This window comes from Pongo pygmaeus, chromosome 12 (genome assembly GCF_028885625.2).
Source record: "Pongo pygmaeus isolate AG05252 chromosome 12, NHGRI_mPonPyg2-v2.0_pri, whole genome shotgun sequence".
NCBI classification, from domain to species: Eukaryota; Metazoa; Chordata; class Mammalia; order Primates; family Hominidae; genus Pongo; species Pongo pygmaeus.
Genome location: NC_072385.2, coordinates 74,699,986 through 74,772,074, shown reverse-complemented (window position 1 = coordinate 74,772,074; position 72,089 = coordinate 74,699,986).

The window sequence follows — 72,089 nt, the reverse complement described above, 5'->3', positions numbered from 1 at the left end:
TTTATTTTATGACCCCTGGTTCTGCTTTTATATCTTGCCAATCAGTGCCCCATTCTCTATGCTTCTTGGCACCATAATCCTTGGAGTTCTTCATATTTCCATCTTTGCTTTCTTCTTGGTGAATTTGTGACATTTCTTCACATGGACTTTGCTATCCATTTCTTGTTTGGCATCTGATATGCACTTTCAGTTTGAGAATACATGGTTTTATTTAATTTGGAAAAATTTTGATCTATCATCTTCTCAAACATTGCTTGTCTGCCGCTCCCTCAAATCTCTTCTGCTTGGATGCATGAATGTGTATTGGAGTTCCTCATCCTCTATGTCTCCGAGCTTCCCTTTTCAATTTTTATCTTCACATGCTTCATTACTGTTTGACACCTCAGATGTTGTCCAATTCACCAGTTTCTCCTTTAGCTGGTGTTTGTCTAGAGCATTTCCAATTAATTGTTTTCTTTATTTTAAACATTTTGTTTCACATTTTTGGAATTCTAATTAAGTGTCTTTTCAGATACCTATTCTCATTTCTATTTATTCTGTTTTTTTTTCTTAAATTTCCTATTACCTTATTATTTATTCTAAATGCCATGCATATCTTCATCATTTTGATGATGTTAAATATAAGTATTTTAAAGCTACTTAGGAATTTTCTAGTTATTTTCATTTCACTTAGGGTGTGTCATTCTACTGATGTATTGATTTTATTGGTTTGTTCTCCTAGCTCTTTTTCTCTCATATATTTTGGAATTTGAGTCTTCAGACTAGAATTGAGTGGGGTTTGTTTCATTGCCTTCCTGTCCTGCACTCATCCTCCTCTATATATAAAGACTTTTGAGCTTGTCTCTATCCAGTCACCCTGATTCTTCAGTTCACAACTAGGTCTTTTGATTGGCCATGTAGCACTTTTGTCTCATGATGAAAATGAGGCTAAAACAGATGTTATTACTGAGTCAGTGAGGGCTGTCAGGCTGTGTATGCTACTTCCAGCCATGTAACTACAAAATTTTATGTAAATAATAACCTTAGACAGAGGGCACTATTGAGGAAGACTGACAGGGAACTGCACTGACGTAATCCTTCTGGTTGCTTCTCCACCTTATCACTGATTCCTCTCTGGGGGAGAAGGAGTGACTTACTGGCTTAGAGAGTTTTTGGGATGGAATGAATGTATGTGGTTTAGATGCTTTGGGATTTTTTTCTTTGAGACTGTCTGCAAGTGGCAATGAGTGACTTCTGGTTTGCCCTCTTGGCCAAGATCTAATCTCAGCAGGGAGGCTCTGACTTTGCATAGGAGTGAGCAGTTTTGCATCCCTTCTGTTACTGGATGGATAAATCTGTCTAATTCAGGGGACTGTTACCAATCCCACTGGCTATGCATCTAAGCCACACTCTCCAATTTAGCATTTACCAGAAATAAGGGATGCATTTTGATATCCATCTTTCTTACTCTCCTTAATCTTTCGCTCTTCCTCTTCCTCTCACTTTTCCTCTCCCTCTTCCTCTCCCTCTCCACTGGTTCTGAACTTGAAGAGGTAAAGAGATGCTATATATTGGGCTTTCCTGTAATCTAGCAGTGGTCATAGTCTTTTCACAGACAGGTCTCCAGTTCCAAGCCTATCTCTAAACATCAGTCTTGCACAGGGCATTCTTAATCTCAGTTTACCCACAGAATCAGGAATTCCTAGCTTTCTTGCCTGGTTCGATGGCCTGAGAGCAGCAGAACCACAGTTTCAGGACCAGGCCTGAAAGATTTATGTTACTTGTCTGCTTTCAGACCACAGAGATGTCTAACTTATTTATTTGATCTCAGCAGTGCCTTTTAGATTTTATCTATAACATTTTTATATTTTGCTACATTTTAATAGCGGACAGAGGCCAGTGTGTAGCCACGTGGCTTTATAATTTTGTGTTAGCCTGAAATCCTTCTCAGCGACTTTGTGCATGTTACTTCCTCTACCTGACATGCCTTTTGTGTCTTGTGTCTCCCTTGACCTAATTATTAATGAAGACACAGCTTTGATGGCACCTTTTTAAGAAAACTTGCCCTGCAAAGTTAGTCACTTCACTTCCAACCTGGAAATGATCCTTTTAGGTGTCTTCCACACAGGTTCTAAAATCCTTTAGGGCCAAGATGATATCTAATATATTTTTGTGACTCCAGCACAGGTCCAGTGCCTGATATAAAAGCATCTTTAATAAATGCCTTTTGATGTATTAAATGCTTATATATATTATAATGCTTGTTGATTGAATAAATGCTTTTTGAAGTAAAGGTGTAATTGTGTATTTGCACTGTGGAATCATATACAAATTTTCCTCTTTTCTTTTTTACTGGAATGTCATTATCATTTACATCCACATTACCTTAATTTAAGGAGTCATCATATCTGAAAAGCAGCATGGTAAGATGGAAAAAAACATAGTCTTTGAACTCTACTAAGGCTACAAATATTAGCCAGGTACAGTGTCAGGCACCCGTAATCCCAGCTACTCGGAATGCTGAGGCAGGAGAATCACTTGAACCTGGGCAGCGAGGTTGCAGTCAGCTGAGATCATGTCACTGCACTGTAGCCTGGGTGACAGAGCAAGACTCCATCTCCAAAAAAAAAATAAATAAATAAAAGAACTTAAATTCATAATTTTCTTAATATTGATGAATCTCTATGAGTAACTTTCTTAATATCTATGAATAGCTATCACTAGCTTTCTTAATACCTGTGAATAGCTATTTTCTTGCCTGTAAAATGGGGTTAACAGGATAAACCTTGCATGATCTGACTATGATATTAAATCACAGATCAGGCTGGGAGCTAATACTTCTTATTCTCCCATTCCTACACTGGTCCCCTTGTGTTGAATGATGCAATGATTTCCTAACAGAAATGTAGTTTGTCTGCTTTCAGAAATTCGCCTACGGTCTTGATTTTTCCCTGTAAGCATAATCAGAGGTGGTTGCTCAGAGGGTATCTTGAAATGTTGATCTGTCCTCCCCTTAGGCTTTTTCCTGGCAAAAGCTATATCATTCCTCCAGTAAAGGCTGACAACATAGAAGGCACTCTCATAACGGGATTTTGAAGAGAACGCATATTAGAATCTTACTGTTAAAAGCTTAAGAATACAATTAAACAATATTTTAAATTGGAACAATACTAGAAGAACCCCTGTCACAGCACCACTTCTGGACAGGCAAGACATACTATCACTGTGCAAAATAAAAGTGGCAAATTGCATGTACATATGGAAGGCTGAAATGAACTTTTTCATATCCAGGAGCTGGATATCTTATTCTCAGTTTCACTCTAAATAAAAAGGAATGTCAAGGATGGTCTTATTTAATTCTTTAATCTTCTTTGTGTTGTTGTTTGCTCTTTCCGAGTAGGAATAGGGAATAAAATTCACTTGCTTAATTCTCATTAATGTGTTAGAGAAGTGGAATGGGACGAGGTTTGTTCATCCTCATTGCTTCCTTTTTCTGGGCTGGAGGCCATAAGGCACTTGGCTTCTAGAGCTCAAGCTGTTCTGTTCTTCAAATATCCCCTGACAATCAATTTATTGAGTGATCCTGATGTTGCTCCAGGGATGAGATGACAATTACAGACCCACCAGGAAGCAAAAAGGTGGCGAGAACAGCAGTTACTATACAATGGTGAGGATTCAGGGATTTGTCAGAATATGAGTGTGAGGCAAGAGTGAGAAAGAATGGTGTGTGTGTGTGCGTGTGTGTGTGTGCACGTGTGTGGGTTTTCAGCAGTGAGGATACACTGACTTTGATGTTTAGATGTACCTAAAATATGCTTCTACTCAGCAATAAATGCAATCTTAGCAATAGGAGAAAGGGCTAGAAATAAGGGAATTTATAAAGAAAGAAAAGTGGAACAATGGCTTTTGAATGAAGGCCCCTTCTACTATTAGAAGGCAAGAGCCACTCTTCTTCTATAGATGCCACATGTGAGAGTGAACATCAGAGTGGGAGATGCTGGAACGTATTTGACTTTGAGTGTTGAGTTGAAGCCAAACTTCCGTCAAGACTGGCTGAAGATTGTTCAATTTTTAGAACTGCTTTCTTTCCTCCAATATGTGAATTCTTTGGATTCTATAAGTGATGATGATTGAGAGGAGGTCAGTGAAAGGGGAAAGCCACTGTTTTTAAAGTGATTTGACTCTTTTATTGTTTTCCATGATTGATTGGATAGAATATGCTTCAAGTAGGAAATTTCAGATAAATACTTTGCTGTAAGTACTATTGGAAATATAAGAATAGGGAAGGGAAGAAAATCTAGCTTTATTTCTCTCTCCAGTAAACATATTAGCAAATCTACTTCCCTGTGTCCATCAAAAAGGTAAATTAAAAAAAATAAAATACATAAACAAACATAGCAGATGGATGCAGGATGTAACCCATTGAAGCTTGATCAGTTTATATTTATTTATTTGTTCTCAGTAAGCCAGTCATCTCATATGGGATTCAAGAAATAAGCAGGAGCTGTGACACCTCCATTATGGTGCTCAACAAGAAACAATTCCCCAGATTCTTTGAAATAAAGCTAAAAGTAAATTAAACATATTAGGCTCCACTTTTTTGAATGAAATTCCAAGAGTGACCTTTGTTTCACTCAGTATTTTATCTCTTCTTGTTCTGAGTAAGGTGGGAAAATTAGGTAGTTCTTATTTATTCAGAGGAGGACCCTGTAGTATTATACCATCAAAGTGAACTAGAACAGGGATCCCCAAACCCTGGGCCACAGACAGGTAGGTACCTCTTAGGAACTAGGCCATGCAGTAGGAGGTAAGTGGCAGGCCAGCAAGCATTACTGCCTGAGCACTGCCTCCTGTCAGATCAGCACTGGCATTAGATTCTCATAAGACTGTGAACCCTATCGTGAACTGCGCATGCAAGGGATCTAGGTTGTGCACTCCTTGTGAGAATCTAATTCCTGATGAACCCACACCACCACCCCCTTCATAAAAAAACTGTCATCCATGAAACCGGTCCCCAGTGCCAAAAAGGTTGGGAACCACTGAGCTAGAGAAAGCTCCACAAGCGTATCTGTTGTGTTTGCATTTTTAAACAGGTTATTCCACTAGAGACTGGAATTTAAAATATCTTTACATTTTCCTCTTGATTTTATTTTGATAAATAGTATTTTTCTAAGAGCTAAAAAGCCCTAATTTTATGAGAACATTTTGTGTAAAATCAGATACAAATTCCAGACACAGTGATAGCAACTGCTACACATCCTTTCACATAGCTCTTGGGAATATTAAGGTGTTCCACACCAAATTTCTATGTTAAAGGCTTGTGAATAGGATTAAATTCGACCCAAAGCAAGGTGGCAAAAATATGTCATCCAGTACTTATAAAGCAGCATGAATGAAAATGGACTCCGTCCAGTTTTGATGTAAATTATAAACAATTAAAAGTACATGAGTTACAATGCCCAGAGCTGAGCACTGAGGACATTACTGCACACTTGAGATAACTTTGGGAACTGAAGAAGCAATTGTTTCACAGTATGACATGAAAATAACAGACAATATTTGTGTCTGCAGAGTCAAGCACAATCTTGTGTGCCTTTATCTTGTAGGGGATTTTTTTCAGCACGCTGGCAGGAGCATGAGTGATGCACAATGGCAGTGGTGAATAGTTTTTGGAATAGATTAGTAAGTGACGTCACAGATAAAGGACTATTTATCACCATAATTTAACACAAGATGCAACACAATGGCTTGATGGATGCATTTTATGGTTTTCAGCCAATCATAATAATGGACCTATTGACTAAAGTTTTATGTGTCCTTTATGCATCCTTCATGTTTTAGAAAAAAAGCAGGGACCACGCTGGGGTAGAATGAGTGAAAATTGAGAAAGGACCAGCCCTTTGTGGAGTATGTTTTTCACCTGCTCAGGCTCCTATCCCCCAGTCTCTGGGGCTCTAAGCTCAAACTACCAAAGGCCAAGGAGACAGCTGAAGCTAAATTAAAGGAAACATCTGAGGTGAGAGACAATGTTGCTCTGCCTCACCACTGAGGTCAGTCAGCAGGGATGGGAATCACTTAGGGAGCCGAATTACTGTCACTTCCCTAAACAGGGGAAGGGGTGCTGGTTAGGGAGAATGATACCTCTCAGAGAATTTCTTAGCTAGTAGGGTGTGAAAAGATGACAAAGGAGGTCAGAAAACATTCTTTGAGAGAAAATGATGAATTCGTTATGTCCGATCAGAGAATTTCCTTAAAGAAGGGGAGAGTATGCAGTGTCTTCTTTTCCCCCCAACAAACACTCTTAGGGATACATTTTTTTTTTCACTGATTTTCATGGACTTTTGGACTGCTATAAAATATTGGGCTAATTTCTTCTTATTATTTTAAAAATGATTCACTTGTGGGCAGTTGGAGAACCAAAGACCCTAATGTTGTTTTCTTTGCAAAGAAGGGCTCAGAAAGTAGAAGAATTGGATATTTATGTGATTAATGTTTTATCATTTCTCTCACAGCCAGCCAGGACTAGGATGTTTTTCTCAATTGAATACAGCAAACAAGCAAAAATATTAGATGATGAAGTGATGACACTACACTGACAACAATTATTTTCCTCAATACTCAGCACATAGGTACCCATCTCTTACTGACTATTCTTTCCCTTGTCTGCAAAGTGAGGGTAATAATATCATGACCCTCATAGGAAATTTGGCAGGGTTCAATGGGGTGATGTCAAGAAAAGCAATTCATATATATGCATAACTCTTATGTCCGAGGCATTGTCCAAGTTTTACATTTCCCACCAACTTGCCTACAAGGCACAGGGGTGGAGAGCAGAGAAATAAGCCACTGGGTTCTAATCTTGGGTGGTGGTCATATCATTTGAGAAATCAGGAAAGGTTTAACATTTGTAACCCTCAGTTTCCACTTATTTAAAATGGAGTTTATATTAGTACCAGCTTTATCTGATTACTCTGAAAATGAAATAAGTTAATGAATGTAAAGGACTTGTCTGTAATAAGTATTAAATAAATAGAAGTCATTGTTATGACTAATCCTGCTCTTGGATTCTTTTAGGAGGTAGCCTGCCAGTAATGAAAGGACCAGTTCAGCTCTCATTATGAATATTTTTAACAGTGTAGATTCTATATTTGTACATGCTATCTGTTTGTGCTTTAGTTATTTGCTCCAAAGTATTTTTGACTCACCACAGTTTGAGATTTGAGTGGAATAAAATATATTTAAATGGCCCTCTGTGTAAAGGGAACATTCTTTAAAAAAACAGTAGACAGAGGAATAAATTCTCTATTTATCAATCTATCCATCTATTCATCTAAACTTTTTTGAAATTAGTACCTTATGTAGGGGACCAGATGGCTCAGGAAATTTGTAATCCTCATACTTTGCATTGCCAAAGTGCTTTTAAATTAAAAATCTAAAAGCATCTTACCAATATTAGCTCATAACTCATTAGAATTAACCTAAGATCCTTGGTTCATTTCATCCCCAAGATGCTAATTAGCAAAAGCACTTCTTACTCTTACTGTTTGGGTGGCTTAAATAAAATGGTTACACTTTGTTTCTGAAGAGTATGCATCTGCACTGTGATTGGTCAGTATTTTATAGCTTTGGTTTCACTAGAAAAATTTTAAAAATCATACAAGTAGGCAGAAGTTTCAAGATAGGAAAACTATACAATAGGTGTTTAATATTTTGAAGAAGAAAATACTTGAGCAGGAAATGAGAAACAGTGCATGTTTCATCATGTAAATGCCAGTGAATACTGATGATGTAGAGAGTGTGAAAAAAATTTTGAGATTTTAACTCAAGGAGATATACACAACTTCATAAGAACTCCTGAGATTTAGTGAAGTGAAAATCATGATAGACGCTCCTGGTGAGGACAGTTATACCTCTGTTTGAAGAGACACATGCATGAGAATGGGAGGCACAAGGCCAAGAGAATGTTATGGGAAATCAGTGAAACTGATGATGCAATGTTCTATTGAAAGTAAAAGTGAGAAATAAAACTAGCATTAGAGAGAGAATATGGATGCTGCATTTCAAGTATAGGTAATATAAATGGATAAGAAACAAGTTGCCTTGGTGATAGTGGAAGTCAGCTACCAGACTATCTGCTGAAATTCTCACTCAGCTACGAGTAGAGCATATAAAACATTTGAGTCTTACCCTACATTTCATGTCTTGCTACCAAGTCTTGTCAGATGAGGCCACCTTCATTTTGTGATAGAACTGGGAAAGGCTTTAGACCTAGTGAACCTGGATTTCAACAACACATTTGGTAAAATCTCTGGTTATCTTTATGGACAAAAATGGTAAAATGTCGATAGGATAATAGGTATGTACATTTGTAACTATTTAATCACATGCCAATAAGTGCTACTTAATGAAGCGAAGTTTATCTTTAGGGAACAAACTGCGCTTATGCTTTTGTCAACGGTCTTATTTCTTTGCGTATTTTTCACAGTGACTTTGGTGATGACATAAATAGGTTACTCTTCTGATTACTAGATGACAGGAAAAAAGTCACGGAACTCAAGTATTTGCTTCATGATCAAAAAGCTCTCTAAAGGATGAAATCATGGGTTAAGCATAATGAAGTGGGAACTAGAAGAGATAAAAATAAAGTTATACACATAGGATCCCCAAATACCTCTGTTTTAACATGTAATAGGGAATATGAAGCTGAAAAGTAGTAACACATTTTATGGAGACTATACTAGTCCATTCTCACACTGCTAATAAAGACATACCCGAGACTGGGTAATTTGTAAAGAAAAAGAAGTTTAATGGACTCACAGTTCCACATGGCTGGGGAGGCCTCACATGGTGGAAGGCGAAGGAGGAGCAAAGGCATGTCTTGCAATGTGGCAGGCAAGACAGCATGTGCAAGGGAACTGCCCTTTATAAAACCATCAGCTCACATGAGAACTTATTCACTATCAGGAGAACAGCACGGGAAAAGCCCACCTTCATGATTCGATTACCTCCCACTGGGCCCCTCCCATGGTACATGGGGACTATGGCAGCTACAAATTTAAGATGAGATTTGGGTGGGACACAGCCAGACCACATCAGAGACTCAATGTTTAATTGATTCTGAAAACTCAGCATAAGTCAACACTATGATGTAACTACTAGAAAAGCTGTGTGTTTCATGGACATTTATATAACGTTAATACTGATGAGATGACAGATTCCCTTTACCCTGTGCTAGTCAGACTAGACTTGGACCATGGTGGTTCATTTTAGAGGCCATATTTTAAAAAGACATTGATGAGCTGATATATACCCAGAATTATTGTGGGTGACTATAGAGGGAGAACTTGGGACAGTATTTGTAAAATGTAGGGTGAGAGGAGTGGGTTAGGTGGGGTGTTGGGGTTTCGTAGCAGTATCAGGGAGGTACTCCTAAAGACAGATGAACTAGAAGAGTGGAGAGTTGATACACATCTTGTTAGAAATTTTATAAAGGACTTAAGAGTCAGCTAGTGTGTTGGACTAGCAACCTCTGATTGTCTTTCAAATCCAAGATGCCAGAAATCTAACAAAATCTTAATTTGAATGACCAATGTATATGAAAGTTGATATTAAAGAAATGAAGTAAATAGAGAATCATTGGCATGCAAAGAAAAAAAAAAAAAACCCTCAAGCCAAAATCTCTGGTTCTCTGCCACATGTTTCACAGTATGTTTCTACACATCCTGTTTCAAAGTAGTGCACAAAGAAAAAGGCCCTCAGATGGTAATTAGCCTCTGAACTTTTCTTTAATTTGGAGTTTGAATTGGTTTATTCACTCTTAATAGGGGCCTTTGGGTTGACACCTGGAGGTAGCCTACATGTCCCAAATCTTCTAGCAGCCTTCAGAGATGAACTCAAATCCCTACTATATTTGACTTTTACTGAACCTTTGATGTTTGCTGTCCCTTGTTTAGGTGCTGGCATAAAAATACTGACCACAAAGACAATCCTATCACTCACAGTTGCATGCGATTTCTCTGAATATTGCTTTCAATCATGAATGATCATTTTTTTTGGAAGCAAAGACGAAGTACCTTTTGGGTCAAGATCATCTTCATTAATATACGTTTTTTTTCCAAATCTAAATAATGTTTTTTTTTTTCTAAAAGAAGCAATACTTCAGTACTTGCTTCTATGTCTAGCCTTTAGTTTTATTTTGATTTCACAATAAAATATGAGTGTTTCAAAGGCTGGAACCATCTTTGAATCCTCAGCGCTTACCTCACTTTTGGCACAGTGCAGGTGCTCAATGAATGCTTGTTGGACTTAAAATCTTACTGATGATTCAATTAAAGGACATTGAAGAAATATGACAAATAAATACCAGAAGTGATCCTGGATCCTGAACCAACAAAACGGCCTTCAAGGGACAATGGTTGAAATTTGAATAAGATTTGACTAGAGATTAATTTTGAATTTTAATGTTAATTTTCTGATTTTGATAATTGAACTGTGGTTAGTAACACTAGTTACTAATTGTAAATATGTGAATATTTGAGGAATCTTGTATACAGGGATTCTTTGTACTATTTTTGCAAATAGTAGAAAACTGAAAAAATAAAAGAAAAATGTTTTTCAATGATATAACTTAGCAGCCTCAGAGTAGATTAGAACAAGATTAGTTAGCATTTTTTCTAAGGCCTAGATATTTATGGGACAGGAGGAAGTGGTCTTGCATCTTGCATAAATCGTAAGCTTGTTCTAAGGTTCTATTGGCAGGTGTCAGTTGGAATTAGCAATATCAGATCACAGGAAAGTGGCTGGTTGTAGAGAAGGCTATTTGTCCACCTGAACTTTATAACTGATTGTCAACCAAACTGATGTAGAGTGAGTTCTCTTTAATTTTACAGAGAGTAGCCTAAAAGATGACTTCAAGCTGCCTAGGATTTAATTTTCAATGCTAACCTTCAATTAATTTGTAACTTTTTTGGCACTTGGTTTGCTGCAATGGCTGTAATTATGTTGTTTTCTGAATGATGAATTCATTCAGTGCATACTCTCCAGACTGTTTATACAGCTGGAAAATAGCAATGGTAATAGATGAGGGGAAAGAAGTTAATAACGAACTTACTTTAAAAATTCAGTTATCTGTGTGTGTATTTTTAAGTGTCTCCTGAGCCATTATTGGGTAGCTTAAACTAAATTTTTCATGGCCACCATTTTAAATGAGCTAGTAATAAAATCGCTAGATGTTTTAATATTTTAAATGCTGTCTTGAATGTAAATGCACATTTGACATTGCAAAGGAGGCAGCTTAATGCCTTTTAATCCTTAGTTCATCATTTGCTGAAGAAAGCCATGTTGGTTTTCCATTAAGGAAACCAAACCTGTCATCTACAAATTTCTTCTTAGCCAGAACTGCTCTTAGCATTTTCTAGAATTCTTTCTATGATCAATTCAAACCCAGGCAGGGTATATTACTGCCATATTGGTTTCAGTTGATGAGTCACAAAAATTGCCTGTCAGGCAAATGAGGAAACTTGCAGATGATCTTTGGAGTTTTATAATACACACTCTTTCACCTTAACTTCTATTTAGACAAAAGAACGTTCTTTATCAGTAGAAATTTTCTTTTGATCGTAAATGCCCACCCTGTGGTTTGTAACCTTGTGTTTAACAAAGTACTATAAGAGCTATCAGTTGGAGTGAGGCTGATTCAGAGTTACACAGACTGCTTGACCCTAGACCCTGAGTTTCTGATTTAGAAGGTCTGGGATGGGGCTGGGAATTTACATTTCAAATTAGTTCCCTGTCATTGCAGGTGCTGCTGGTTCAGAGACCATGCTTTGAGAACCATTACTCTAAGGCAGAGGTCGGCAAACTACAGCTCCTGGGTCGAATCTGGCTACCCGCTTATTTTTGTAAGAGAGAAATTCATTGAAACACAGTCATGCTCAATTATTTACATATTGTCTACTGCTGCTTTTGAACTACAATAGTAGAAATCAGTAGTTACAACAGAGACCTGATGGTCTGCAAAGCTTAAAAGATTTATTACATGACCTTTATAGAAAAAGTTGGCCAAATCCTACCCTAAGGTGTTACCTCTAATCCTGTGACCCAGTGTGGCTGAGGTGTGGATGTGGTCAACCCTGAGCAATAGAAGTGCCCTCCACTCTCCCGCATCTGTCCTGCCCTTCTGCTTCTGCAGTCATTGTTGGAAATGGCTCTGTTATTGGTCACTTACTCCTTATTCACCTGTTTCCTCCTCAGAGGGTATTTGCACCTGAATGTTTCTCTCTCATTACAGGGTTAAAAAAAAAAAGACGTCTTCCTAGGGAAATACATTTGCCATATCACAAGCAAAAGGAGAGTTCATTTTGCCATAGGAGCAGAGAGCTCCTGGGAGCGGGGAAATCCTCGCTTCTCTGTCTCGGTGTGAGACAGGCCCCTGACATGAACATCTCCCTCTGCCGAAGTGCACTCAGACAAGAAAAGAGAACTTTTCTTGTTTTGTGGCAGCTATTTCTCATTGTGGCCTTCTGTGCTTGGCCTGAGACCTTAGCTCCAATGGATAAAATCCATTTTTGACACTGTTCCTGGGTGAAGGAGAAAAGTTAATCTCACAGATGTCTAGATGTTTGTCCTCACTCAAACCAGTTACTAGTCCTCCCACAGGCCTGTGAGGAAACTTCCATTTCCTGAGATGGACACCTGGACTCCAGAATTTTTTGATATCCAACATCTCTCTACATTTCCCGCCTTTCTAGACACCACCCAAATATTTGAGTTGCACAGATACTTTATTTCTTGTGCTACGCCTTTTTTAATGGGTCTCTCTTGCCTAGAAAGTATGTCTTTCTCCAAGTCACATGGTTAATTTCCTCTGCATCGTATGTTCAGGTGGCACATCCTCAAGGAAGCTTTCCCTGCTTCCCTCAGGAATGCCCACTTGACCCTTCTTTGGGTTCTCATGATTCCCTGTCATTTCAGCATAATTGAACTTTCCCTTTGTTTTATAATCACCAGACTCTTACATTAAGTTTGCTTATAGCTGCTATATTACCTTTCTCTGTATGTTCCAACCCTAGCACAATGCTAAAATGTGGATAATATTCAAATGTAGGCTAAGTGAATAAATAATTCAGAGATACACTCTCAGATGTGCAGAGCCTCCCTCACATCATTCATGCACCAAGAGTAGTAACTTGGTAATATTTATGCCAATATGATTTTCCTAAAATAGAAGTAACACCCTTTTCTTCTGCTCCTCTACCTTTGGGAAAACTCAATTTTTGTCAATATTTTGGGAAGTCACAACTTTGCTGATGATGGGTTTTCACACCTGTCAAATGGGTCTAATCCAGTCTGTTCTTGGAAACTCTCAAAATGAGTTATGGATCCAATGAGAATGATGAAAAGGAGCTTTGCAGAATCAGAGGCACTGCACAAACTATGGCATCATTATACACACCTTTTAAAAGTGTCATGGTGCCATTTAACCTTCTCTTGTTCTGAGAATCATGTTGACCTTAGGAATTCACTCTTCAGTTTGAAGTTGGATAAACAAAAGTAAAGCTTCAATGTCCTTTCTTTAGAATTAAAGACGAAAGATGGCAATTATGCATGTTTGTATTCTGCGCTTCTTAGAACTGTTAGCAAGTGTGTCTAGAGAGAGATCAGCTCTCAAAGCCCTATATTTTAAACATCTGTTTTTAAACAATAGCTTTCTCTTTAGAGACACTCATTGCTTTGACATTTGTAGATTTGCTGCAATGGAAGGTCAATAACCACGCAGTGTTAGAAAGTATTTCCCCTTTTTGCATGGTCCCTCTGAGGAGAGGTAATTCATACATCTTCTAAAGCCTGAACCATGGCATCACCCAGGTGGAAGGGAAACTTTTAAGGCCAGTGAGCATGGAATCCTCTCATTCCATCCCAATTATGGAAACACCTACACTAAATAGCACATCAAAAATTACAGTGCTTGGCTTTGAATGAGCATATAGGCATATGTCCCTGAATATGCAGTATCTGTACTAACAAAAAAGAAGTCATTCTTGCACGCTTTATAACATTGGTGTCACTTGTATCTTCGCTTCATTTGAAATCCTGAGATTACATTTAATCACTGTTCTTTTTCTCCATTCATTCATTCATTGATTCATGCAACAAACATTAAATTTTGACCATCTGCCAGAGGCTGAGCTAAGTGCTTAAGACCAAGCTCTGGTCTCCCCCAAGGATGAGGCTGACAGCTAACAAGGAAGAAAATGTATCTTTAAACAAAATGATATAAATGACACAAAACAAAAGAAAATGGAACAAATGGCAGGTCTTCCTTTATAAATATATATATTTACCTAGGACCTCTAAGACAGGCTTGCTTCTTGAGGGAAATGATATTTAAACTTTGGCTTGGAGATCCAGGGGGTGGAGCCAAGATGGCCAAACAGGAACGGCTCAGGTCTACAGCTCCCAGCGTGAGCGACACAGAAGATGGGTGATTTCTGCATTTCCATCTGAGGTACTGGGTTCATCTCACTAGGGAGTGCCAGACAGTGGGCGCAGGACAGTGGGTGCAGCGCACCGTGCGCGAGCCGAAGCAGGGCAAGGCATTGCCTCACTCAGAAAGCGCAAGGGGTCAGGGAGTTCCCTTTCCTAGTCAAAGAAAGGGGTGACAGACGGCACCAGGAAAATCGGGTCACTCCCACCCCAGTACTGCACTTTTCTGACGGGTTTAAAAAACAGCGCACCAGGAGATTATATCCCGCACCTGGCTCGGAGGGTCCTACGCCCACGGAGTCTTGCTGATTGCTAGCACAGCAGTCTGAGATCAAACTGCAAGGTGGCAGCGAGGCTGGGGGAGGGGCGCCCGCCATTGCCCAGGCTTGCTTAGGTAAACAAAGCAGCCGGGAAGCTCGGAACTGGGTGGAGCCCACCACAGCTCAAGGAGGCCTGCCCGCCCCTGTAGGCTTCACCTCTGGGGGCAGGGCACAGACAAACAAAAAGACAGCAATAACCTCTGCAGACTTAAATGTCCCTGTCTGACAGCTTTGAAGAGAGCAGTGGTTCTCCCAGCACCCAGCTGGAGATCTGAGAATGGGCAGACTGCCTCCTCAAGTGGGTCCCTGACCCCCGAACAGCCTAACTGGGAGGCACCCCCCAGTAGGGGCAGACTGACACCTCACTCGGCCGGGTACTCCTCTGAGACAAAACTTCCAGAGGAACGATCAGACAGCAGCATTCGCAGATCACGAAAATCCACGGTTCTGCAGACACCGCTGCTGATACCCAGGCAAACAGGGTCTGGAGTGGACCTCTAGCAAACTCCAACAGACCTGCAGCTGAGGGTCCTGTCTGTTAGAAGGAAAACTAACAAACAGAAAGGACATCCACACCAAAAACCCATCTCTACAACACCATCATCAAAGACCAAAAGTAGTTAAAACCATAAAGATGGGGAAAAAACAGAGCAGAAAAACTGGAAACTCTAAAAAGCAGAGCGCCTCTCCTGCTCCAAAGGAACGCAGTTCCTCACCAGCAACAGAACAAAGCTGGACAGAGAATGACTTTGACAAGTTGAGAGAAGGCGGCTTCAGACGATCAAGCTACTCTGAGCTACAGGAGGAAATTCAAACCAAAGGCAAAGAAGTTGAAAACTTTGAAAAAACTTTAGACGAATGTATAACTAGAATAACCAATACAGAGAAGTGCTTAAAGGAGCTGATGGAGCTGAAAGCCAAGGCTCGAGAACTACGTGAAGAATGCAGAAGCCTCAGGAGCCGATGCGACCAACTGGAAGAAAGGGTATCAGTGATGGAAGATGAAATGAATGAAATGAAGTGAGAAGGGAAGTTTAGAGAAAAAAGAATAAAAAGAAACGAACAAAGCCTCCAAGAAATATGGGACTATGTGAAAAGATCAAATCTGCATCTGATTGGTGTACCGGAAAGTGATGGAGAGAACGGAACCAAGTTGGAAAACACTCCGCAGGATATTATCCAGGAGAACTTCCCCAATCTAGCAAGGCAGACCAACATTCAGATTCAGGAAATACAGAGAATGCCACAAAGATACTCCTCGAGAAGAGCAACTCTAAGACACATAATTGTCAGATTCACCAAAGTTGAAATGAAGGAAAAAATGTTAAGGGCAGCCAGAGAGAAAGGTCGGGTTACCCACAAAGGGAAGCCCATCAGACTAACAGCAGATCTCTCGGCAGAAACTCTACAAGCCAGAAGAGAGTGGCGGCCAATATTCAACATTCTTAAAGAAAAGAATTTTCAACCCAGAATTTCATATCCAGCCAAACTAAGCTTTATAAATGAAGGAGAAATAAAATACTTTATAGACAAGCAAATGCTGAGAGATTTTGTCACCAACAGGCCTGCCCTAAAAGAGCTGCTGAAGGAAGCACTAAACATGGAAAGGAACAACCGGTACCAGCCGCTGCAAAATTATGCCAAATTGTAAAGACCATCGAGGCTAGGAAGAAAATGCATCAACTAACGAGCAAAATAACCAGCTAACATCATAATGACAGGATCAGATTCACACATAACAATATTAACTTTAAATGTAAATGGACTAAATGCTCCAATTAAAAGACACAGACTGGCAAATTGGATAAAGACTCAAGACCCATCAGTGTGCTATATTCAGGAAACCCATCTCACGTGCAGAGACACACATAGGCTCAAAATAAAAGGATGGAGGAAGATCTACCAAGCAAATGGAAAGCAAAAAAAGGCAGGGGTTGCAATCCTAGTTTCTGATAAAACAGACTTTAAACCAACAAAGATCAAAAGAGACAAAGAAGGCCATTACATAATGGTAAAGGGATCAATTCAACAAGAAGAGCTAACTATCCTAAATATATATGCACCCAATACAGGAGCACCCAGATTCATAAAGCAAGTCCTGAGTGACCTACAAAGAGACTTAGACTCCCACACAATAATAATGGGAGACTTTAACACCCCACTGTCAACATTAGACAGATCAACGAGACACAAAGTTAATAAGGATACCCAGGAATTGAACTCAGCTCTACACCAAGTGGACCTAATAGACATCTACAGAACTCTCCACCCCAAATCAACAGAATATACATTTTTTTCAGCACCACACCACACCTATTCCAAAATTGACCACATAGTTGGAAGTAAAGCTCCCCTCAGCAAATGTAAAAGATCAGAAATTATAACAAACTGTCTCTCAGACCACAGTGCAATCAAACTAGAACTCAGGATTGAGAAACTCACTCAAAACTGCTCAACTACATGGAAACTGAACAACCTGCTCCTGAATGACTACTGGGTACATAACGAAATGAAGGCAGAAATAAAGATGTTCTTTGAAACCAACAAGAACAAAGACACAACGTACCAGAATCTCTGGGACACATTCAAAGCAGTGTGTAGAGGGAAATTTATAACACTAAATGCCCACAAGAGAAAGCAGGAAAGATCTGAAATTGACACCCTAACATCACAATTAAAAGAACTAGAAAAGCAAGAGCAAACACATTCAAAAGCTAGCAGAAGGAAAGAAATAACTAAAATCAGAGCAGAACTGAAGGAAATAGAGACACAAAAAAACCCTTCAAAAAATTAATGAATCCAAGAGCTGGTTTTTTGAAAGGATCAACAAAATTGATAGACCGCTAGCAAGACTAATAAAGAAGAAAAGAGAGAAGAATCAAACAGACACAATAAAAAATGATAAAGGGGATATCACCACCTATCCCACAGAAATACAAACTACCATCAGAGAATACTACAAACACCTCTATGCAAATAAACTAGAAAATCTAGAAGAAATGGATAAATTCCTGGACACATACACTCTCCCAAGACTAAACCAGGAAGAAGTTGACTCTCTGAATAGACCAATAACAGGACCTGAAATTGTGGCAATAATCAATAGCTTACCAACCAAAAAAGAGTCCAGGACCAGATGGATTCACAGCCGAATTCTACCAGAGGTACAAGGAGGAACTGGTACCATTCCTTCTGAAACTATTCCAATCAATAGAAAAAGAGGGAATCCTCCCTAACTCATTTTATGAGGCCAGCATCATCCTGATACCAAAGCCGGGCAGAGACACAACCAAAAAAGAGAATTTTAGACCAATATCCTTGATGAACATTGATGCAGGAATCCTCAATAAAATACTGGCAAACCGAATCCAGCAGCACATCAAAAAGCTTATCCACCATGATCAAGTGGGCTTCATCCCTGGGATGGAAGGCTGGTTCAATATACACAAATCAATAAATGTAATCCAGCATATAAACAGAACCAAAGACAAAAACCACATGATTATCTCAATAGATGCAGAAAAGGCCTTTGACAATATTCAACAACCTTTCATGCTAAAAACTCTCAATAAGTTAGGTATTGATGGGATGTATCTCAAAATAATAAGAGCTATCTATGACAAACCCACAGCCAATATCATACTGAATGGACAAAAACTGGAAGCATTCCCTTTGAAAACTGGCACAAGACAAGGATGCCCTCTCTCACCACTCCTATTCAAGACAGTGTTGGAAGTTCTGGCCAGGGCAATTAGGCAGGAGAAGGAAATCAAGGGTATTCAATTAGGAAAAGAGGAAGTCAAATTGTCCCTGTTTGCAGATGATGTGATTGTGTATCTAGAAAACCCCATTGTCTCAGCCCAAAATCTCCTTAAGTTGATAAGCAACTTCAGCAAAGTCTCAGGATACAAAATCAATGTACAAAAATCACAAGCATTCTTATACACCAATAACAGACAAACAGAGAGCCAAATCATGAGTGAATTCCCATTCACAACTGCTTCAAAGAGAATAAAATACCTAGGAATCCAACTTACAAGGGACGTGAAGGACCTCTTCAAGGAGAACTACAAACCACTGCTCAATGAAATAAAGGAGGATACAAACAAATGGAAGAACATTCCATGCTCATGGGTAGGAAGAATCAATATCATGAAAACGGCCATACTGCCCAAGGTAATTTATTTATAGATTCAATGCCATCCCCATCAAGCTACCAATGACTTTCTTCACAGAATTGGAAAAAACTACTTTAAAGTTCATATGGAACCAAAAAAGAGCCCGCATAGCCAAGTCAATCCTAAGCCAAAATAATAAAGCTGGAGGCATCACCCTACCTGACTTCAAACTATACTACAAGGCTACAGTAACCAAAACAGCATGGTACTGGTACCAAAACAGAGATACAGATCAATGGAACAGAACAGAGCCCTCAGAAATGATGCCACATATCTACAACTATCTGATCTTTGACAAACCTGAGAAAAACAAGCAATGGGGAAAGGATTCCCTATTTCATAAATGGTGCTGGGAAAACTGGCTAGCCATATGTAGAAAGCTGAAACTGGATCCCTTCCTTACACCTTATACAAAAATTAATTCAAGATGGATTAAAGACTTAAAACGTTAGACCTAAAACCATAAAAACCCTAGAAGAAAACCTAGGCATTACCATTCAGGACATAGACATGTGCAAGGACTTCATGTCTAAAACACCAAAAGCAATGGCAACAAAAGCCAAAACTGACAAATGGGATCCAATTAAACTCAAGAGCTTCTGCACAGCAAAAGAAACTACCATCAGAGTGAACAGGCAACCTACAAAATGGGAGAAAATTTCACAACCTACTCATCTGACAAAGGGCTAATATCCAGAATCTACAATGGACTCAAACAAATTTATAAGAAAAAAACAAACAACCCCATCAAAAAGTGGGTGAAGGATATGAACAGACACTTCTCAAAAGAAGACATTTATGCAGCCAGAAAACACATGAAAAAATGCTCACCATCACTGGCCATCAGAGAAATGCAAATCAAAACCACAATGAGATACCATCTCACACCAGTTAGAATGGCAATCATTAAAAAGTCAGGAAACAACAGGTGCTGGAGAGGATGTGGAGAAATAGGAACACTTTTACACTGTTGGTGGGACTGTAAACTAGTTCAACCCTTGTGGAAGTCAGTGTGGCGATTCCTCAGGGATCTAGAACTAGAAATACCATTTGACCCAGCCATCCCATTACTGGGTATATACCCAAAGGATTATAAATCATGCTGCTATAAAGACACATGCACACGTATGTTTATTGCGGCACTCTTCACAATAGCAAAGACTTGGAACCAACCCAAATGTCCAACAATGATAGACTGGATTAAGAAAATGTGGCACATATACACCATGGAATACTATACAGCCATAAAAAATGATGAATTCACGTCCTTTGTAGGGACATGGATGAAACTGGAAATCATCATTCTCAGTAAACTATCACAAGAACAAAAAGCCAAACACCGCATATTCTCACTCATAGGTGGGAATTGAACAATGAGAACACATGGACACAGGAAGGGGAACATCACACTCTGGGGACTGTTGTGGGGTGGGGGGAGGGGGGAGGGATAGCATTGGGAGATATACCTAATGCTAGATGACGAGTTGGTGGGTGCAGCGCACCAGCATGGCACATGTATACATATGTAACTTACCTGCACATTGCGCACATGTACCATAAAACCTAAAGTATAATAATAATAATAATAATAATAATAAAAGAAAAAAAAATCTGTAATAAAAAAAAAAAAAAAAAAAAGAAATACCATTTGACCCAGCCATCCCATTACTGGGTATATACCCAAAGGATTATAAATCATGCTGCTATAAAGACACATGCACACGTATGTTTATTGCGGCCCTCTTCACAATAGCAAATACTTGGAACCAAGCCAAATGTCTAACAATGATAGACTGGATTAAGAAAATGTGGCACATATACACCATGGAATACTATACAGCCATAAAAAATGATGAATTCATGTCCTTTGTAGGGACATGGATGAAACTGGAAATCATCATTCTCAGTAAACTATCACAAGAACAAAAAGCCAAACACTACATATTCTCACTCATAGATGGTAATTGAACAATGAGAACACATGGACACAGGAAGAACATCACACTGTGGGGACTGTTGTGGCGTGGGGGGAGGGGGGAGGGATAGCTTTAGGAGATATACCTAATGCTAAATGACGAGTTAATGGGTGCAGCACACCAGCATGGCACATGTATACATATGTAACTAACCTGCACTTTGTGCACATGTACCCTAAAACTTAAAGTATAATAATAATAAAATAAAATAAAAAATAAAAAAATAAAAATAAACTTTGGCTTGAAGGCTGAGTTCTTCAGATGAGTAAAAGAAAGAAGAGAGTGATTTTAATGTAGAAGGTAGAGTGTGCAGTCAAAAGGCTCATGGAGTACAGTGTGTCAACTCAGGGAATAGTAAGTTGTTCAGTGCGGCTATAATTTTTGGAAGTGGAGGGGGAAGAATAAGAGATAGGAAAACTCAACAGAAATTGGATTTTGGAGGACCTTGACTGCTAATGAGTTTGGCTGTTGTTCAGTGGAGAAGAGGGAATCATTGAGGAATGTTAAGCTACTTCATCAGAAGAAATTAGGTGTTTTATTTGAGACTAGAACATCGAAATCCTTGCCATTTTTCTGAGAAGTGGCCTAGGCCAAGTAACACAAAGGATTGGTCTCTCAATCTTTCCTCTTATACCTTAGTCTCTCCAGATGAGTTTTAGAGTACATGAAATCTATTTTTTTCTGAGATTGGTATCCTTAACATGAGTTCTGCCTTTTTCTCACTTTAGGAACTGAATATCTTGAGGCACTCACTCCTTATCAGTAACAAACCTATTCACTTTAGGTATGTTTTGGTGTGAAACAAAACCAGAGAATTACTTTTTAGGATAGAGATTAATAGTATTCATCACATTCAATACTCCTCTCCTTTCTGGCACACAGTAAGTCTTCCCAGCTTCCCTTGCACTTAGTTTGATCCACCCAACTAGTTCTGGCCAATGGATTATGAACATAAATGATTAACTGTAATTTCTGATTAAAATACTTTAGACTGGGTATGAGTTTTCTATTTTTTTCCCTCCTGCTGATGCAATACTAGTAGACTCAATATCAAAATATGATAGAACCTTCATCAGCTGGATTCCTGAATGACCATGTGGAGCAGAGCTACCTGCTGACCTGTGTCAGGAAAGAAGAACCTGAAATTAACCTTTGTTGCATTATGCCACTGAGATTTTAGAATGTATTTGTCACCACACTCAGGGAGATATTGAGGATGTTTGAGGCCTGAAGATTACACAATTTGAAGGGTGGGTGCTTTTATAGAAACAGACACAAAACTAACTTACCTTTGCAAAATTGACAAAAGTATATGAACATGAAAACTCATTGCTAGGGCCTTCTTAGGACCTTGGAAGGGGTCTGGATGATGAGGGGCCCTGGAGCTAAGCTTTTTTAGATTTGTAGTAAATCTACCTCTTCCCATGGCACAGCCTACCTTAATCTACTTTCCTAGAAACATTTGTATCCAAGGCCTATGTTTCATTATAGAAGGGAAAGCTTTTTTCTTTGTATAGGGAAATTTCTGCATCCCTGTAAAGATAGGGACCATTCTGGAGTAGGGCTCGTGAAGATTCCTTTTCCCTTGAAACTGTTACTTGGGGTGACATCCACACTTGTGTATAAGCCCAATGACACCTTTTGCCTCTTTTGAAAGATAAATATATGTACCTTTGCAGTTGGAGGGTCTAGTTTGCCAAACGGCACAGCTTTTGCCCTCATCAGCTTTGAGTTTTCAGATTTCTCTCAGAAATTCTCCGTGATTGATTGATTGATAATTAATCTATTCATTTATTCCATGAATATTTATTGTGTTTGGTATTATTAGAATTGCTAGAAATATCATGATGAACAGTATATACATGGTACCTAACTCCTGAGAGTTAAAAATTTAGCAAATTAATTGATCTATTACTATCAAGATACGTGGAACCTTAGTTAATTCTCTTTGATCTGTGGGGTAAGATTGTACTTCTGAGCCAAATGGGTTCAATGACCTTTGCCCCTTTCCTTCCTCCCATTTGAGGCACTCAAATCAAATGAATTGGGTCATTCATGAAATTTGTTATAGCCTCAGGAAGAAAAGTTCTATTTAAATCCAAATCGTTAGCACCAATAAATCTAAAAATAGATATATAAATTCATAATGCATTTAAATCACTCTAAAATAAATATGTGTGTTGATTAAGCAGTGCCATAATTGGAACTCTGTGGGTGGAAGTGGGATGAGGGGGAGATAAAATCACCTTTCTTCTAGTCCTTATTAACCACCAAAATTTAAGAAGTGTTACTTGGAAGAATAATTGGGAGAGCATCTCTGATTACAAAGGGCAGGCTAATGTGATTAGTTTCTATGAGACATTTTTGCAAACTGTATGTGCATTTCCCTTGAGTCTATTTCTTATTGTTATTATTAAAATTTTTGTTAAATTGCTAAAATCTCATAGCAGTCAAGTAGCTTTTGTGAGAATAGTGCTAAATGTGGAGCTTGGGTACACTCAGGTAATCGTAGAAATATGAATGGTGCTCATGGATTAGCATCCACTTTTTCTCCAATTTCATGCACTTTGTAGGCCATGGTGCCTCATTCTTATTGTGTGATACATAAAGGCTCAGTACTTAGAGATTTTCTGTTTTTAGTGTCAACCCCTTATTTTCTCCCTAATAAGAGCTATCTTTATAACACCCACATATTTTAAATTAAAGAAAACATAAATACATGCAAAACTGTCATTGGCTTTTAAGGTATTATGTAAGTGATTAAATTTTATCACGAAGAGACAACCAGCTAATGGTTTTAGTAGAACACATAAAACCTCATAAAATCCAAAAGTTAAATTTTGTCATATAATGGGCATCACTTAGAGAAACTAACAGAGTTTCCTTTTCCCCCTGAATAAATTCTAAACAGTCCTTAGAAAATGAATTACCGGACTGCAAATCAGGGGGAAATATTTTATAGCTCTAAAACTAAAGCTTCTTTCAGACCACTTAGTTGGAGGAGAAAAAAAAGGGAGGGAGAGCAACTTGTCAACCCTGTTGTTGTGGCATCCCTGCCAATGGCATCAGATGCTTGGCTCTGCCTCCATTTTAACAGTTTGACCTTGTTTAGAACAACCTGAATCTAATCGCCAGGCCTGCCTCACAATTCCCCCACCCATAATAGAAAGCATACACCTCTGAGAGTGCATTCAGCTGGAGCTTTGCCAATAGAAGTAATTACATGATGAAACTATTTAACTTTGACTAAAATACTCTCACCAGGTTCTTGCAAACGGTGTGTCTTATATCTTGTCGAAGCAATTTTATATCATGCCTTTAAAGTACAGTAATGGCCCCTTGCATTGACAGAATCCTCGTAAAAGGAGAAGACCAAGACCTGGCTCATGAAGTGGTATTGATTTTCTGAGTTCCTGCTCGAGTTGCCAAAGATACAACACTGTTGTTAGGGAGAAGAGATGCTTTGGCCTTCAATATCACAGGAGGGTTCCTCAGTAAGCACAGGCATCAGGAGGCCACAGTGATAAATAATGTATTGGGGTGATAACTGCCTGTAGTACTTGGTTAGTTTTAAAGTGACTCAGCACTTGTTCATCCCAAATGCTTCTTGATGTCACCAGTGGCTGTGGAGGACTGTTCTATATATAAATAGTGCCCAGACTCTAAGAGAGTGCCTCTTGAGGGTTAATTTACATGAATGATTTATTTTAGGCAGAATTTTCTAAATTTTAATCACTAAGAACAATGAACAGATTCAACTTCTAGCTAGAGTGATGGCTTCAATTTGTTGCTTAAAGAGAGTTTAAACGTGTCTGCAGATCCGTAACTATATCTAATACAGGTTAAGTTAGTTTTTAGTCATTTCTAGTAAGTCTGTGTGAAAAAGATTTATAACCTTGAGCATAGCTCTACGTGTGTCATTACAGACAGCAAGCAAAGGAAACCAAGCATCTTGATCAGACGCTTGCAAAATATACATTTCTACCGACCTACATAAGTGCATACAACTTAATCTTCACTTTTTTCCATTTTACATTGATAAACTGCACAATGTCTAATACTGAATAAAAGTAGGAAGATGGATCTCTGACAATTTTCAAGAAAAATTGAAAGTTATGTTTTTTAATCTGTTGAGAATATGAATACCTACACTCAAAAACTTTTTTCCCTTTGGCGGTGGTGGGGGATGTGCTACAGAGATGCGAAAAATAGGAATAGCATTATATTGACATGGTTCTGAACCACACAGTATGTATCCTTAACTCCAGCCCTCACAGGGCTCATATGAGCACCCTATGAGAGGGAACAAGCAAGCACATGTGGTCACCCCTCACTCAGAAGACAGAGAAGGAAAACAAGAAGCAGAGGAAAAAACTGCAGCCCCTCTGTTAATTAAAAAGATATTGCCCATTTGTTTCTCTCTCCTCCCAGTTCCAACAAAAAGGAGGCCCTAGCAATTTGACTGTGATCAGGTGTACAGGTTGTACACTGCTTAATTTTCAGGAATTTCACTAAAGTCACAGGGTTTTTATTGAAACACCTTTGTTTGATGGACGGGGTACTGTCTGCTTTGTAGTCTGCATGAACAGTGTCACTGGAATCGTGCAGTGCTCAGCCAGCATGGACATATGCAGCCACCCTGGGGGAAGAGAAGTGATGTAATGAGATGTTCCTGCCTCAACCTCCTCATCCTCACTGGAAGCTGTTAGAGGCCACAGATAACTCTAGCCTGGTCTTGGGAGAGAAGAACTTAGAATCAAAGCTGAAATTGAAGTTTTAAAATAAATAGGAGTGGGTCTTAAAGGAGGCAATTCTAACTACCAAAAGGAACTGCAGACTTAGGAAATCAGACCAAGATGTTAAGAGAATGATTTACCAGGGGAAGAAGACAGTTGGACATCGTAGAATTAGGGGTCAGCTATAGAAAAGAAATTAAACTGTTTTGTTTCCACTTCAATGTGTTACAACCCATGTAAAACGAGGTACATATGAAATGAGGAGATTATGGCTTTTATTTAATGCAGATAGTATTTTTTTCAGGTCCAAATCCATACTGATTTTCTCATGAGTCTAAGAAAAGTTACTTGCCTGGAAATCAGCTTTGCTCAAGTTTATACTCCACTTCCAGTAACAAGGTTTTCTCCTTGTCGTATGACTGCTGTGCATCCTATTTCCAAGGATGGGCTATCACTTACTCCTCGGTCAGAATCCAGTCTTCTTGTGTTTCTGTATAACCTAATGCCTTCACAGCTGTGATCCTAATTTACTCTAAACAGTTGACTGAATCTCCCTCCTTTATCAGGGACTTACTTTATCTGATGCCAACAATGTAAGGGCTCATTGAAATTCATATGGAGAGCCCCTCAAGCTAATTGACGTTGTTGGAGATGTGCTGGTGCAGGGCCTTTGAGGGCCTTACTGTTTGGTCAGCAGCCTCTCAAGACGCTGCATACATTATTTCAGGTGGAAGGAAGCATTTTGCCAAACCCAATACCACTCAACACTTACCATTTGGTTGCCAAGCAATGCTGTGATTCGTGGGGACGATCATGTTCTTGTTCTAAATGTTCTGTCATCTTAGATGGACGATCTAAAGATTGTTAAGGGTCCATTAGCCTGGGGCAAATGAGGAGGCGGTGCCCTCTGCAACGTGATGGAGGTCAGCTAAGGACAAATGAAAGATAACACTAATTCACACAGTGGGTAATAAAATGAGGGGCCTCATTATCCTAAAAGGTGATACTGGCAGGAAATATAAATGGATTTTAAAAGGGTTTGGACAAATTTATGAATGACAGATTCATAAATGGTTCTAGAGAGAAGTAGGATGCAGTCAACCTTTAAGGTAGATGTCAGAGAGGACAGTCATGCCTTCTTGGGCCCTGCCCCTTAGAGCTTCTCTTGGCAATAGGACCTAGAATTGGAGGGAACACAGGCATGGGTGATAGTCTATTCCAGGCTGAGAAACACAAAGGCAGCAGCATGATGTGCTGGGGAGAATATGGGCTTTGGAGCCACACTACATTTTGGCTAGGTATCTCTGGGAAAAGTCAGGTGTCTGAAAAAAGGAGGAATAACGTGCAATATGCACCTTGTCCAGTTTTGGGGATGAAAGAAATTATGTGTAAACTATATTACAAGTCTAATACATGGTATGCACTCAAAAATTATAACTACCACTATTTAAGTAAATCCATGGAAATGAAAATGACACTCTTTGCTACTTTGCAAGCACAGTCACTTGTGCTGGGCTGGTAGATTCATCACATAATTATAAATAGTGCCCATAACTAGATATTTCATCTATGGAATTTGCATATTTTAGAAGACCATTACCCAGGGAATCTTGGTAAGGCAACATTGCTTTGAAGAGATTGATTCCAAGAGCAGCCTTAGGTATTGTGATTCCTTGATGTAATTTCACAGACTTTGGAAAGTATTAGGTATCCACACCCCAGTCTCACACCTCTTCCACCTCTTACCTCTTTGCAGAATATTTTATATAAAGGACAAGACTTCTTATAGCTTTGAAAGTTTTCCAGATTCCTTTTTGAGGAAAGAAAAGATACATCTAATGAGAACTGCTCATCAGCATCACAGCCACTACCACCCTGCTGAAGAATTTGAACTTTGAGAAGTTTACCAAAAATAAATAAATAAAAATGTAAAAATCTTTGTAATGCTAAAGTTGATAAGATTTAGAGGTAGGTGATGCATTTGTTTAGGAAAATACTCTGAGGAGTTCTATTTCCTGAGAAAGAAAACTCCTTTGAACTTAATGAAAATAATTAAGAGAAAGTAATCACTTAGTTTTGTAAAAAGTATTCACCAAGTAATTTAAAAAATATATGTAATGTATGTTTTACAGTGGCAGTCAATAAAGGAGAGGGACAAGAGCCTTTTGCTTCAAGTGTCTAGGGAACAAAATGACCAGTAAGAAATTTCCTGGGACAGGGATGGCCAAAGGACTTAAAGATTAATGATATTTGGTTTTCTATTTTAGGTTGTTCTTATTTTGTGCTATGCCATGGTCTCTTCTATTTTACCCAAACTATAAATTAAAATTAGGCACACACAATAGCTTTGTACTGATACAGTGCCTGGGAGAACGAAAAGCACAGAGATGAGGATGCACATGGATTGGTAAAGTGGTCTAGGAAAGAGAAGTAGTCTGAGAAGGCATGACTGTATATGTAAAGGAATCAATGGGAGTGACCAAGAAAGTAGGACTCTTCTTTTTCTCCTGGACATTCCCAAATATGTTTGGGATCGAATTACTTTTCCATGTGTAGGACTGGGCTGAGTCATTTCATTAGGACATTTAGAGAGAAATATGACCCTAAAAAATGGAAGGAGGACTTGGGACAATCATATTATATGGATGTTATCAGTCAAATCCCATTGAAATGAATGTAACTTTAAGATCCCAAAGATGATGATATATGTTAATTTAACCACTGTCAATTATGGAGACATGGACCAAAGCAAATAATACAAGTCAAATTAATATTGTTACTTACACATGCACAGTGCTTGAAACTTTACAAAATACTTTCATCTCTATTATACATTTGACTAAACCACCCTCTGAAATAGGTAGCAAATTATGGCAGTTTTATATTTTACCAAATGTAGGTACCCAGAAAGCTCATCTTTCAAGAAGTTACACTTCACTGTATGCAGGTAATGCTTTGGATATTTGTTTTAGGTTAAACATTTGACTCACAGAGTTGGTTAGAGAACCCACATGGAATGAAATGTTGGTTTTGTTACAATTTATGAACACTGGTATTCAACATTAATTTAGAAAATGTAGAGGGGACATTTGCTGAGCCAAATACACAGGTCTCTGGTATCTTGGACACACAGAACAATATGTAAAGTAATAGCAAAAACAAACAGCTTAGGAAAAGCAAAGCAAAGTATTTTTGTAATTCCTGAAAAGGATTTACAACCTATATAAACATGAATCATAAACCCATCGGCAAATAGATCCAAGCTCTTTCAGGAAGATGTTTCGTTTATATATGGGAACTAAAAACTCAGGATAAGAGAGAGGGTCAACAACAAAAAAAAGATTCACATTACTCAAGACACATAATACCGTGGTAAATGATTATTCTGACATTTTAGTTATAGACATTTGATTTTAATTTCCTCAGCACCTGTGCTTACTTTCTAGGGACAAGGCATGCCAGTAATCCTCTCAGAATTTGGGGGGTTATATATCCTTATGGAAGGCCTCTGCTTTAAAATATTAGAAAAGTTTCTCTCTTAACTTTCTACTCTATGCCCACTAGAAAGTGTCAAATTGTCTCTATTAAGTGGGACATAAAGGTATCTAATCCAAGCTTTGTGACATACTAGGTGAGTGGCCTTGAACAAGTTGCTTATGTTCATCCATTTATTCAATTAATCAGTAGATATTTATTGATTTCCTATCACATTTTAAACACCATATTTATCACAATGGTCAAAGTGAACACGAGAAAACATAGCACTTACCATTTAGGAAAGTGCTTGAAATAGGAAAGAAGAGTTTAGAACAGTGTCTGGCATCCAGGAGGTCCTCTAATAAATGTGTCTAATGAGTAAAAGAAAACCCGGAAAATATGCAAGTAAAAAAAAGAAAGAAATGCACATACATACATACAGACACACACATGTCTTTAATATGTTGGTGTATATTCAGACTGTTTTTCATGAATATGGAAGCATCTATGAGTTGAGTTTATGCTATACATACATACTGTTTTGCAATTTGATTTTTCTTCCCTTAATAAAACACATACTAAACATTATTTAACACTAATATTAGTTAATACTTTCTCATAAGCTAACCATTTTAGTTTTTCTGAAAAATTTCCTGCAGAAATGATAAACATCCCTTTCTTGTTTTATCTTCTACCAGAAGTTTAAGTTTCATGGTCTTTCACACTTTTCACACATTGATTTATGCACATTTTATTTAATCATATAGGATTTTATTTTTGTTTTACATAGATAGTTTATATATGTGTGTGTGTATATATATATATTTATGTATCTATGTATGTATGAATATGAAATGTGCTTTTTAAACATATGTAATGGATACCCTTCAGATCAAAAGGACCTGGATAATATGAATTGAATACTATATTGTGATATAAATAAACAAGTTTATTCACTTGTTTCCCCACTGATGATTATTCAGATTATGTCCCCTATTTTTTTATTTTTTATTTTTTTGAGACAGTCTTGCTCTGTCACCCAGGCTGAAATGCAGTGGAGCAATCTCAGCTCACTGTAATCTCTGCCTTCTGGGTTCAAGCAATCCTCCTGCCTCAACCTCCCAAGCAGCTGGGACTACAAGCATATACCACCATGCCCGGCTAATTTTTGTTTAGTAGAGATGGTGTTTCGTCATGTTGGCCAAGCTGGTCTTGAACTCCTGACCTCAAGTTATCTGCCCGCCTTGGCTTCCCAAAGTGCTGGGGTTACAAGCGTGAGCCACCTTGCCCAGCTCCACTTTTTTAAACCAATTTAAAAAGTTTCCCAATAAATGTGTTTGTAATATATCCTTCTGGACTGATATTTCTACAGGATAGAATCACAGAAGAACAATTCCTGAGATAAAATTTTTTTAAAATAAATTTTGACAAATTGTTTTCCAAAATGCTTAGGAATCTGTATTTTATCAATAGTGTATAAGAGAACAATTTTCCCCACATCCATAGCAGCACCATGCACTGTCTTGGCATGAACTTTCAGGGACTCTCTTGGCTGAGAAGACAGTTATACATGGTTGCCTCTGCCTGGATTCTAGGCCCTCTGTAACATGAATTCAATTTAACATTTGGGTATTACTCCTCATTACTGTTCTGTTCTACAGAAACCCTTCATTTTAGCCAAAGTAGTTGCATTGTTTGTAAAACCAATTTCATCTCTTCTTATTCTTTTCCCTTTGTCCAGGGCTATTCTTCCACATCCTCTTGGGTTTTTCTCTGATTCTACCACCTCTCTCCTTCTGTTAAATTTTTCCCTGCTCTTCAAGCTCCATGTATTCTCTCAGTGCTCTTGAAACCCTCAACTGTGTTCCTCTCCACACTTTTTATTTATGATATTTCTTTCATGCCTGTTTTGTGGCACTTTTGTATAATATATTTTATCATATACAGTTCTTTATGTACTTGCTTATTACCCATAATAAGCAGTAACATCTCTGAAGACAGAGGATGTGTCTCCTCATTAGTATTTTTCATATTGACACTTTAATTTTTATCAAATTGAATTGAGGGATTAATGAGATATTCCATTGTACTCATTAAATGCAGAGAAAAAGGCAAAAGCAGCATTAAGAAATTGAGTATATTTCACATTCAAGTTACTAGGAGAATGAGGACTCCTTTCTTTCAAAATCAGGAACAAGAGGAGAACATAGTTCGGAGATAAAATTAATATATTTGGGCAGGATTCATTTCGGTACTATCGGCCATCCAGGTGGCAGTATTCAAAAGGAGTTGGCTGCATGTAATGCTGATTTTAGAGAGAGCTGGAACTTAAAATACAAAGATACACTTTTCTAAATTTATTTCATATTTCGTTTTATACATTTTGAGGCCAGACTGAGGTAGCACATGGGTAATAAATAGGCAAAATGATTATTTTCTATGTGTAAACACTATGTGAAGTGAAATTGGGTAAGAAACTGGCTAACAGGTTTCAATCTCCCATTATTCATTACAAAGATCACATAGTGGAAATCTTATTTTCTCAAGGGAGGCAAGTTGGTGATAGCCACACTTCTGTTCCTTTGTTTTGTGAATATTGCTCTTGGTTCTTTCTAGGGCTGGCTGACATTCAGTAGCTGTCCCACGCCTGTGTGGTCATTTACGTTTTCAAGATATTGAAATCCTTCCCCAGTGAATGTTAGATCATTTATGCCCCATGGGAGTGCCTTCTTGCCATTACCCTGAAATCCTAAACCCTACTCTTAGAACCACTTTTTCCTCACTGCCTCCTCCCATCTTCTTCACCTCAGACTTCCTCAAGATCTGACAACTAAATGTTAATACCTGAGAAGGTAGAGCTCTCCATGATCTGGTTATAGCTCTGGGCCTGGTGGGGTCTACACACAACTGGATTATCCCCAGATTCTCAGCCATCACATCTTTGAATCCACACAAAGCATGACTGAGGTGCCCCCTCTCTCTTATTTGAACAAGGAGTTCATCACTTGTCCATCTGAACATGAACCTTCTGCATCCATAGAGTGCTACAGTCTCGATAAGTGGTTAATACATTAAACTGGAGCTACAAAATCTCGTGATGTTGGAGAATAAGAGGTTCATTGTAAAAAATACTGTAAAAAATTATCTCAGAGAGGACAAATATATGCAAACCCTGTTTGTTTCCATGTTTGCGTTTAAAAGTGGCGAAGGCTACTTAATGAAAGATGACAAAGGATGCCCATTTGTGAATTTAAATCTGATTTGTTTTAGTATAGTTTTTACCAAGTAAAGCACTGAGGGAGGCTCTGTGCTACTGCTGTTACTGGTGTTATTTAACTTATCTGTACTTTCTAATAAAAAAGGTGAAGAAATAAAAAACTGTTGATCTTTATTTATTGACTTCCTTGTGAGGATAGTTAAAGTTGACACAGATCAATCACAGTAAAGCTAAATGGATGATATAGTGTAACACAACCTGGGGTTGCAAGTGGAGTTTTAATTATGAGAACATTAATTTAGTTTTTCTGTATGCAGATTGGGTAGGAATGGGATTTTCTAAGTACTCAGGGACCAGGGAACAGAGTTTACAGAATTCTTACCATCTCCACACATGCTTCAGCAAAGTTTCCAGCTCCTTGGGGAGCAGAGAAAATAAGGAAGAAAAGGAAGTCAAATAGCCATTTCTCAAATTTCTCATTAAATCTGTGTTTTACCCTGTTCCTCTTTGGAAATCCTAAATGAGATTAATATCTGACATTGTTAAGAAAGAGAAAAGGGAGATACACAAAGGTGGTGAAGCAGCCTACCAAAAGCAGATTATCAGCCTTGAGCTTAAAAGAAATATTGTAAATAGTTAGAAAATATTGTAGCTTCAATTGCACGCATCAACGCCATACACCACATCAGTAGAGTCATTTTCCCTCTGCTTTTTACTGCCATCACTTTTCTATGTTTCTAAGCTGTCGGGGGAAAAAACAATCTGTGTTGGAAAAAAAGAATGTTACCAATGGAGAGTTCTTATCTTCTTTTTTATCTTTTATTTTTATTTATTTATTTATTTTAAGTTTTGTGGATACATAACAGGTGTATATATTTATGGCTTACATGAGATAAGGCATGCAATGTGTAATAATCACATCAGGATAAATGTATTTATTTTTTGTGTTATGAACAATCCAATTATATCTTCTACTTATTTAAAAATGTACAATTAAATCATTTTTTACTATAAACACCCTGTTGTGCTAGGAAATAGTCTTATTAGTTCTTTCTATCTACTTTTTTGGTACCCATTAACCATCCCCACTCCCCCAAAACCACTGCCCTTCCCAACTCTGGTATCCATCTTTCTACTCTCTATCTCTTTGAGTTCAAATATTTTCATATGTATCTTTCACAGTAAACGATAACATGCAAACTTTGCCTTTCTGTGCCTGGCCTATTTCACTTAACATAATAACCTCTAGTTCCATCCATGTTATTGCAAATAACAGGGTCTCATTCTTTTTTATGACTGAATAGTACTCCATTGTGTATGTTTACCGTATTCCATTATCCATTCATCTGTTGACGGACACTTCAGTTGCTTCCAAATCTTAGCTATTGTGAATAGTGCTGCAGTAAACATGAGAGTGCAGATATCTCTTCAATATACTGATTTTCTTTCTTTTGAGCACATACCTAGGTGTGGGTGGAGGATTACCTAGCTGCCGAGGCAAGAGACTGAAGGCGCAAACTGTTCCAGTATAATAAAGAAAATAGTTAGAATAAGAATAGTCATAATACAAATTAGATATAGAGATGATTATGGACAATTATCAACCATTATTATAAACATTATTAACCATTAGCTTTTAATATTACTCTTTGTTGCATTACTAATATAACCTAGGAATAACTGGTGGGTATAGGGTCAGGTGCTGAAGGGACATTGTGAGAAGTGACCTAGAAGGCAAGAGGTGAGCCTTCTGTTATGCCCACATAAGGGCCGCTTGAGGGCTCTTTGGTCAAGCGGTAACGCTAGTGTCTGGGAAGGCACCTGTTACTTAGCAGACCGCAAAAGGGAGTCTCCTTTCCTTGGAGGAGTCAGGGAACACTCTGCTCCACCAGCTTCTTGTGGAAGGCTGGATATTATCCAGGCCTGCCCGCAGTCATCCGGAGGCCTAAACCCCTCCCTGTGGTGCTGTGCTTCAATGGTCATGCTCCTTGTCCACTTTCATGCGCCTCCTGTACTCCTGGTTCCTCTTTGAAGTTTGTAGTAGATAGCAGTAGAAGAAACAGTGAAAGTCTTAAAGTCTTTGAGCGTTCTTATAAGTGCAGAGAAGAAAACTCTGACATATGTTGCCTTCTCTCTCTGCTTCAGCTACCTAAAAGGGAAGGGTCCCCTATCCTGTAATCACGTGACTTGCTTCACCTTGTCAATCACTTAGAAGACTCACCCTCCTTACCCTGCCCCCTTGTCTTGTATGCAATAAATATCATCCAGCCCAGACTTTCGAGGCCACTACCAGTCTCTACATCTTGATGGTAGTGGTCCCCTGGGCCCAACTGCTTTCTCTTTATCTCTTTGTCTTGTGTCTCTATTTATTACAATCTCTCGTCTCCGCACACGGGGAGAACACCCAATAAGCCCCATAGGGCTGAACCCTACCCCTAGGAGTGAGATTGCTGGATTGTATGGTAGCTAAATTTTTAGTTTTTTGAGGAAACTCCAAACTTCTCCACTGTAAATTAGTAGTTGTACTAATTTATATTTCCACCAACAATTTATGATGGTTTTCTTTTCTCCACATTCTTGTCAGCATTTGTTATTGGCTGACTTTTGGATAAAAGCCATTTTAAATGGAGTGAGATGATCTCATTATAATTTTTATTTGCATTTCACTGACGATCAATGATGTTGAGCACCTTTTCATACACCCATTTGCCATTTGTCTTCTTTTGAGAATTGTCTATTCAGATCTTTTGCCCATTTTTAAATCGAATTTTTTTCATACAAAGATTTTTTTCATACAAAGATTTTTTTCATACAAAGTTGTTTGCGCTCCTTATATATTCTGGTTAATAATCCTTTGTCAGATGGGTAGTTTGCCAATATTTTCTCCCATTCTATGAGTTGTCTCTTCACTTTGTTGATTGTATCTTTTGCTCTGCAGAACCTTTTTAACTTGGTGAGAACCCATTTGTCCATTTTTGCTTTGGTTGCCTGTGCTGGTAGGGTATTACTCAAGAAATCTTTGCCCAGTCCAATTTCCTGGAGAGTTTCCCCCAATGTTTTCTTTTAGTAATTTCATAGTCTGAGGTCTTAAATTTGTATCTTTAATCTATTTTGATTTGATTTTTGTATATGGCAAGAGCTAGGGGTCTAGTGTCATTCTTTTGCATGTGGATATCCAGTTTTCCCAGCATCATTTATTGAGGAGACTGTCCTTTTCCCAATGTATATTCTTGTCACCATTGTCAAAAATAAGTTCACTGTAGATGTATGGGTTTATCTCTGGGTTCTCTATTCTGTTCTACTGATCCATGTATGTGTTTTTATGCCAGTACTGTGCTCTTTTGGTTACTGTAGCTCTGTAGTATAATTTAAAATAAGGTAATGCCATTCTTCCAGTTTTGTTCTTTTTGCTTGGAGAACTTTGGCTATTATGGGCCTTTTGTGGTTCTATATACATTTTAGGATTTTTTTCTATTTATGTGAAGAATGTCATTGATATTTTGATAGGGATTGCATTGAATCTGCAGATTGCTTTGGGTGGTATGGACATTTTAACAATGTTGATTTTTCCAATCCATGAACATGGAATATCTTTCAGTTTTTTGCTGTCCTCTTCAATTTCTTTCATCAGTGTTTTATAGTTTTTATTGTAGAGATCTTTCACATCTTTGGTTAAGCTAATTTCTAGCTATTTAATTTTATTTGTGGCTATTGTAAATGGGATTACTTTCTTGATTTCTTTTTCAGAATGTTCACTGTGGCATATAGAATAGCTACTAATTTTTGTATGCTGTTTTTGTATCTGGGAACTTTACTGAATTTGTTTATCAGTTCTAATAGTATTATGGTGGAGTCTTTAGGTTTTTCCAAATATGAGATCATATCCTCTGCAAATAAGGATAATTTGACTTATCTCTTTCCAATTTGGATGTCCTTTCTTTCTTTCTCTTGTCTGGTTGCTCTAGCTAGGACTTCCAGTGTTACGTTGAGTAACAGTGGTGAAAGTGGGAATACTTGTGGTATTCCTTATCCTAAAGGAAAGCCTTTCAGTTTTTCCCCATTCAGTATGATACTAGCTATGGGTTAATCCTATATGGCTTTTATTGTGTTCAGATAAGTTCCTTTGATACCAAGCTTTTTTGAGAAGTTTTTTTTTTTTTTTTTGTCATCAAGGGATGTTGAATTTTGTCAAATGCCTTTTTGGCATTTATTTAAATGATCATATGTTTTTTGCCCTTCATTCTGTTGATATGATGTATTCCATTAATGATTTGCATATGTTGAACCATCCTTGCATTCCTGGGATAAATTCCATGTCATCATGATTAATGACCTTTTGAATGTATTGTTATATTTGGTTTGCGAGTATTTTGTTGAGAGTTTTTACACCAATATGCATCAGTGATACTGACCTGTAGTTTTTTTTTTTGAGACAGAGTCCTGCTCTGTCACCCAGGCTGGAGTACAGTGGCGCCATCTCAATTCACTGCAAGCTCTGCCTCCCAGGTTCGCACCATTCTCCTGCCTCAGCCTTCCGAGTAGCTGGGACTACAGGCACCTGCCACCATGCCCGGCTAATTTTTTTGTATTTTTAGTAGAGATGGGGTTTCACCATGTTAGCCAGGATGGTCTCTATTTTCTGACCTTGTGTTCTGCCCTCTCGGCTTCCCAAGGTGCTGGAATTACAGGCATGAGCCATCGCACCCAGCCAGTTTTATTTATTTTTTTTAATGTGTCTTTGTCTGGTTTTGGTATCAGGATAATACTGGCCTCATAAAATGAGTTTGGAGGTATTTTCTCCTCCTCTGTTTTTCAGAATAGTTTGAGTATGATTGGTGTTCTTTAAATGTTTGGTAGAATTCAGCAGTGAAGCCCTCAGGTCTTGGGCTTTCCTTTGCTGAGATACTTTTTACTTGATCTCGTTAGTTATTAAGGTCTGTTCAGGTTTTAGGTTCCTTCATGTTTCAATATGTAGGTTGGATGTGTCTAGGGATTTATCAATTTCTCCTAGATTTTCCAATTTATTGGCATATAGTTGCTCATAGTAGCCACTAATGATCATTTGAATTTCTGCCAGTGTCAGTTGTAATGTCTCCCTTTTCATCACTGATTTTATTTATTTGGGTCTTCTCTCTTTTTTCTTAGTATAGCTAGAGGTTTGTGAATTTTGTTGGTCTTTTCAAAAAACAACTTTTTCTTTCCTTGATCTTTTGTGTTTTATTTTTTAATTTCAATTTAATTTATTTCTGCTCTTATTTTTATTATTTCTTTTCTTATACTAATTTTGGGTTTGGTTTTCTCTCACTTTTCTAGTTCTTTAAGATGCATCATTAGGTTATTTATTTGAAGTTTTTTCTCTTTGTTGATGTAGGCACTTGTAACTATAAACTTCCCTCTTAGTACTGCTTCCACTGTGTCTCGTAGGTTTTAGAATGTTGTGTTTCCATTTTCATTTGTTGCAATTAACTTTTCAGTTGCCTTCTTAATTTCTTCATTGACCCACTTGTCATTCAGGAATGTATTGTTTAATTTTCATGTGTTTCTATAGTTTTCAATATTCCTCTTGTTATTTGTTTCTAGTTTTATTCCATTGTGGAAGAAAAGATGGTTGATATATTTTCAGGGTTTTTAAAAATATTTTAAGGCTTATTTTGTGACCTAGCATATGGTCTGCCTTTGAGAATAATCCATGTGCTGAGGAAAAGAATGTGTATTCTGAAGCCATTGGGTGAAATGTCCTATAAATATCTATTAGGTTCATTTGGTCTATAGTGTAGATTAAGTGCAATGTTTCTTTGTTTTTCTGTCTAGAGTATCTATCCAAAGCAGAAAGTGTAGTGTTGGAGTCTCCAGCTATTATTGTATTGGTGCCTATCTCTCACTTTAGCTTTAATAAAGTTTGCTTTACATATCTGGGTGCTCCGGCATTGGGTGCATATATATTTACAATTGTTATATTCTCTTGCTGAATTGACCTCTTTGTCATTATATAGTGGCCTTCTTTGTTTCTTCTTATGGTTTTTGTCTTGAAATTTACTTTGTCTGATATAAGCATATCTCCTCCTGCTCTTTCTTCATTTTTATTAATGAAAAAAAGGATGGAATATCCTTTCATTTTTATTAATGAAAAAAGGATGGAATATCTTTCCATCCTTTTATTTTTGGTCTGTGTGCATCTTTATATGAATTGTGTGTCTTGTAGGCAACAGATCATTGGATCTTTCTTTTTTTTTTATTCATACAGCCACTCTATGTCTTTTGATTAGAGAGTTTTTCCATTTATATTCAACATTATTATTAGTAAGTAGAACTTATTTCTGCCATTTTGTTATTTGCTTTCTGGTTGTTCTGTGGTCTTCTCTTCTTTCTCTCCTCATTTTCCTTTTAGTGAAGGTAATTTTCTCTGGTGGTACATTTTAATTTCTTACTTTTTGTGTATATATTCATTGTATGCTTTTCAATTTGAGGTTATTTACTATAAGGCTTGAAAATAATATCTTATGACCCATTATTTTAAGCTAATAATAAAAATGTTTGCATAAACAAACAAGGAAAAAGAAAACTAATACAAACTCTACACCTTAACTTCATTTTCCCACTTTTTAACTTTTTTTGTTTCTATTCGTATTGGATTGAACTATCTATGTCTTGAAAAGTTGTAGTTTTTATTTTTGATTTGTTCATCATTTAGTCTCTCTATTTAGGATAGTTTACACACCATAGTACACAGTGTCCTTTGGGAGTTTCTTTATTAAATGCCTTGAGGTAGGCAAAATCTGCTTGGGTTAAATTTGCTTGCTATTCTATAACTTTCTTGTACCTGGATATTGATATCTTTCTCTAGGTTTGGGAAGTTACTTGTTATTATCCTTTTCTACCCCTATCTCTTTCCTCTTTTAGGCCAATAATTCTTAGATTTGCCTTTTTGAGGCTATTTTCTAGATCCTGTAGGTATGCTTCATTGTTTTTTATTCTTTTTTCTTTTGTTTCCTCTGACTGTGTATTTTCAAATGGCTTCAAGCCACTAATTCTGCTGTTTGATCAATTATTCTATTAAAAGACTCTGATATACTCTCTTGTTTGTCAGTTGCATTTTTCAACTCCAAATTTTCTGCTTGATTCATTTTATTTTAATGTCTTTGTTAAATTTGTCTGATAGAATTCTGAATTCTTTCTGTGTTATCTTAAATTTCTTTGAATTTCTTCAACACAGCTCTTTTGAATTCTCTGTCTGAAAGGTCACATATCTCTTTTTCTCCAGGGTTGGTCTGTGGTATCTTGTTTAGTTCATTTGATGAGATTATGTTTTCCTGGATGATCTTGATGCTTGTGGATGTTTGACTTTGTCTGGAAATTGAAGAGTTATTCCTTGTAGTCTTGGCATTTTGGGCTTGTTTGTACCCATCCTTCTTGGGAAGACTTTCCAGGTATTCAAAAGGATGCGAGTGTTGTGATCTAAGCTGTATCTGCATTAGAGGGCACCGTAAGCCCAGTAACTCCGTAGTTTTTGCATACTCATAGAGGTACTGCTTTAATAGTCTTGGATAAGATCTGGAAGAATTATCTCGATGACCAGACCCCTGTTCTCTCACCTTACTTTCTCCCAAACAAACAGCCCCCCCACCCCCGACTGTCTCTCTCTTTTCTGAGCTGCCTGCAGCTAGAGCTGGGGAAGGTGTGACACAAGCACCCCTGTGGCCACCACCACTGGGACCGTGCTGGGTCAGACCCAAAGGTGACATGACACAGGGTCTTGCTCAAGGCCCACTGTAACCACTATTTGGCTACCACCTATGTTCACTCAAGGCTCTGAGCTGGTCAGCAGGTGGCAAAGTGAGACAGTGTTTTGTCCTTCCCTTCAGGGCAATGAGTTCCTCCAGGCTCCAGGCAGGTCCAGAGGTGCCATCTGGGATCCAGAGACTGTAGTAAAAAACCTTAGAAGTCTACCTGGTATTCCATTGTACTGTGGCTGAGTGTGCATTCAAACCATAAGACTCTGTTCTTTCCATTCTTCCCTCCCACTTCCACAGGCAGAGGAGTCTCATTGAATGGCTGTGATCCCAATAAGTCCATGGGGAGTACTGTCAGGCTATTGCTGTTGTTTCCTTAAGTTCCAAAGGCTCTTTAGTCAGCTTGTGGTGAATGCTGCCTGACCTGAGACTCATCCTTTAGGGCAGTAGGCTCTCCTCCGACCCAGGGTAGATGCAGAAATGCCATCCAAGAGCAAAGGCCTGGAATTGGGGAACCCAATAGCCCACTTGGTGTTCTACCCCTGTGTGGCCAAGCTAATACCTCAGGTGCAAGACAAAGTCTTCTTTACTTTGCCCTGTTATTTTCTTGAGGAGAAGGAGTCTCTTTCTATAGTTACCACAGCTTGGAATGTGCTGAGTCTCACCTGAAGCCAGCAAGTCTCAGAGTCTCACCCATGGCCCATGACATACTACCTAGGTATTACTGCTGGTTATCCAGGGCCCAAGAGTTCTTTAGTCAGCAGGTGATGTGTTCTGCCAGGACTGGGTCTTTGTCCTCAAGGTAGCATGTTTCCTCTGCCCCAGAGTGTCTAGAAATGTCATCCAGGAGCTATGGCCTCACTACTCTGACTGATGCCCTATCATACTGTGGCTGACCTGGTATCCAAGATGCAAAAGAAAGTCCTTTTTACTCTTCCTTCTCCTCTCCTCAAATAGAAGGAGGGAACTCTTTTGGAGCCACAAGCTGTGCAACCTGGGGTTGGGGAAAAGATGGCAGAAGCACTCCCTTAACCACCCCAGCTGGTGTCTCAATAGAACACATATCCTGCAAGTCCACTGGCTCTGAGCCCTGTTCAACACTAGTACTAACCTAGGAGTTACAGTCCTTGTGGCCTAGACTGCCTTTTAAGTTTATTTAGAGACCCAGAGCACTTTAGCCCATGGTGGCAAGGCTTGCTGGAACTCAAGTTCCAGCTGCTGGGATGAGCAATTCCCTTTTGACTAGAGCTTGTTTAAATATTCCCTGCATGGATGGGTGTCAGCTTTTAGCCTGGTTTTGCTTTCTGCTGTTACATGGCAGCACTAAGTTGAGTGCAAGTTCTCACAATTGTTGTGCTCTCCCTCTGCCTAGCACAGAGATTTCTCTGTGATATGCAGCCACTGCCAGAGGATGGGGGAGGGGTGGCATTGGCAATATGAGGCTGCCTTTCCTAATCAGTTCAGTGCTTCTTTCAGTGGTATGAAGTTAAAACCAAGTACTGTGAGTACTCACCAGATTGTAGTTCTTATGAAGGTGTTTTTTTCATGTAGATAGTTGTTAAATTGGTGTCATTGTGGGAGGAATCTTTGGTGGAGCCTTGTTTTCTGCCATCTTGTTCTGCCACCTCTCTTGTTTTGGAGTTGACTCAGACCAAACTGCTCAAATAGCAAAGTCATATGGCTAATAACAATTGTCTTTGTTTCTCATACAAGGAAAGATGGTATTAGTAACTCCAATTAACAGGGTATATGTTGTGTCTTGTCTTTCTGACAATGGGATTGCCTTTGCCCTGAGTTGCCCACACATTCTTTCTCAGTCCCTCTTGTAACCAATATCAGATTTTGGCTGAAATTAAGCAGTTGGTGGAGAGCAATAGCTATGGATTAACTAAGGGGTCCCTGTGGGGACTGAGGCTAAATACTTTTGTCTCATTAAGCTAGTGTTCTGAAGTGGACTCACTAAGCATGTTGATCTTCTCATGGATGCCTGTTCCAGCAACTGCAGTCTTTATGGCTACTAGTAATATTTGTGTATCCAGGTAGATTGGAATTAAAGTATTTATAGCCTTATAGGGGAGAATTATGTACTTTTGTTATTGGTACATAAAATACTGCCATGTATTTCTTTTATATTTGATTTTAACCCTAAAAATCCCAGATTTTAAAATTAATAACATTAACAGAACTTGAGAAAAGTGTATGGTCCTGGTTTGTATTATATTCATAACAGATTCAAAATAATAAAAAAATTGCTTGTGCCTGGAAACATGTTTTCTGTCCTGTGCATGGACTTTTCTCCTTCCCATCCTCTCTACAAAAACCAGAGCTGACAGGACCTGCCTGTGCTTTTATGTAAAGTGAAAGAAATAAGGCTGCTTCTCAGGGAATGTTTCTTTGATTTCCTTTTCTTTTTAAATTGGTCACCATTAATTCTAAACTTTCCTGGCATTTTCTAGGCAATAAGAAGAGGGAAGGGAGGAGCTTCTGGAGGGGGATTCTGGCTCTTTCTGCAAAGTGTTCACAACTGGTTGTCCATTTTGAAACACATTCTGCCTGCATACAAAGAGATCACCACCATCTTTCACATTCAAAGACAATTGACAGTTGGTCCAGTTGCAGGAAATAAGGGTCACAGCAATTTCCATAAGGGGCAGAGTTAATGTGATTCTGGCCACTCTTAATACTGCATGAAAATACCAAGTTTTGTGCAAAAAAATCAGCTTATTGTGCCCACCTGTATCACCAGGAAAGGAGAACCCACAATCTCTTTTTGGAGACCTAAAAATCTAGGGTGGCTAACTCATTTTTATGGGACAGTGGCTTCAAGCTTCTCATTATCATCCACTTAAAAGGTTTATTGTGAAGCTCATAGCATTTCTCCTGAGCCAGTTAGAGTGGAGAGAGTGTGTGGAGGAAGAAAATTGTTTCTTAGGAAATTCCGTGTTGTAAATAAATTACTTTTAAAAGGCTATTTAATTTATTTATTTTGGCAAAATGCAATTTTAGTTCCAATGCTTGGAGATATTTGGGGATTTCTGCTTCATGAAAAAATAACAGGACCTCATGGAAGTCTTTTGCTTGTCGGTTTGTTATTTTTCTATAGATTCCTTTCTTTTTTTGGTATACATGAGCCAGTATTTCCTACGCATTCATCAAATGTTGATGAATAGTGTATTAATTAGGATTAGGTTCAGCTGCTAGTAACAGAAAAAAATGGCAGTGGCCTAGAAAGAAAAATACATGCTTACATTCTTTTGACATGAAATTCAGCGTGAATGAAGTCCAGGGTTGTTATGGCTGCTCTGCTCCCTCATGATCTTTCATACTCACCACTCCACTACTCCCAGACTAGAATCCTCAGCCTCATACTATCCTGTGTCATTGATGATGCAGGCTAGAAGATACAATAAGGGTGATAAAGAAGAGAACACAGGAAATATTTTTTTTCTTTGAGAGAGAGAGAGAGAGAGAGAAGGGTGGCCACCCTACACTGCTAGGATGCTGTGAAATATAATTTTAATTCTGTGGAGTCCTGATTGAAGATTCCATTGCTATGGAAAAATGGGAGAATATATATTGTAGCATTACTAGCCTTCTCTTTTGCTGTCCATTTCCCTGATAGAGACATACAAACACAGCAGAGGGGATGTAGGGCAGTTCCACCTGTTATTTCTTCAAGGGGTAGTTTGGAAAACATGGTAAAACTGCCAAACATAATGGAATTGGCTACATGAAGTGCAAAATAAGTTACCATTATGTGTGTTCTATGAAACTGTAAAATTTCTAGATGTCCTCAAGTAGAAAATACTGAGCGAAAGAAAACTGTGTGCTGTTTGGCATAGTTCAATTAATGAGTTTTATTTTACCAGGTTGGCATTCTGAGTACCTCACTTAAATATGTTTGTTTATGTCAGGACTTGCTATGATTCTATAGCTTTTGACACAAATGTTATACTCTCCTTCAGTAGTTCCCTGTTTTGGCCATGGTAATTTGTGGTTTTATTTGTGGCACCTGAGATTATTTGAAAATTGTATCAACAAATTTTGTTTGTTTCTCCCTTGTAATTTCTTGGTGCCTGTGTCTCTTCCTCTAAGTCTTTATCTACAGCTTGTGATCCAGTCTGTTCCATGACTAGTTTACAATTGTTTTTGTTTCATTTTGGCTAAACTGGACAAAAGTAATCTGTGGTGTCCCTTGGTCAGGAGAAACAGCAACAGTATGATCAGGACCATGGACAGCGACACTCAAATTCCAGGCTCTAACTCCACACTTCTACAAAAGCTTTGTTTCTGTGTTTGAATGTCCTAACCCTGAGGCAGCAGAGATTCAGGTGAGAGAGTCTGGAAGCGGACAGCACTAGGGGAAAAAGTGAGGAGTGGCTTCCTATATAGCTCCCTACCCACTTCCTTCTACGCTTCTTCACCCTCATCCCCACCTCACCAACCAGAGAAGTTTCTCTCCTGAACTCCCCAACCTCTAATTAATTTCCAACATCTACCTCTATTACCAAACTTTGGGAAGTATGATAAACTTAAGATGGTTTCTTATAATTTACTCGGATGAAATTTATTCAACATTTGGGCATCTTACAGGTTTTAGTTTGTTTTCAATTCAAGCGTATGAATGAAGCACAATTCAAATTATTTGATATATCGCCAGGATTAAGAGGAATTCCTGGAACCCTGAGTTACTAACTCTTGTTTGTTGCTCACCTCAAGTGCAACTTGTTCTAATGATTCTGATTCATTCCTTCCACTCCACACTCATTCTTTACATAGTGACACCGTAGACCAAATCCTTATTTTGTAGATAATTAATTTAAAGCCCAGAAAAATTATATAATAAGCTCAGCTACATGGAAGATTCATTCAGGTGCCTTGAGCCTGAGCCCAGTTTTCTACTGGCAGATTTAAGCATGAATTTCTTGTTTTCTGACCCCAGACCCACCACCAATCTGATCTATTCTAACACATCACTTCTTTGAGACATAAACATTAATTAGGTATAAGATGGCTATAAAACATAGTTTATGGTTACCTTGAAAAATTATCTAGCTCAACTACCTCACAGACAGATTTTTCAACCACATCATAGCTTTTACATTATTATCTATTACCTCTCACTCTTCCATTTTGCACATCTTCCTTTGAAAATAGAACTTTTGAGTGTCACATGCTGTCTATTCTGAGTGAGCGACCTATTCTATCTGTTTGGACTTAGCAACTGGATTCTGATGAACTATGAACCAAATGCATCCCTTGTCTGGAAGCTCTCATTCAGATGCTTTGAGCCTGAGCCCAGTTATCCAGAGCCCCTTCCTTGGGCTCTCTTATTAGATGCATGCCTTGGCTAATGGTGATTAGTACCAATGTGTGACTGCGTGTGCTCACATCTACTCTAAAGCTGACCTAACAGAGACTTTTTGTAAATTTTCCAATTTGGAAAACTCCCAAATGGAAGACTGACAGAACTCTGGGGTAGGCATGATTTAAAAAAATAAAATCCAAGGAAATTTAAAACACAACATAGTCATTTCACTCTTAAAAAAAAAAAAAATCAGTGCAGTGTCCTGGCGTGTGTGGTTGTTTTCCTAATTGATCCTCCTTTTTGCTGTTTCTTTTCTCTCTCTCTCACTGAGGGCCATATCTAACCACATCCACCCAGACTTCATAAGAATGCTGAGTTGTCATGCAAGAGTTTTACCTCACACTGGGGAGATATTAGTTGATAAGTTCTACCTTGTTCAGATTTATTGCTTTAGCATATTTCATGCTAAAAATATTTTTTCTACCATCTGCTAAGATTAGCACTCTAGTGGTATAATAAATTTACTCACCATGTTTCTGTGATATACTTTGGAACCAACTTTATACTTTATTCAGCCTAATTGAAAATAGGATAAGATAAATGATGCACTTTGAATTTCTCTCTCAGACATACCATTGTTCATTACTTCAACAGAAGATGAGCACATCTGATGGTAATTTTAGTGGTTCAGTAAAACAAAAGTTCCCATGGCAAAAATACAGCATTAGCCATTGTCATCATCCAGTAGAGTCTTGTAAAAAATATTTAATATTGTTGTGCCCTCAAATGAAATATTGTTTTTCATTTAAATACAAAGCTGCTGGCCATCTTTTCAAAACATGCTATGAAAAGAAATATATTTCAGTGGAAATATGGGACTTGGTATTCATTTACATCTGAGGCTCAAACTGAAGGCCAAATTTAGAATTTGATATATTCTTGGCTTATTGGGAAATTTGGATTTCCTTCTCTTATTCAGTCTTCTTAGGCTTGAGTTGTTTAGACCATATTGAAAGAGAAGAAAGAATATGTTAGGTGCTTTTTATGTTAGATTGTTATCAATCCATACCCTTGTATAGTTTCCTCTAACTTTGATCCTGGGCTTAAACATGAGACTTGTGTTGGCCCAGAAGACCAGTAAATGTGATGCAAGCAGAGGCTTTAAAAATATTTGCAGATTGGGACTTGGAGCAACGTTGCCATGTAAAGAAGTACGGTCTGCTGGAAACAGGTGGCCCAGCTGACAGATAGCACCAAGTGCTAGACATGTGAATGAGGCCACCTTAGATTTCCCAGTCCTTGTTGAGCCACCAGATAACTATAGCCGCATGAATGACCCCTGGTAAACTAGCAGAATTCTATAGCTAAGCTCAAGCCAAATAGTTGATCCACAAAACGATAAGTAAGTAAACTTCTTTTTATTGACTTATGACTTCAAATTTTTTAAAAAATTAAAATTGTGATAAAATGCACATCAAATTGTCTTAAATATAATTCAAAAATGTCCAGGGTTGTTTGTTATGCAGTAATAAATAACTGATGGAATACATAAACCCATTCTCTACTGCCAACGGATAACTTTGTGATTAGGATCGAGAATAATGGAGACACTAAAGCCTAGATGAGGTTGTAGTTATGACTGGATGGAGGTTGCTAAGGAGACAGAAATGTACTGGAAGACCAGGAGAAGAAAAAAAATAGGAACAAAATGTATTGATTATTACTGTTTATAAGCATTATGTGCCTCAGTTTCTTCATCTGTAAAAAGAGGATGATAAGAGCACCTATCTAATGAGGATTCAATAATCCACATAAATCACCCAAACAGGTTTGGTGCTTGGCACAGAGAAATCATGCAATAAGTATAAGCTGTTATCATCCTGGGGAAACTATTAGCATATGCTTGATCAAGTTGGAGAAAAGTCTCCTTGCAGCCAAGATATTAGTGGCCCATGAAGTGAAGACACAATGAACAAGAGTGATTAGACTTTGTGATTTTGGATTGGTTCACAGATAATGAGCATGTCATGGCCCACCTGCAGAGAACTGCTTTCAGATTGTCCACTAGGCCCTTTCCAAAGTCCTCTATAGGAAGATTAGTTTTAAATCAAGTTAACAATGCACTAGAATAAGGTTTTCAAAAGAAACAATTTACTCTTCAAATTACCAATGTGAACTATCTCTATACCTTCAGACACCAGAAAAGAAAAATAATAACACATATTGTAGCAGGAAAAAAATCTTTCTATCCAGTCCTATTTCTGATGCTCAACCGTTTCCTCAATGTAGAAATAACTATCAAAAACTATCAAAAAATTAATGTTATGCAAAATTATTGAAAATAAATAAAATGTAGGTATTTAAACTTTCTCATGTTAACTGACACTCTGGTGACAAGGAGATGGCAGGAGTCTGTATTTGACGATGGGTCTCTGAGCATAAGCATATTCAGCATTTCCTTCCTTCCTTCCTTCCTTCCTCTTTTTGTCTCTTTCATTCCTTCCTTCCACTTCCTTTTTTCTTCTTTCTTGTGGGTATTAATGACTAGGAGAGAAGAGGGGTATATGTTTATTAGAATGTTATCATCTGCTGTACTGTTTCTGACTTTATCAGTCATTAAAAAGTGAAAGCACCACCTTTAGCCTTTCTATAGCCTCTGCTTTATTATGTCTTCAATTTGGGAAACCTTTGTAGGAGTCAGATAGAAGACCAAATGCTGCTTATTTGTAAAAGCAGCACATCACGATGATCAAGAGACTGGCCTTAAGGTCTAAAAAGGCTGAGTTCAAAACCACACAAAATACTTCCTAGGACTCTGACACTGGGCAGGCTAATTAGTGTCTTTGAGGCTCAGTCCCTATCTGTTAAATAAGGTTAATAATTCTCACCTCAAAAGGTAGTTGAGATGATTAAATGATCTTTATATGCAACATGAATGGCACATAAATAGTGCTCAAAAAAACACTGAGGATATTTATCATTTTCTGTGATAGAACATGCTGGGCTATGTCATGAAATTTTATTCAGCCACCCACTCTGTCCACCTACTCTACATTACTTGTGACAAACTGGTGTAGCACAGCTGACCAGGGATAAGGTTAAAACCATGTCCATGCATCAGCACAGACTTCACTCCCTGCTAACTTCAAACTTAGGCCCCAGATGCTATCACTCTGACATCTGGGTCTCACTGATCAACAGGCTATATCTGTGCTTTTGACCTTTAGCTGGTTTTTTCAAATGAAAAGCAGCAGAAGCAGCATTTAGAATCATCATGACATGTTATAGTTTGAGAAGACACTAGAGATGATTAGCCCAATCATCTCTAGTTCTTTTTTCAAATGCGTATTATCCAATAGGGTAGCCACTAATCACATGTAGATACTGAGCACTTGCAATATGACTAATCTGAATTGAAATGTGCCATAAGAATAAAATATACACCAGACTTTGAAGTCTTGATATGAAAAATAAATATAAAATATTAAATAATTTTGTATTAATTACATGTCAAAATGATAACATTTTGGATATGTTAGATTAAATAAGATATTAAAATTAATTTTGCTTTCAATTTTTTTAATGTGTCTACTAGAAAATTTAAAATTACATATGGATTCACATTTGCAGCTCACGTTGTGTTTTTATTGGGCAGCACTGTTTCAAACAAAACAAATTAGGCATAGAGATGTGAAGTGACTTGCCCAAGATAGTTCAGCTTTCATCAGCAGAACACAGATATGATTCCAGATCCCTTTGCTCACAGCGTTTCTCTCAACATGCAACCTTCTCCTGCTAATTTTTTTTTTTTTTGAGACTGTAGAGTTGGGTCCCTGAAAACTGAAGTTTCTTTGGAAAACACTGCCAGCACCTCCTCTGTGACCAGCTGTGCTTTTTTTTCTTTTTCTTTTTTTTATTGCACTGCCTTGGAGACTGTGCTGCTGTTTTCCATTTCTTGCGTCAGTTACAGAAATTGGTATTGTATCTAAAACAATTGCTGTTATTAACAGGTTAAACTGCTGGGATGTTAAAATAAAGGCTGCCCAGCTTTAGTGCATTTTGTTGTAATCATCTCCCAGATGCCTTGTCAGAAATCAATTCAAGTTCAAAACTGGCTGGAATTGGGAGGTCAAGGTTTTGGCAGACTAAATATTTTATCTTCTGCTCGTGTCTGGAGCTTTTAGAGATGTGGACTGGGGGCTCTTTTCTCATACCCCATCTGGACAAAGATGGTTGGCTTTGCCATTTTGCCCAGGTTAGGACAAGGTTAAAATCAATTATAATCAATTATTAAGAGTCTTCTGTGGCTGCATTGCTTAAAAGGGGATTTTAAAAGTTCCTCAGTTCTGAAACATGCATATCTTAGTTGCTACTGGAGATGTTGTTATTCTAGAATGTCAAATACAGATGTTATCAGCATCAAGAATAAATACGAAGAATTTCTACTTCCTATTTCCTTGATACCTATGTTTCAGGATAATGAGAAAAGCCTAGAAAGACTGAGATAATCATCATTCCTGCATCAAGTTGAAAAATTTTGTTACCTTCTTATATGTGTTAGACTATTATAACTTTATTATTTGGTTACATTGTCAAATGATTTCTTAGGAATTTACTGAGATGCTCTCTGCAGTTATGTGATCATTTGCTGTGTAAATGCACATGTAACTGCTCAATCTAAGGGAGGTTCAAAGAATCATAGATTTGTAATTGCATAGTAATTTTGAGACAAGCTAGATCCAGCCCTACATTTTATGATAAGGAAACTGAGGCTTGGAGAATTTAAATGACTTCCCCTAATTCTTACAGCTATCCAAAGGGAGAATTGTATCTCTTAGTTCCTAAAAGCATGTGTGGTCCCTAAACATTGAAATGAATATTTTCATTTTATACAATATTTTCATACACTTATAATTTTCTTCACAATGATTTGAGAAAAAAATATTCATACAAAATGAATATCATTCTGAACCTTAGACCAAGACATGAACTCAATAAACAGAATATAATTTTAAAGTGTTCTCAAAAGGTCACTTAGCTTTATCCTTCATCTCCTTTCCCATGAATGGAAATCCCTTGTATTTTCAGGTTTAATACAGACCCAGTAGCTGAGGGTTCAAAATGCTGCCAGAAAAAAACATTCCATTTTATTTACAGTCTGTTTAGAAGGAAAACTCCAGCAAATATACCATAATTTCTCTGTAGACATGTTCAATACCAGTTATTGAATGGTGAGTGTGGACTATGTTCTTTGCTGGTATAGGAGGAGCCTGGCATTAACAAACACTGACATATTTTCATAGCAAGTTCCTCATCCTTGTAATATACTGAAAAACAACAAAATAAAAACTTGCTATTTTTAATTTGAGGGAAAAAACCTCATGGATTTATGGGGGGGCATACGATTGAATATTAACACTTGGTCATCTCTCCATCAGCAAAATGAAGTCCCTTGTATTGCTTGCTTACTTTCCTCCAGCTCATGTTGGCAATAGAACTGAAGTATAATACATGTAAAGCATTTGATGAAACTAAAATTAGAGGGTCACAGTTAGGGTCATAGGAATCATAATCGTGTAGAAATCAATGCAACATTACATAGTGGTGGTGAGAACACAGCTTGGGCCCAGACAGACCTGGTTTTGTGTCTGGTTCCACCATCACTGGCTGTTTGGCCGTAGACTGGTTACTTACCTTCTTTAGCTTCAAATTCTTCCTGTGAAAAATGGGGGTTTCGATTATGCTTACCTCATGGAGTTGTTTGAAGATTAAATGAGAAACTACCTGAAAAAGACTTATAAAGCTTGGTGTACAGTCAGCTTTCAATGTATCTAAACTATAATGATGACAAATTATCACCGCTTATAATGGCTGTCTCAGTAGCAGCAGCCACTGAGTGGTAATATGTATATTCCTATTTCTAACATTGTATTATTTTCTTTGGGATCCATATGTACACATACAGGATAGAATTGCTTCAATGTCTGTTCAGATCAAAAGTTCTGGGTGAATTTCTTCACCTTGGTTTATTTTCACAGCAACACAATTCATATGACTGAACCCTTCAAACCTTTCTCTGTTGAAAGAACGCATCGTTCATTTGGATCATTGGTTCGATTCTAAGAGCAGTTTATTCACTGCATGTGCACAGAAAACCCAATTCTGATATTCCAAGTGCTAATTAATTGGTAGAAATTTTTACTCTTTGTTTCTGCATTGAATCTAAGTTTGTAGCACATTGTATTAGAGCAAGCTTTTAAAACCTTTGAAGTCCGCCCCCTGGGCAGCATGACGCCATGGTTAAAGGATATGTCAGGGTTATGGAGTAAGACGGACTAGGGAGTTTTGCCATTTATGGGCTGATCCTTAGCAACGTCCATTCACCTACCTGAGACTCTGATTCTTCATCTATAAAGCAGAGAGGATAAATACTTACTTCCTAATATCATTTTGGGTGTCAAAATTAATACAATGCAAGTAAAACTCTTAGCACAATGCCTGAGACATAACACGTTCTTCTTAAATGGCGACTACTATTTAAATTTTTACGTTCTGTATTTATACAAGTCATAAAATGTGATATTTATTTCAGGGCAGTGAATAAACACTCAGATTATATCCATTCATTCATAGTGTCAGTCCACAAATACTGATTGATTGATAACTTATCTGTAGCAGATACTGTGCTAGACCTGCAGGAAAATGGTGAGCAATAGAAACATTCTTAGAAAAGAAATAGTAGAGCTCTGGGGGAGTGTGGCGAGAGAGAAAAAGTAAACGAGTAATTTCAGTAAATTAATTATAGCATCATTGCTTATTAATTCCCATTGGACTTGGTAGCTACTTTGGCTTGTCTCACTGTAGCTAACAGCTCAGAAGATCAGGCTCTGGAATCTCTGGATTTCATGTACACGTACTTTGCTTCCAAGTTATGCAGACCTTTGCCCTTTGTTTACATAGTTCCTTTGTCCAAACATCTCAAAAGCACTTAAAATTGGCCCAGAAACCTAGTGTGTAACTCCCTAACTTACAAGGGAAACTAAAAATGTACTCTACCTGTTAGAGTGTTGACATAGTGGCAGATAAAGAAGCTCGAGAAAACTACCCTGTGTTTTCAAAGGTACCCTGTGATGTCCTGTCCTCTATTTTCCCTTGCCTGGGTATAGTTTCTTCTTAATTGGTTTTGCATCTGATAAGATGAACATTGAACATTTGCAGTATGTTTGTCGTCTGTTGCCAATTACAAGCTACTGATCTTCAGCAGGGCCTGCCATCTTTGCATTCAGCACAGCCTTCCCCCATTCTATTTGGATCTACTGGCTTAGTACCAGATATGGAAGCGTATGAAAGAGTAAAGGAGAATAAATAATCCTGTTTCGTTTTCTTGGAGCAAAAATGTTTCGGAGGAATGAGTACCCCAGAGGTCCCCTATTTCCTTTACCTTTGTGAAAGGAACACCCTGTGCTTTAAATAATGATTCATGTGGTATGCACCACATCCAAAGAGTAAACGCAGAGATGAAAGCTTCTATTTATTCTGTACAGTGAAAATAGAAATCTGGAAACAGCATCTGCTTCTCATTTAAATGTATTTTTTTCTAATTATTTAGATGTATAGAGGCATCAAGCCAGGTTTCAATCAACAAGAAAGGTCTTGTGCTATCTAAACAAAATCTTATGCCTGAAGCCACTGGTCATAACACTTAAAATGGCTTAAAGACCTCAACAGGGCTTTTTATGCAAAGTAGTTGTATAGCATGGGTCATGAACAAATATGTTATTTTTGCTTAAAATTTAATCTGAATATATGGAGAAATATTGCTAGAAATATATTTCCTGATCCCTAAAAATAGCAGGTAATTAACCTTGGCTCAGAGTCACCTTACCTTTTGAAGAATAAATCCTGGAATCATGACTTTTGTGTCCTATTTTTAGTGGAGAAGAAAAAAGACTAGAGCTATGGATGATTTGATTATATGGATTAGTTATTAGGAGCATTTAAAAGAATGCAGTTTTTCAAATATCAACTTATATAATTATGGCTCCCCCAATTCCACGACTCATAAAATAGGAGACTCAAATAAAGAAACTCTGGTTTTCAGAAACTCTGAAGCTATTCACAATTACCCATAGGTGAATAAATATACCACAAAATTTAGAAGAAAAAGGAATCAGACATTTTGAGGAAAAGGGTCTTGAGAACCAACAAGCTTTTTTAACATCTGGATGTGGGAGCCCAGCCTGTGTGGTAGATCTGCAACTTCCAGAGAGGTCTGCTCTGCACAGATGATCCCACAGTAACGATGAAGATAGAAGCAAAGGAGTGTTTGAATGAGGACAAGAGATGGCTGGCCCAAATTGGTTTAGAAATGGTATTTGCAAGGCACTGTTAGAAAATGAAGCTACCCCTTCATTTTGGGTTAACCCCTTCTGTTTACCCCTTCCCTCCATGAAGATAAGGCTTTTAGTATTTTTTTTTCCTTTTTTTTTTTTCTATTCTTAGGTACACTTAGAATTGTTTCTATGTACAGTTCTAAGCTCAGATTGACTTAAGAGAAGTTGATCTCCTGTCTCCTAATTATTCTCCATGTCAACTTCTGGCTGATTAGAACTAGAGGCTGAAAGGATGTTGATTTGGGGGAAATTGTATTTTCTGTTATTTTTCAGATAATTTTTAGTCTGCTCTGTAGATGTAAATTGAAAAGATTTTTTTTTCCTTTTTAAAACTTTCTCTCTTTCTCTCTCTCTCTCTCTCTCTCCAGCTTGCCTACCATACCTATTTTAGTCTCATTTTACTAGCTCTCCAACCTACTGCACTCATGACCTTCTCTGATATATGATAATTGAATTTAGGACAAGAGTTTACATTTTTATATATTTTTTTATGATTTATAACCTGCCTAATTTCAAAAAGGATTTGAGGCAGCAAGAGTAAATGGCACTGGGAGTTACATGGATATTTTTACTCTGCATTTGGCCCATTTTCTTTTAGGCTGCATACATTTCCATAACTCTGAACAAGGATCATGTTTGGATGACCTTTTGTCCAGGGTAGAATTCACAGATTTGCAGAAGGTAGAAAATGAATACCTCAGTATTTACAAAATCACCAGAGGCACATCTGAATGAATTAAATATTTCTACTATTCCATTTTTGGTAATGGTACTAATTATATTGTTTTGTACTTAAGAAATGTTTCCTCTTCTGGAGGGGGAAGAGGTGGGGAAGATTTAAAGTACCTCTTAGATTGCTGTGTGACTTTGGGAAAATCACTGATTACTCTGAGTTCACCATTCCACGTCTGTTAAATGGGGATAATAAACCAACAGCATGTTTATTATGAGGTCATTGTGAGGATCAAATGAGATAATGTACCTGTAAAAGCTTAGAAAACAATAAGTCACTATGTATTATGCAGTCAGTGTGGGCGAATGCTTTATTTACTTTGATCTCAGCCTCATACAGTGAGAGAGACCCAGCCCTAGCTCTTCGGGATGCTCTAGGAAAAGTGCTTCATTGTGTTTGGGCTTTATTTATTGAATGCATTTGAATGAGTGATCATTCTAAGAGCAGAAAGTCATTCAATTTGATTTCACAATAGGGTGATGGGTGAGCCTGGAAACTACATTCTCAAATGCATTATCCCGAACACAGGAAACAAAACCACTTTTTAAAAGTGACTCATCTTTAGTATCTCATAGCAGTTTTGAAATACTTCATTCATTCATTTTTATAGCAAACTCTTAATTGAGAATGTCATTAACCACTTTGCAGAGAGAGGCAATCATGACCTGAAAAATTAAATGGAGTAATTTACAAATAGGCTTTTGTTTGGCTAGGTTTTTGCTTATTCAGGACTTGCCTTTAGACTATTTTAGCAACATATGCTCCCCTTTCCCCACCCCACTGGCGGTATGTATTTTAGGTGCCTAATACATACTGAAAATGAAAAATAGTTTTCGTATGTTGCTTTTTCCTGGTCCACATTGGAGAGTCCTTGTGACCCTTTTATTCTCAAAATCAAACACTATCATTTTCTTCAGAACATTTTATCTTCTCACCTTACTGTGTGTCAAAATTTCTTCGCATGTGCGCCAGACAGGTATGTTATGAATGAATGTACATTGGGTCCACTTCCAGCTTTTCTCCGTGAAATCAACTTTGACTGAAGTCCACAGTGAGTTTCCTCTCTTAATTTCCTTACAATTCATAGTCTCAATAATTTAACACTTTAAAAAATATATTCCCTTTCCCTTCTTTTAAAAATATTTTGTCCCTTCTCCTCCCTGCCCTGACTGTATTAGAAGCTATCTGCAGAGGGCTGACTTCTAAGTCAGATAAACTAGAATGAAAGTACTGCCATTTACTAGTTGTGGCATCTGAGGCACCTGGGGATGATAATAATAATAATTACTTTATAGGGTTGTTGAAGGGGGTAAAAGAGGTAGGTTATATGAAGCATAAAACATATTATATGGGCTCATTAAATTCTTGTTCCGAGATTAATTTACTGATTCTTTTCTAGGCAAAGCTTTCTTTTTAAGGAGTGGAGGGAGAGAAAGACCTCTCCTTTTTTAAAACCAAGGACACACGTCCCCAGTTTTTGTCCCCCAAACTTATGGCCCCTTAAACTATTGAAGATTTTGTGAACTTTCATTTAATTTCATTCTTGAAGCTTAGTCAGTTGTTTATTGCTTTCAGATCATTTTTCTTAATAGACATTAATTGAGCTCCTATTATGTGTCAAATACTGTACTTGACACAATGAAGAAAATTTCTATTAACTTCTAAAATCCCTGTCTGCAGATCTGTGAAATAATTTTTTGTGCCATGGATTCATACAGTATTCTTCCTTTCCCCATGTTCCCCATATGCCATCTTAAAAATTAAACTTAGGCAAGGGAAGAAAATATCTATGGAGAGAACCCAGTGGATTATAGCATTCAAAGTTACTTTCAACAGGCTGAACACCTAGGATACTGTTTGTGCAAGGTATGAGCCATGCGTAACTCATGTCATCCTATAGCTATTATGCTTACATTAACACATTGTTGTATACAAGTAACTAAGCCTTACATCACATCATTTGAGCCGCTTTGTCTTTATTGTATTATTAATAGATGTAGATCCACCACTTTAACTCATAGTCACCATAGTTTACCCCATTTTAAGTTTGTACATGCAATCCATTTAGTCATAAAACACATTGTTCCAAAAGCAATATTTAGCTAGTCTAACAGTATTAACAGTCTACCACCAAAAATTCCTGACAAATTTGTTTTTGTAAAGGTCAGAGGATTCATAGTTTCTAACTAGGATAAAGCAACTTACTTAGATTTACAAGACAAAAACAAAGCTAAAACAAGTTTGCCTTGATGATACCAAAAATAGTAATTGCTTGTCTCTTCCCACTTGTAGTAATGGATAGCAAACGGATTATTATTGGCATTGGTAGTTTCATCGATTTTCAAATTGGGAGATACAAGCTAGTCACTTGTTCCTCAAATTGTGGTTTATGAGCCTGCAGCACTGGCATAACATAGGATCTTGTTTGGAATGCAGAATTTCAGGCCCGCCCTAGAGCAACTGAATCAAGATCTGTATCTTCACAAAATACCCAGGTGATTTTTACACTCTTTATAAATTTTTTGAAGCGCCATTCTAATCCACCTTCATCTCTGTCCTCCTTTAAGAAATGAGAAAGTTCAAACTCAGAGTTAGTGTAGAGCTAAGATTAGAACCTCAGCCCCCTGACTCCAAGGTTACTGCTCTCTTCTGTGCTCAGAGAAACCTCAGTAGCTTCTGAGTACAGTGTGGAAGTGAGTGACTCTTGCCCACCACTTGATGTTTGGTGGTCTAGTAAAGTAGACTGCAAAATTAGAGAATCACCTTCTCTTTAACCCCCATTCCTTTTCTGTGAGAAACTATTTGGCTTATCACCCCCTATGGCCTAAATCCTCCCAAAGAAGAGTGAAGCCTTAATGAGGCTAGAACCCTCTTATTGTCTTGAATTTTAGATGTTTGTCAGCATCTATGACAGGAATTTTACCATCTGACATTCTTTCCCTAACTCACAGCTCATGGTTGTGTAGTGCATCTCCATTCATACGAGGAGGATAGAAAAAGCTGAGCCAAACCCTGTTAACAAAACAGTCCCCTGAAGAGCTATAATATTGCTCAGTGGTAATATCATCCCTATGCATTTTATCTTGTACATGAAATCTGGACTAATTATCATTTTCTCATATAGTACATTTTAGACCATTGTGTTTTTGTGTCCCTGCCTAGTTCATTAAGCAGGGTTTTACGGCTCCTCCAGTAACAGGATTGCTATTGACACTTTCATTAGACCCATAATTCAAATGCTTGTCTGCCTTCCAAATGGAAGCCTCTGAGTCCAGAACCACAATCTGGCCACCGACCGTATGTTGGCTTTTAGAACTGTCATAAACTCATCATCACATTCAAGTTCTTGAAGGGTCAAAATCTGCTTTCTTGGTGAACTGTCTTCATCCAACAAACAGTCAACGTGTTCTCCAAGAATAGTCAGCCAATTTTTCTCTGTCGCTCTCTGAAAACTCTTCCAGACAGTTCTCAGTGTGGTATGACTATAGCACGAATAATCAGTGTCCACATTTAAATATTAATTCCCTTATTTATTCATTCATTCAATTATTTTTACAATTTAAGACCAATATACCAAATATTATGGCAGTTGCTGTAGTGATTTAAAGATGAATAAGATGGTATCTGCCTTGGAGTTTCTCATAGTCAGAAGATATGTATATAAATCACTACGTGAAAAATTTTACTTCCAAGTTGCCAACAGTTGGAATGGCGATGATTGTAGATTTCTTTGCTCTAACTAATGGCTATTATCAACACTGGTTCTTTACCAGTGGTTCAAATGGAGATAGACTCGACTAGACTAAGTAGAACTATATATATATATATGAAATATATCACAGAATATAACCTTAGGAGCAAATGAAGCCAATTCCCCAGTAACACAGCTGATGCGCATTAGAGAGAAGGTGGGATTGGATCAGAGACAGCAGTTGCTTTAGTGATCAAGAAAAACAGTCTTTCATTATCAGTAGGATTTTGATTTTCTCTCTAAAAAGTTCGAGAAGAAGTTCAATGAAAATGTTTGATTTAGTTTACAATAAACTTTTTAGAGGTGCCTCCCAGACATCAAAAATTTTTGCTTTTGGCTGGGCACAGTGGCTCACGCCTGTAATCCCAGCACTTTGGGAGGATGAGGTGTGTGGATCAGTTGAGGTCGGGAGTTCAAGACCAGCCTGGCCAACATGGCAAAATCCCATTTCTACTAAAAATACAAAAACTAATTGGGGGTAGTGGCACATGTTTGTAATCCCAGCTACTGGGGAGGCTGAGGCAGGAGAATCGCTTGAACCCAAGAAGCAGAGGTTGCAGTGAGCCAAGATTGTGTCACTGCACTCCAGCCTGGGCAATAGAGCAAAGACTCTGCCTCAAAATAAATAAATGAATAAATTATACTTTTAATTTTTGCAGAAGTAAATATCTTGAGCAGGAAGTCTGAGCAGATTATGTACCATCAGTGTGCAAGAGAAGATTTTAACCTTTACGGAAGACTTTTAGTGATTTAATTAAACAGAAAATTGTAGATCATATTTTTAAATGTACAGTTAGATATGTTTGGTTTAAACGACTGCTGACTGGGTACTGTGGTTTTGCTTTCTGTCCAATTAGATCAGAGAGAAAAAAAAATTGTTTTTGGGTGCCTTCATCTTCCTTACATCTATGCCTAAAAAAAAAAAAAAAAAAAGAAAAGAAAGAGGAAAAAATGGAAAAGACAAAAGTATAGGCTGGTGCCATTTATTCAAGTCTTTTCATGGGTTTTGACTTTACCTGAGCACACACATTGGATTACCTACCTCATTAGCTTTCTTCCAGCCAAACCCAGAGCAGCTTTCCTGAAGTGGAAAGGTCGTTTTCTAGAGTGGACTCAGACTGTTGAGCAGAGGAAGTGTGTGAGGCTGGACTCCACTGCTGATTGGAGTAATGTGGCTTCGTTTTGCAGTAATATTGCTGTGCTATTGAAAAATGACTTCAGTATTCTTCTCAGTGCATTTCATTCTACCACGTGCGCTTTCATAAACATGTCCAATCACGTGATGGAGGTCAACAACAGTGTAGGGTTTAGAAATTGTTGCTTGGAAATCACACTCACTTATATACCTGAATCTGTCCATCAGCTGTGCCATAGCTTATTCCAAGCCTGTGCAGAAGAGTGATTTGCAATCTCCTTGCTTTTCATTTCAAGTAGCATCACTCACTTTAAGCCAGATATTCAGGCCTCTTCAGAAGCCTCCAGGGTGAAGGACAAGTAAGAAGAAGCTTATTGAATCTTTCACAACTGTGGCCAGCTACATCTACTCCTGCATCAAACTCAGTACATCTTTCTTTGGTGTTTTATTTCAAAATCACTTATTCTTCCTTTTACGTGACAAATAATAGAGATTTTGCCACATAGTTTCAGGATCCAGATGGCTCTTTTGTGGTTCTATACATTTAATTGATCACTATCCAGGTTGAAGTCTGAGCCAGAATGTCTGGGATGGAAGAAGAGGACATAATGTTTATTTTTGCCAGTCTGAGTTATCTTCTCTCATCGTCTGTAAACTCAGGTTGCATAACTACATTCTGTTTTTTTTTTTCTTTTTCACTTACAGGGACTTACCAATTTGGGATTCTTCCAGGAGCTGAAAACTGATTACAAATATGAAACAGATTTCACTACAGGACTTGAACCCTACATTAAAAAACAACAAGCTCTCCAAAATAATTGAAAAAGATCTTCACCAAAGAGTAGCTGCAATGTGAATGGCAGGATATGAAGCAAGTAAGAGGTAAATTTTGTATGAAAACATCTTTTCTTTATGGCCAGATATATAGAAAATATTCATATGGCCTTAAGGTAACATTCTTTCTCAGGCAAAGGTCAGAGGACAGAGGATCTTTTATATAATCAGCAAAAAAAAAAAAAAAACAATAACAAAAAACTGAATGATCCAGCCTATTCTGGGCCTGTCTGTCTAGCTATCAATTATAGAAATATTGCAGAATGCCAGATTCTTTCTAAAAACATTATTTCGGAGGAGTGGGCTTGCTTAGTAAAGGAAACATCCTCCACAAAAAGCATCCATGGGAACATTTGATAATTTATTATGCTTCAGAAATTCTGGTGCACCATCTTGAAAACCTACCTCCTGATTACAAAGGATCAAATAAGGAGCAAAAGGCAATAAATCCTTTAAATCCTTTTTATCTTGATGTTTGAGGTAAAAATATAAAGAAAGTGGATTGGGCTTCCCAGAATATAAAAAGATCATCTGGAGTAGGTACTTGCCATCTTAGCTTTTTTCAGTATGAAAAGAGGGAAAAATGAATATGTACGTGTGTGTGTGTGTGTGTGTGTTTATACATACACATACACACATACACTGTGTGCGTATATATACATTTACACATGCAGTTAATATCTCAGTCTCAGTTGTTTCTCTCTTCTGGCCTATTAAATAATTTCTGGCTTCATCTTTTCTGTCCTGCCTGGAAGGGCCTATGAGTTGCCAGATTCATTCTGGGGCTTGTATGAAGCAGAATCTGAAGAATTGGGAAAGAATAGAAGGAACAAAAGCCATGGTGACCTACTCTCATGAGGAAAGCAGTGAGTTTGGAGTATAGCAATGAAAGGCATTCAATCCTCCAGAATAAAAAGGCAGAATGGGGGTTGGGTGGCTAATACCTGAGGTGTAAGTGTGGAGAGACTCCAGTGAGTGAGTGAGGATGTGGCATGAGAATTCTAGGAGATGGTGGGAGTGATTTGGGGAGAGATGATGGAGTTTGAACAGTGAACATGTGAGCTCACAGAGTGAGCTATTCAGAAAAGCAGGGTATTAGCAAATGCGAGATGATGGGAGGTATTAATAGTAATTGCCATGGACTGTATTTTTGGCTTTCCTTTATTTCTTCAATGAATGAGTAAAGGATAGAATCCCCCAATTTTCAATGAAATGTCACTTCAGGTCTGAACACACGGGTGCAGCCTTTGATAAGGTTTTACCCACAAAGCAAATATCTCACTGGGTACTCTGGCAATGGGATTCTTTTTAAAAGAAATCATAGTGTCTTCTCAATGCCCAAGCCTCTGCTTGACCACTGGTTTTCCAGTTCTCTTCATATGGCCTAGTTTTATAAAGTACAGAGCTGAGAAGGAGCTGCCCTCAGCTTTAGCCTTGGAGGAATCACAAACTAGTTGCAGAACCCCAAGTCACTCATCTAAAGTAATGACGTGCACTAATTAGGGATATGGGACTAGGGAGTCACAGGTTTTGCACAGGTTATTCAACCTTCTTCAGGCATTGTTTCTTGTATGTATACAGTTGAGACATTAGAAGAATCTCCCTTGTGGGTTTTTTTTTTTTTTATTAAATGCTGTATGCAACGCTTCACAGTACTAAGCTCAACAAATATTAGCCACCATGGTTACAGCTGCTAGGATTATTATTGGTGGTGGCAGCGTTGTTAATCCCTGGCCCTCGGTTTCCTCATCTTTAAAATGAAAGGATAAGATAAAACTTCCTCTCTGCTCCCTTCCAGCTCTAAAAATACTTTCCATAATTCCTGAGTTTAGGAACACCTCCCACAAGAAACAGGCAACGGGCCACGAGACAACTCGTTTTCACCCTAAGTCTCTTACAAATATTCAGGTTATTTTAAAACGACACTTCCTGGAGAGGGCCCAAGATTTCATTTAACATGAGCTTTGCCAACTTCAGTATCTTGCTCAGTACTACTTGCATACTTGTATTACTGAATAAGAAAAAGGGTTGGATTTTTTTTTCTCTTTCCATCTATCACTGAACCTACTTGAACTACTTTCAATTTATCCTGTAGGTATGGCGACACTAGTTAGTAGTTCTGCCATTTACAAAAAAAAAAAAAAAATAGATATTCTCAAAAGTATATTTTCCTTTTCCTTTTTTTCCTCCACCCTCTTTTTCCTCTTTTTTTTTTTTTAAAAAAAGAAGGGTATTAAAACCCTGTTCTTCTGTGAGAGGAAACAGACCATCTCTTTCAAAGACTTTTAGGCTATTTCTGCTCTTTCCTTGATTTGCTTGGTAGCATCTCTGCCACAGGAATACAATACTGATAGAGTTGTTGATTGGTCCTAGAATATATCACAGTCCCTAAATACATGAAATTAAAAAAAGAAAAAAGAAATCAACATGGTTCTAAAAGGAAGGTAGTTAAAATTCAGAAAGAGAGATTCTTTAATTAACTTAATAAAATTACTAATGGAAGCATTTTAACTGCTAAATTTAATTTACTTGTCAAGATATCAGGCTACAAAGAGGAGGGAAGAGTAGGAACTCTGCTTCCCATTATGATGTTCTCTATTATAGAATAAATTTGCTTAAAATGAAATATATCACCAAAAGCCATCAATGACATCTTAATTTGGAACAGCCAGTTGAAAAGTAATTAGACTAAGAAGCAATCAGTTCTAATAAATCAGTGTTTCCCTTTACATAAACATACATTTTTTTTCCTATTTATGTACAGGAAAGACTAGACTTTCAGGTAGTAGGCAAGCAAAGAAGCGGAGTCTTTTGGCTGTCGGTGTTTCTACTTTACATTACCAAGCTGTCAAAACAAAATGTTTTATGATAGGATTAAAAAATGTATAAGCATCTGATTTGATTTAGTGTTTATATTTATATGTTGAACTGAGGAGAGTTTGCTTATCATAGGGGTTTAAAAGATTTACATTTGTCTGCTTCTTACTTCCAAAATGCTTTCCAGATCCACAGGCACCCCTGACACCTTACTTCAATGAATGAAGCCCAGTCAAAAATCAAACAAGAGCTCTGCTTCTCCCTGCAGGGCCTCTCCTAACTTACATAAATAAACGGAGAGAATGTGGTTGCTAATGAAACATGGTTTGAGACTGAGATGGGAGTAGTTAAAATTATCCTTTTGTTTAGCAACTGAAAATTCACCATTAGGAATTTCTCACATTGTAACTGACCTTCCTAAAAGTGTGTTTGTTTGTTTATTGTTATGAACAGCTAATACGGGACATGAGTAAAACATATTTAATTTGATTATGAAAAGTTAGCACAATTTGGCAAAGAGATATCAAAATTTCAAGTATCAAACTATTTTATAGTTTGATACTTGAAACTATACTGAATATATCTTTTCTGATCACCTTACTGAATATATCTTTTCTGATCACCTTAGTACCCCATGAAGATGTTTTCAACTTCATTTTACAGACACGGAGGCAGTGGAGGTAGTTAATGGAAGAACTGGGGCTAGAATTAGGGCTTCTGGGCCCCTGATACTCTTTCCACAACATCTGCTTCTGATGATGGAATCCCATCTGTTATATGCTGAGGGGAAGAGGTGTGAGAAAAATAACTACAGGAGCTATCAATCACTCAGCAAAATATTTATGAAGGACATCATTCAGATATTAGGGGTGTCACCATTGTCACCAGCTCTGAAAAACCAGAGAGGATGATGAATTATGCCAAAGAGAACATTAGCTCAGAAGGTAGAGAATATCTTGCAATGATATGCTTATGTTTGTATGTATTATTTCTGGTGGGAGAGAATGGTGTGAGAGAGGAAAATAAAGGATAATATCATAGGGAGTGAAAATAAGCTACACCTTGTGATTAAGAGAGAAATGTGGAAAGTCTCTGAAAGCTGGTTCTAGGATCTGCCAGCATGCAAATCACTTAACAGTATGCAAATGACCTGGGCCTAATAGAGTAAATCATGTCCATCCTGCCCGCAGCCTATTTAGAAATGTGATCATTGATAATGATACTACAAAGTACTATTCCTACTGGAAGACAAGAGATTGGAAAGAAATCTGATACGGATGATGCAAGGGGAGTAAGTATTAAGATTCGCAATTGTAGATAGGTGTGAAGTAGGCTAAAACAATATAATTAAAGTGTAAAAGCCTCCATTGCACTGGCCAAATGAGAGAACTGGGCAGAACACAGGGACTGCAGGGCCTTTCTGCCTCTGGGAATCTAGTAAAAAGTCTGTTATCCACAGTGGCTCCTCAAGATCCATGTGTAACAGGACAATTGCCCCGAGAGTGGAGACGGCAAGAACTACATAAAAATAGACAGAACAACTTAAAGTTACTAAGGAAAAGATAAGGAGTGCAAAAGTGGAAAATGAGATATTGCTAGTAAAAGAGGTTAAATGGAGTAAGGAGATCTTTTATAAATGTATCAGGGAAAAAAAGTGATCCTCAAGAGAAAAAGACTACTGAATAAATAAGAGAAGGGCGTGAAATTAATGATGGCTGAGATATTGACTTCCTGCTTTAAGTCAGTTTTTAAGAGAAAAATGAGAAGAAAATTTGGACACCTGGAGGGCAATAATGTCTTTTAAAAGTAAGTATTGACAAAGAGGATGGGAGGAAATTTAGAAAAAAATTAAACTTTGTGGCATATACAGATGGTAAGTTTCAGATAATATGCTTCCTAGGGAATTAGATTCCCTGCCTGTGAACAATACACAGACATGGAAGAAGGACAATACAAACTAGAGAGATGTCGGAAGCTCGTCAAAACAAATGTGTTTCATATAACTGTAAAATGAGGGTTGGGGCAGATTGGGAAGGCAGACATAGGACAGGCTCTCTAAGTGTTGTGTAAATTTGTGGCATATTTAGTCATGGCTATGTGGCAATTGCAATTTTAGAAAATTAGTGAAAACTTTCTTCTTGTATTCGGTAAGAAAGGAAATAAATCGGATACCCCATACAACTAATATGTATTGTAGATACTCTAAAAGTACAAGAGAGAGTTACTGTTTTATGGGAAAAAGTAGAAAAATGATGCAGTCCTTAAATATAACATAAGCATTGAAATGTTGATTTAAATGGCTACGTAAAATTGGAAAATTCAGAGCACGGTGGAAAAAACATCACCCTAAAGAAAATTTCAGATCCTAATAAAATTTCCAGACTAAATTATCAAAATCCAACCAATTAATAGGAAGCTACTAATTGCTTGGGAAGAATCATTTAGGGAAACTTTTGTTGACATTAGGCAATATATTTCTGTGGGATAAAGATGCAAGTGTAAGCGTCAGAGTTTTACAGAAAGAATAGGTTATTGGCAGTGAATTCTTAAGGTAGTGTCTTAGAATATTTGCCCCTGAACATTTTCCTCAACATTCCTACCCGATAGGCTGTCTTAGTTGACAGAGTGTAGTTAGTGGAGCTCAGTGGCTTCTTGGTTTCTCTGACTTTTGGTGTTCTCTTTTCTTCTCACAAGGTCCTCTTCAATAAAATCATCTGAGATTTGTGGTATACCACTCCGTTGACACACTGGTCCTATGCTCTGCAAGGAACCTACAGCTCCTGCCCTGGACCAGCTTATAGTTGATCATAAGTCAAATCCGCATTTGCGGTTCCTTGCTAGTTGAGTGCCCCAGGCACAATGAGGGAAGAATATAAAAGGATGAAGTTCTAGGGAAAGACAGGTGGCAGAGGTGAGACTCAGCCTCCTCCCTGAATAATGTGTGGAATTTAGACACACAGAACAAAGTGAGGAGAGAGCAGTTCATCAGTCCAAAAGTCTACAGGCAGAGAAGTGCATCTGCACAAGGGAACGGTGATTCGATCTTTTCTGTTGGAGCAGACCCTTAGAAGGTGGCAGGGTGCAACTGTGATGTGGTAGGGCTGTTTGGGGAACTGAAGACCTGGACACAAATCAGGGCTCTGACTTTTGGGAAAGCCATTTTCTCTCTCTAATGTTCATAGTCTCCATTTGTAAAATGGAGTTCATTACTCTCCTCTGTGGCCTGCCCTGAGAGGCTCTGAACATGGTATAGGTGCATAGTTGAAGTGGCCATGCCATCTGCTTCCCACTTTCTACCCAGCCTCTGCTTAGCTTTCACAGGGGTTCTGTTCCTAAGCAGTTACTTTTGTGCCTAGTGCCATTTGATTCCCTGACACATTGCAATTAAGCAATTATTTTTAACTAATTGTTTAATATTTCTTTCAAGGTTTCTAAAGCAGTTTAAATGTTTTGTACTAATTTTTTGTATTTTATAACAATCAGCTCAAAGAAAGATGGAAAGAAGATACCCTGCTTTCCAGTTGGATTGTGACCATGCTGTGAAGATAGGGAGTTTATGTGGAGAAAAAGAGAAATTCCATTCCACCCGTGGAATAACAGAGATGATTTCTGACTAGAATAGTAGCAGATTGTGAGTGAGAGGTGGACACTGCTGATCCTTTTACATAAATCAGACCCCAAATCCAATAAAAGAATGTCAGCTCTCGTCACTAAAGAGTGGTTTGTGAGCACTATTGAAGGAGGGCAGGAGGGATGGAGAGATGAAGGAAAAGGAAGAAAGGAAGTGAAAGAAGGGAGCAAGGAAGGTGGAAAATAAAAAAAATGCATAGGAATGCACATATTTTTTAATGACCTATTTTGAAGCAATGTGTATCATTTTGCATAATTGGCCATAGGAAACAGAGACCTTCATTTCACGGTTCCTTTCTCTTTTTTTCTGTTGCTCTTCTCTATAGATCTTCTATTGAAGACAACTTTATTGAAGAATATGTGAAAAGTATTGATACATTATTTTTTGTTTCCATTAGTAGTTTTATACATTGAACATTCTCTTTGAGTTTTTTTTTTTTTTTTTTAATTTTTTGAGACAAGGTCTTGCTCTGTTCCCCAGGCTGGGGTGCAATGGCAGGATCTTAGTTCACTGCAACCTCAGTCTTCTGGGCTCAAGAAATCCTCCTGCCTTAGCATCCTGAGTAGCTGGGACCACAGGAACATGCCATCATACCCAGCTAATTTTTTAAATTTTTTGGAGAGATTGGGGGGTCTCACTCTGTTGTCCAGGCTGGCCTTGAACTCTCAAGCTCATGTGATCCTCCTGCCTCAGCTTCCCAAAGTGCTAGGGTTACAGGTGTGAGCCACTGTGCCTAACCCTTTGACATCTTTAATGTCTTAATTTCTATACTTCAGGACTTGATCCCTGACTTCAGGAAATCAAAGTAGAATATGCACCACTGTATATTTAGGCAGAGCTGAAAACTACTTGACTAAAAACTTAGATGCTAATATGTAATAGTTAATAGTGAAAAGTGCCCTCTTAGTTGTAATTAAAGTTTTTATGAATAAATCAAGTTATTATTCTCTTCTGGCTATTATACAGTATTTTAAAGAGATTATCTCATCTTTTCAGAGTATTTTAGCTAACGTATCGTTCAAAGGGCATGAGGAACAACGTACACAACAAGCAATATATAATAAAATGTGTACAATAAATAATATATAGTATATAATAAGCAGTAAACATGAGAATGCTACATATCAAGACTATGAGACTCAGCCAATGCTATATTCAGAGGTGAAGTAATAGCCTTAAATATTTTATTTCTTTGGGGGAATAAAGAAAGGATAACTACAAATAAATTACAAGTAAAACTCTTGAAATTAAATAAACATAAAATAATCAGGAAGAAAATACTAAAGATAGAAACAGAAATGAGAAATGTAAAGATAGTAAAAGTGATGAATCAATCTCTGGGTGTAAGGAAAATCTATTTTATTTTAAATTTCACTTTAATATATTTATCATATAAATTATATTTATATATTATATATTTGTATTTATAATATGTGATATATATTATTTATAATAATGTTCTTAAGTTATTTATTTTATCAGCTATTTTATTAATTGATAAAATCTTGCCAATTACAATAAAGGGAGGGGATACCACAAACAAAATTAGAAATGGGAGTATGAGTTTTAGAGTAGATTCAGGGATAATAAAAATTATAAGATAATTGTGTCCTTATGTTCCAGTATGTTTGAAACCTCAGTGAAATGAAAATATTTTGGAAAAATATAAATTGACAAAATTATCTGACAGTAATTGGAAAGAAATAACTAAAGTGATAGCAAAAGACAAAATTATGTAACTTTTCAATAAGATATTAAAAGTGGTTAAAGTATTAAAAATATTATCTATAAAACAAAACAAATCCTGGGATCTTCAAAGGCCAATTAATTTTAAATTACTCCTAAATATAGACAAATATTGAAAACTGCAAAATTCATTTTATGATGTTAGCATCACTCTGATGCCAAAAGAAATGAGAAAGATAGTAATATAATAAGATTTAAAAACCTACAGACCTCTTCCATTTATATATAATTATAGAAATATAAAATAAAATAACTAAACTGTTTATAATATGAGTAGTCTTCCCATCATGGTAGGTAGGCTCAGGATACATTTGGAAAGAGGTGAGGAGGTCATTGCATTTTTTTATCCTTCGTTAGAAGAGGACTCACTCCTGGAAAAGTGGCAGGCAGGTGGAGTACCTTCATCAACTCTGACAAAATAGATGATCACAGAACCAATTAGAATGTGTTCTCAGGAAATGATTTGATTCTGGATATTTTTACTGGAATATGGGGACTGGGGTTAAAGTCAAGAAATAGTCATGCTTTATTTTGTATCGCTTACACTATTTCAAAGTTATCATTTCACAGAACAATTATAAATCAGCATTCTGCATTAAATCCTCAATGCAAGCAGGCTAGTGCTACACCCTCTTTGAACATGGTTCAAAGAGGTAAAATTAATTGTTAGTTGCCAATAAACTTCATGCATAGTGGGCCCCTCATTATATTTGTTAGTGATCTGGCTCATTCTTCTCTTTCCACCCTATGTCATATCCATTTATAAGGTCTCTATCTCTCTCTTTCCCTCTGGTTCTCTCTTTTTCTCTCTCTCTTTTGCTTCCCTTCTCCCCCGCTCATTCTTTGTATTGTTTGGGGAGTTTGATGAGCAGGGTTTTGTCAAGAGAAACCTGAATGGCACCCTCCTAGAGAGGAAAAAGCTGCCTTTAAATGCCATTCTTAATTTATGGGTAAGAGCTGCTACGGTACCTGTGTGAGGTTCCCATGAGAGTTTACTAAATGTGTCTCTGCCAATACCAATGACCGAAAGAGACCTTCCATTAACTTCTGAATTAGCCAAATGGGACAGAGCTTAATCTAATATGTGTTATTTCATTTTCTAGGTTACTTGTTTTAAAGGAAATAAAGTATACTCATAGGCTGTCTAAAACTGTCCTGGGAGATGTGCATGGAAGGACTCCATCTAAACAGTATTGGCTTCTGATAAAGCTGGGTGCATGCCTGAGGGCCCAATTTAGCTTGGTGGATGCCTTTCTCACAGTAGGCAAAGCAAGTTCCTAACTCCAAAGAGCTTTGAGAGAAATTGCACATTAGTGAAAATGATGAGTGCTTGTACTGGAGTTCTAAGATACTGTGGATAAAGGGGCTTTTTTCTCTACTGATAGCTCTGCCAATACTTACTTAAATTCTACTTGGAGGTGGCATTCCTCACAGTAGCAGATCTCTTCTCTTTGGCCTGGTATGACCAGCACTATGAACAGTCTAGCCATCATTAGAAGCAGATTGGAAACTGATGAACTGGAGCTAAAGGCTTCTGAGGAGGCAGAGTGGTACAGTGGAAGGATAATCAAACTCACTGCCTGGAGACCAAGTGTCTTTCTCAGCTCCGTCGCTAATCAGCTGGGTACTGTTCAACATAACTCCCCCTGTGCCTCAGTATCTTTATCTTTCAAGTGGGGATAATAATATTTACCCTGTATATTTTCACAGGACCATTATATTGATCAAATGAGGTAATAAATATGAAAATGTTTTGCAAACTACAAAACACTAGACAAATTTAAGTGATTTTGAGTGTGATATGACATATGGAATAGTCCAACAGGTTACTGAGTTCTTGTAGGTATCTTGGCAATGTCTTCTTGACTCTCTAGGATTTTCATGAAAGCAAAATTTGCTAAACAGAGCTAGATACATGCAGCTCTCTCTCTTTTTATAGCCAGCCTTCCCAACTGCCAACCCTATTCATAGGACTTAGGAATGTGCCAAGGTTAGAAGATTCAGACATGGGGTGTGAGCCATAACTTCTAAATCAGTTTTGGAAGGATGCCAGACCATCAGTTTAGAAAAGTGATTTGAGTGTCTTCCTAAGGACAAAGAAATACTTAGAGAGTCTATCTTTCAAGAACATGTTATTGAAACTTGGAATAAAGAGTTTTAAAATGTGAGAACACTAGTATTAAAGGCACTCTAAACCAATTACAGTGTATTTACTTGGATTTCAATGGAGGGGATACCCTTTTTATTATTTGTAAGTCTCAAGAACATTAGAAACACTTCACTGAAGACAATATAATATCCAAATATGAAGTAGGCTGTTGTTTGTCCATTTAATCCACTTTCTTGCTTTTACCTTCTTCGCAAAGGCAGAAGAGCACTTATGTGTTTTTAGAATGCACAATGTACACTCAGTAGGCAGGGTACTTTTGGAGAGTTTGCACCCTTTGTCCCCTGGAAAAAACATATTATATTGTACTTCCCTTACCCTGGGGTTCCATGAAGATGCTGTGTTTGAATAGGATCCACAATAGGGACAGGTTTGTAATCTTGAACCCTTAGCACAGAAAGGCCTAGTTGTTTCACAGGGCTTAGGGCTCATTCTACATACATCAAGGGGAGCTTCCTTAAGACCATGGATGGAAACCATACAGGCCCAAAGGAAACTTGTGTTCAGAGATGCCCAGTATTTTAAATATCTGTTGTTAACAATGCATTGACTACTTTCAGCTAACAAAACACTCTCTGCATTTTAGTGCCCTTTAGCCAGAGGATGGTAATAAAACAGAAAGAATATCCAGTTTTTCCCGGTAGGTTCACTGTTTGGGTTTGAAATGAGTTTGGGGACCCAATGGTGCATTGTTGAGTCTCTATATGTCCTTATACACACCAAACTATGGGGTTTTCCTCATGCCAGCCACAAATGCCTAGTTGGATGGGCTTTTTATTTGGCTCCTATTTTTCTTCCTGTTGTGGAAGACTCTCCTTCTGCTTAGACAGGCTCTGACAATCTGTCATGCCCATAGAATGGTTCTTGATGCTTTCCTGTTTTAGGACAACTTCCTAAGCCTTGCATGTCACAGTGGTACCTGGGTTCTCCTTCAGTGTGATGGACACATTCTCCTCATCAACACTTGAGTTGAGCCTTGAGACTAAGTCTTCTGGGTCTCACTTTGTAGACTAGCTCCTCAGAGACTGCAATGAGATGGAGTGGGTTTCTTCCAGGCCTTCTGAGACTCTCCCGGTTCTCTCCCTGTCGCCAACTGCCCCTTCTCTGTGCAATGCCAAGAACAAGAGCTTGTTGTACATTTTATTCCTACCTCTACCATTACTACTTCCTGTGACCTTAAGCCAATTACTTCGCACCCCTGTAGCAAGATATCTTCCTACCTTCTTAGGCCAGAAGGGTAACTGCTCTAACACAGAGATTCCCCAATTATATTGACTTAAACCCGATAAAACAGAAGGGCCAAATTGGTTTCAAGTCAGTAGAGGGCATTCCTGTTTCACGAAGACATTCAAAGACCCCAACTGACAGAAGCTCTGCCATCAGCAACCTGTGGTTTCCAAGGTCACAATGCATCAGCGGCTTCAGGTGACAGAAAGGGAAGTTCCCATGGGGAATCTGCACTGTCTTCTTGAGGCCC